Raw genomic sequence first — 72,089 nt, forward strand, 5'->3', positions numbered from 1 at the left:
ATTACCGTTTTACCATTCTAATTACCTCTTGATCTTTAAGTACCATTAGTTTACTAGCGAATAATTAATATATAATCATATTATAGATTTGAGCTCAATAATTATTCGGTTCCAGAATTAACCCTTAAGAGAACCAATATTTGATCCGTTAGGAAAGTATGAATTTCATTATTGTAAATCATGTTCCCAGCCATTCATGATATTGAATCTCCAAAACAGAATTCATTAGTCTCATTATACAAAGAAACTTTAACGAGTGAATCAAAAGATCCAATAAGCACTAACAAGAGTGAATACTCAGAATTTAGGCTGATCTACAAATGATCATCTATTATGATAAGAATTAAATATTTATGTCAAACGAAAAGTTTATAAAGATAATCAATTCTCATTTGTCCTATCATATATAATCTCTATCATATACAACACATTTACTAAGATGTCTATCTACATCATTAATCCGAATCTAGATCACTCGCATCTCGTATGCTTAGTAAGCCGCACTAGTAACCATTCATTAAAGATTTCATACTTTAATATGTTACTGACTATATTATTTATTATATATGATCTTAATTCTCTCGTACTAATACAAGATTATATTCTCATGAATGAATAAGGAATTTTCTTGATATTAGTATATAATTAATTCAAACATTAATTACAATATTCAAATATAATAAAATTGTATTTTTATTTAAATCAATAAAATGTCTTTACATGCTTTTAAGACATTAATTTTAACATTCTCTTACCTCGAGTCTTGAGCGATAAGGCGAGGCGACCCCGAGCACAATCCTTTCCTCTTGAGCCTAGTGGAAACCCCTAGTCACAACACATATATAACGTGGTTTTAGTTCATCAATAAACCACAACCTACCATACTTTTCTCAGACCTTTCTAGGCCCCAAATGTTCTTTCAACATGCCCCAATATATCTTAGGGACCTTAGGTCATGATTCCCTAGGGTTATGCATAGAAACCCACTGAAAATGAGCCTGAAACTAAGTTGTTAGCAAGTGTCAGTCGACCGTTTGGCCAAAATGGCCAGACCTAACCAACCAAGAGCTGGTCGATAGAGTGCACATGTTCGATCGACCGACGCATGTCAGAGGCCAAACCCTTGCGTTTTTCTGCGATTTTTCAACTTCAAAACTCATCACCAATCGATTCTAACTTGTTCCAGATATAAAATTAAGCCATAAAGTAGTTTAATACTTCATAAACAACCTATTAACACCAAACCCATCATCAAATTCGACCCAAGAACAAGAATCATAAACTTAGGGTTCCAAATTCCATTTTTCCCAAATCTAAGAATTTCAATCCCAATCTCTGGTTTTTAATTCAAGTTCAAGCTTAAATCCAATACAAAAACATGTTTCTAATCCTCATATATCCACACAAACTTACTAGGGCCATCAAGTTACGAAAAATAAACTAATTCCTCAAGAATAAGAAAGAACTAGCTGAAAACAACAAGAAGAATTCTCACATTCTCTCCAAATTTGAAATCCCCAAGTGTAGTGATGATCTACGCAACCTCTTGTCCCATCCTTTAATTACAAATTCCCTTATAGAATCCTCAAAAATCCTTGAGAATTGGCTTCCAATTTGCTACTTTTGAGTGTGTGCATTAGGTTTGTTCAAGAAGAAGAAGAGAATGGAATAGTTTAGAACATAAATAGTTTCCAGTCTTGGATTTACTCTAATCACTTGGTCAAATGACCGAAATACCCTTGCCTTTACTTAACATCTAGGCCAACCTCAAGGGGCAATTCAGTCATTTTGCTTAAAAACATAATTGCATCTCTAATCGCAAAATTATCAACTAATCCATCAAACACAAATATTTCATCGCCGACAAACCCCAAAATATTTAAAATCTCCAAATTACCCCTTGGCTCGACCTAAGCCGAGCATTAACTCCTGTTGTGACTTTTTCGCTAATTGCTCAAAAAGACTGACTCGTGCCAAATATCTTAAATATATCTACATAATAATGTGGTCTCAAACTTACAACACATGTAATTATAGTTATACCCTCAATGAGTCAAAATTACGAAAATACCAATTTTTAACAAAAGCGGATCTTTAAGCACATTTAATACACTTAAACATGCATACACAGTCATATCATAATATAACTTATATAATTCACATAATCACACATAAACATTCAATAAAACCACAAATAAATCCAATCAGGCCATCTCGACCCACTAATAAAGACACTAAGCCTTATTAGGAATTTTGAGACCTTACACAATGGATGAGCTAAACTAGCTAATTTTTAAAAATATAGAGAAGAATGGTAAAGATGAGCTTCCAATGAGTGAGCTAAATTTGAGTTATTTTAAACATTTTTTACCTTACTCAATAGTATTACGCCACATATAGGTACTATTTATTGAGTTAAAATTATTTTATTATTATTATTTCTTTCTTTCTCTTCCTATATTATTTTATTTTATTTTATTTATTTCTCTTTCCAATTTTAGTAATTTAATGAATAAAAAAATATTTAAATGATGTAGAGAAAATATAGAAAACTTATGTATGGTGTAATGTAAATGTTTGATGTAAAATAAAAAAAAAGGTTTTAGTGATGTATTTGAAAAAATAGAGTGGAGCACTCTACTCTATATTTTAAAATGCCTCACCAAAATGTATTTTTTAATAATTTTAAGTCAAATTTTTACATTACACCATACATCAACTTTTCTATGTTATCTCTATATCATTTAAATATTACATTTTAAAATATATTTTATTCATTAAAAAAATAAAAAAATTAAATATAATAGCATCACACATATATATACAAATTTTTTTATAAAAAGTTAATAAATATTTATAGCTTAATGAAAATGCTTCTTTGTATGTGAAGAAATACTATTGTGTACAAAAGAGTTTGTTTTGAGGAGTTGAATTGCTTTAGAAAGTGTAGAGGGACTTATGATAGATGTAATATTAAACTCTTGTGTACAAAATGATTCACTTTACTCTTAAGGGGTGTTTGGTATGAGGTTTGGATTTGGGTGAGTAGAGTTAGAAGTGGTTTAGATTAAGGGAATGTGAAACTCAAGTGTCTAAAGGGGTTAAGATAACCCTCAAATTAAGCTAAAAAATGGGACCCACTTAGAAACACAAACCCCAAACCATTAAAAATAAATTTACCAAACATGGGTTAGATTTGACATTCCGATTCCCACCAAACCAAACCCCCATACCAAACTGCCCCTTAAAATATATGTGGGACCTACACCAATTATTAATTTTACTCTCTTAAAATTTGAACCAAACATAGGAAGAGATTTATATTCCCATTCCCACCTTTACTTTACCCCATACCAAACACCCCCCTAAGGTAAAAACAATGTAAAATAGCTCAATTTTACCTCAACCATTGGAATGCTACTTTCACCGTTTTTTCTCTATATTTATAAATATGTAATTGTTTTGCAACAAAAATTGATATGGAGAGAGAACTAATTATACATTTTCTTGCAACTTTTTGAAGAATTAATAGTTTGTTAAAACTAACAGATTTTTTAAAAATATTTTGTTAAATCACAACAACAATTAGTGTTTGATAGGTGTTGACCCTGATTTTGGTCAACTGACACGGAGTAAAAAATGCTTGATGTGGACATATATGTTAGAATGAATATAATGACAAAAACAATGAAGCACACAAGAATTTATAGTGGTTCGGCCCCAGAAACTGGTAATAACCTACGCCCACTTGAGCTATTATTGATATAGAATTTTAAGAGGAGTGATCAAAGAACTAGGGTTCTATGAGTTTCACCAACCTCTGAAGAATAAACAATATATCGTAATGTATCAGCTCTAATTCTCTCGTAAATCTATACTCTCAAGTAATCAAAAAGCAAAAGTCCCCTCCCTTGAGCTACCCTTTTCTTATTTATAGGCTCAAGGAGGGTTACAGGAATCCGTTACAGATATTATTTCCTAAATAATCGGATACTCAGGAAATTATGGGAGACAATCTCGAATATGATCATAACTGCACAAGATTCTCTCCAAATATAGTGAGTATACGACCAAGCTGGTCGTGCATAACGTTTGAGCGTTGCGCCATAGAAATCTTTTTGGTCGATGGTCGAACAAGACTTCCGCCAGGTGTCAGCCACTTGTACTAAATGCTTGCCATGTCACCCATGCCTGTTTTTTTGGATAACAATAGGATTAAATTAAAACCACAAATGTATATGCTTGGTACCTAGAATAAGTGCTAAAATAATTCAACGTTTACCCTAATCTAAATCTTATTAAGAAACAAATTTAAGGATTGATATGTAATATTTTATTTATGAAAATAAACTAAAAAAAAGAAAAAAAAGTTTTCTTATGAATAAGCTAATAAATAATTTTCGTTATTATATTATTATTATTTTAAAGATATTATTATTATTATTTTTTGTACTCTAGTTAAGATGAAGTGGAATCATTTCCATTCAACGTGGAATCTTACTCTCGATCAATTCATAGTATAATTTAAAAAAAAAGAATTCTTAGTATAATTATTTTGGATTTTTCTATGCTTCTTCTTCTTCATCGTTTTGAAACCTTTCTGTCCAAGATCTTCCATTGTCCTTGTTTTTGTGTTTTGGCAAAACTCTGAAACTGAATACATACATACATGACTTCCGCAAACGCACTGGCTTACTCTTCTCCGTTTCTTAGACTCCATTGCTCCATGCCCCGCCCTCCTAAGCGTTCGCGCCGAAAACCCAGAAGAACCTCCTTCTCTAATCCCTTAAAGCACTCCCCTTCTTCCTCCTCACCCTTATCCACCTTCTCCGCTTTTTCAGATGTCTCCGACGCCAAAATCCAGACTGTCATCGACCTCGACCAACTCTACTATTCCACCAAACTTAACCGTTTTATCGCAGCCGGCAAGGACGCTTACAGTGACTTACAGACCCTAATCACCTTCGACGACGACCGAAGGCTCGTCGTTTCGTGCCGCCGGTCCACGCTGCATTTCGCGGGGAGCATGGCCGTTTTGGGGTTCGTTGTCGTTTTGGGTTTTAAGGCCTTCTTGGGATTGTTGAAGTTGGTTTCCAGGAATAGATTTGGGTCCGGAAGGTATGCTCCCGTGGTTCGGAGGGATAGGAGTCTTGGTGGGAAAGAGGTTGTGGTTGGGACTGGGACAAGAGGAGACTTTGTTTCGAGGGAAAAGGGGTTTGGGGATCTGAGTAATCCGTTAGAGTCGGCCAAGGAGGATGTCATTGGTGGTCCCCAAAGGGTTCTGAAGAACTGGGCTCGGGTCGGTAATAGGTTGCCCAAATGGTGGCCAAAGTTGGAGCAACATCAGGTTTTAATGTTGGATCAGCAAGAGTACCAGAGGGAAGCCAACAGATTGGTTCGAGGTTCGTTTCATTTGTTAAAACTTTTAGAGATATTTTGTTATGGATAAATCTCTTAAACTCTTTCATTATTATTTTCTCTTTATATGGAAGAATATGCTAATAGATGTTGTAAAAAGACAACACACCTCAAAGTTTGCAAGTTCTATAAACCGAAAACTAAACAACCAACTGAACTAATAATGGAAATGAAAACACAAGCAATCAAATGCATAAGAAGTAAAGAATACAACCAGAATTATACTGGTTCGGTCAACAATAAGTTGGCCTACTCGAGTTTCCTCCAAAAGAGGTTCCACTATGATGATAATCTCTGTTACAGCCTAATGATTCAATAAGCCAAAAGCTTGACACAACACCTCTACAAGTGAACAACTCCAAGCAAGAACCGAGACCTCTTTTACAATACTAGTTCTTGAACTTTCTCGCTCAAGACTCTCAACTCTCTCTTGCTCCCTTACAAGTTCACTTAATGTGTTTCCCAAACTCACTCAATCGCGAAAACTAACACCAAAAAAGAACTGAACCGAGGCCTTCAAATAGAAGTAGTGGCAGCTAAAACATTTGTACAGAAATAACTACTTTAATGACAGCTGGTAGTTAAGTGGCATGATTCGATTAGTAAGGATTATTATACTACAATAGATACTTTAAATGAGGAAAGCCTTTTAGCAGTGTATAAGTTATATGAATGATGAGTACTGTCACAAGATTACTGTGTGAAGTTAATTATTCTACTAAAGTTGTGAAGTAATAACATTATCTAATGGTTTTAAGCTGAATTTAGGAATAGAGAATGAATAACAAGCAGCCCTATTGGTGTTTCGCATGTTGAACTAATAGAGGCTTCGAGCTTCATATAAATTTAGAGGTTCAGTGTAAGTTTATGAAAAAAGTTTTGAGTGTAAAAAACTATCAGTTTCTGTAGAAATATCATAAAAAATAGGACTAATTATTAGGCAGAAATATTGTAATTAATTCGGTATCATCACAGCTAAAGGATCTGAATTAATATCTTTTATTTTATGTGTATATTGCTTGATTCTAGGACTAATTAGTTGACCTAGGTAGCTGGTAGATTTTTTCTGATATGTACAGCTTAAAAGTTGATTGTATCTTTCATCCTACATATAGGATATTGTTTGTAAAGGAAAATATATCAATATACTCTTTTTTTACATGGTATCATAGCATCTTTTCTGAGACCTCTCCTTCTCTCAATTGTCTTCTTCCTGATCATTGAAAACTGACCATGGCCACCTCAACTGATCCCAAGACCATTGATGACAATTCTGCTATCTCTGAAATTTCCAAAATCTCCTCTGAACCTATTTCCCATCAATATGAACAACCTAATCTTCAAATCACCATTCATAAATTGAACGGTCAAAACTTCCTCCAATGGTCCTGATCTGTGACCTTGTATCTCACTGGTCGTGGTCATTTGGGCTATCTCACATGTGATGTGTTTGCACTAGCCTCCACTGATCCCTCCACCAAATGGACCTCCGAAAATTCCCTGATCATCTTCTGGCTTGTCAACTTTGTAGAAGTTGACATAGGCCGAACCTATCTGTTTCTCTCTACTGCGAAAGAAGTGTGGGATTCTGTCAAAGAAACTTTTTCTGACCTTGAAAATTCGGCTCAAGTTTTTGAACTCAAGACCAAACTTCAGGACCAAAAACAACAGGCTCTTTCTGTAACTCAATATTATAGTATTTTGTATAATCTTTGGCAAGAAATTGACCTGTTTTATGTTCCAAAGTGGAAGTGTTCTGATGATGCATCTTCCTACAAGAAAATGCTTGATCGAGAGAGACTATTTGATTTTTTGCATGGCTTGAACCGGGACCTAGATGAAGTTCGTGGTTGTCTCCTTGGAAAGTCTCCTCTTCCCTCGGTTCGTGAAGCCTTTGCTGAGGTCCGTCGTGAGGAAAGCCGCAAAACGGTAATGATGGGACCCCTTCAAACCATTGAAACAAATCATTCCGCCCTTGCTGCCCAGCGACCCAATCTCAATACTGATTTACGTGGGCCACAACGTGACCATCCCTGGTGTGATCATTGCAGTAAGATAGGCCATACAAAGGCTACTTGCTGCAAAATCTATGGTAAACTTGCGGATTGGAAGCCCGAAACAGAAATAATGTTGTTGGAAACAATTCTGATGGGCGCGCTCTTACTGCTGCACAAGCCTCGTCATTTCCTTTCACACCTGACCAGATTGCTCAACTCCATCAGCTCCTTAACACTGCTTCCGCATCTGATCTAAAGGCTTCCTCTGCCCCAGGTACTTCCGCTACACTTACTGTTCAAACCACCCCTTGGATTATTGACTCTGGCGCATCTGATCATGACTGGGCAATCACATTAGTTTATTACTTACAATCACTTACAATCCTTGCCTAGGTAACATTTAAATAAAAACAGCAGATGGTTCTGTTTCTACTTTGGCCGGTAAAGGATTTGTTTTTCTTTCTCCTACTCTTACACTTAAAAATGTCCTCCATGTGCCAAATTTGTCTTGCAATCTCCTTCCATTAGCAAACTTACCCTTGATCATGGCTGTCTTGCTAAATTTTCACCTATGTGTTGTGATTTTCAGGAAATGTCCTCGGGGAAGACGATTGGGAGTGCGTGGGAATGTAGGGGTTGTATTACTTTGAAGTTGATCTGCCACTTGCTCAAATTAATGAAAGTTTGCATTTTGGTTGTACTGTTTCTAGTGATTTTGATATTATGAGATGGCATTATCGTCTAGGACATCTTAGTTTTCCCTATCTAAAACATTTGTTTCCAAGTATGTTTCGAAATAAAAATTTCAGCATGTTTAAATGTGAAGTATGTCAATTTGCAAAGCATACTCGTATTGTGTTTCGCTTTCGCCCTTATAAAGCATCTCAACCATTTACTCTTATTCATAGTGACATGTGGGGGCCATCCCGTGTTACCAATCTTTCAAATACTTGTTGGTTCATCTCTTTCATAGATGATCATACACGCTTAACTTGAGTATTTCTTTTAAAAGAAAAATTTGATGTTGATGCCATTTTTAAAAAATTTCACTCCATGATTAAAAACCAATTTCAAGCTAATCTTCAAGTCTTTCACACAGATAATGGCACTGAATATTTTAATTCCATCTTAAAAGATTATTTTTCTCTCTAATGGCATAATCCACAAAAGTTCATGTGTCAGCACTCCTCAACAGAATGGGATAGCTGAACGGAAAAATCGGCATTTATTAGAGGTTGTTAGGGCTTTCATGTTTACTACTTTAGTCCCTAAATATTTTTGGGGGAAGCTATTTTAACAGCGGCTTATTTAATCAATAGAATGCTATCTCGTGTCTTACAATTACAACATCAAACTCCAATCTCGTTGCTTCTCAAAGTTTATCCTCAAACTCACCTTATATCTGAAATTCCACTCAGAACGTTTGGTTGTACCTCCTATGTTCATGTAGTAGGTTCGAATCATAGCAAGCTTGATCCTTGTTCTCATAAGTGTGTTTCTTGGTTATTCCTCCACAAAAAAAGGTTACAAATGTTATAATCCTATCACCTGACACAGGCATGTCTCTTTAGATGTTATATTTCATGAAAAACAATCATTTTATTCCAATACTTCGCTTCAGGGAGAGACTGATAGGGATGCTCAATGTTGGGATACTTGTCTACTAATGATAGGACCCGAGTTTGGTCCACTTTCTGATCATTCTGATTCGATTTCTGATCCTATTTCTGCCATAAACTCTGAAACTATCAGACCTGAAATGGAAAACGAAGGCCAAAGGAATTTAGACAAAGAGTTGCTGGTTTATACTCGGCGACGGGGCAAAACTCAAGTAATACAGCCAGCTAAAGACCCTGCATCTCATGAATCTGAACCAGCGACAAATCCTACTGTAAGTAACTCTTTGAACCCCATCTCACTAGATTCTAATCCTAATCTTGAGTATCCTAGTGTGATAGAATCAGATCTGCCCAATGCAAAAAGAAAGGGAGTTAGGAGCCGTACTCTACATCCTATATCTAAATATGTGTGCTACAACAGACTCAAATCAAAGTTCAAAGCCTTTGCTGCCAAAATCGAGGAAGTAATTATTCCAAGGAATATTGAGGAAGCTCTTTCGGTTTCTGAATGGAAGAAAGCAGTTGATGAAGAAATGGGAGCACTGGAAAAAAATACAACCTGGAAAATTGTTGTCTAGTCGAAGAACCACCATGTGGTAGGATGCAAATGGGTTTTTTCGGTAAAATACAAAGCTGATGGCACTGTAGATCGATACAAGACAAGGCTGGTGGCAAAGGGGTTTACTCAAACATATGACTACACAGAAACTTTCACACCAGTAGCAAAACTGAATACAGTAAGAATCCTATTATCAGTAGCTGCCAATCTCGACTGACCATTACAACAACTTGACATAAAGAACGCCTTCTTGAATGGAAATTTGGAAGAGGAGGTGTATATGAAAATCCCGCCAGGTTTTGAAGGAAGATATGGAAAAGAAAATGTCACTTAAAGAAATCTCTCTATGGCTTGAAGCAATCACCATGTGCATGGTTTGAGCGGTTCAATCAAGTGATTAAGAAGCATGGGTGCAAACAAGGTTAATCAGATCATACATTATTTCTCAAACATTCAAAAGATGGTAAGATTGTACTTCTTATTGTCTGTGGGTGACATGATTCTATCTGGGAATGATCTGAATGAGATGGAGAACCTTAAAAAATTGCTAGCTCAAGAATTTGAAGTAAAAGATCTAGGTCAAATGAGATACTTTCTAGGTATGGAGATTGCAAGAACCAAACAAGGGATTTCAGTCTCTCAACGTAAATATGTTATTGATTTACTCAAAGAAACAGGAATGCTTGGGTGTAAACCAGTTGCAACACCAGTGGAACCCAAAGGAAAGTACAAACAGGTGATAACAGAGAAACCGGTGGACAAAGGGATGTACCAACGACTGGTGGGAAAATTGATATATTTATCCCATACAAGACCTGATATTGGCTTTGCAGTAAGCTTGGTTAGTCAGTATATGCACAGTCCTTTAGAAGAACACTTGGATGCAGTCTACAGGATATTAAGATATCTGAAATAGACACCAGGAAAGGGTCTATTGTTCAGAAAGAATGAAGAGAGGAGTGTAGAAGCCTTTATAGATGCTGGTTGGGCAGCTTCAATTGAGGACAGAAGGTCTACTTCTGGATATTGTTCTAAGGTATGGGGGAACCTGGTTACTTGGACGAGCAAAAAGCAACATGTTGTTGCAAGAAGCAGTGCGAAAGTTGAGCTTAGAGCTCTTGCTCAAGGAGTATGCGAGTTGATCTGGATTAAACGTGTTCTTGAAGAATTACAACTTCAAAGGACAAACCCTCTGAAACTATACAGTGACAACAAATCAGCAATCAATATAGAACATAATCCAGTTCACCATGATAGGACCAAGCACGTGGAGGTGAATCATCACTTCATAAAAGAAAAAATAGAAGAAAAAGAACTGTGTTATTTATGTGCCAAGCAAAAAACAAGCTGCTGATTTGCTAACTAAATATTTATCAAAGGAAAGTTTTGATGAACAAGTGTGCAAGCTGGGCATGTGGGATCTGTATGCTCCAGCTTAATGGAGGGTGTAGAAATATCATAAAAAATAGGACTAATTATTAGGTAGAAATATTGTAATTAATTTCGGTATCATCACAGCTAAAGGATCTAAATTAATATCTTTTATTTTATGTGTATATTGCTTGATTCTAGGACTAATTAGTTGACCTAGGTAGCTGTCAGATTTATTCTGATTTGTACAGCTTAAAAGCTGATTGTATCTTTCATCCTATATATAGGATATTGTTTGTAAAGGAAAATATATCAATATACTCTTTTTTCTACAGTTTCCTTGTTTAAGGTTGTCCAGAAAAGTTAGGGAAAATGCATTTAAAGTGTTTAGGGGTAAAATAAGGGGTTTAATCCCTCCTCCCTACTCTCTCTCTCTTAATTTCTCACTTTCTTTACTATCACCGGGAAGGGTTTGTTGTAACATTCCAAAAAATTAATCTTACATGAATATGTACCTTGAACATGGAAACAAACAGAATATGATCAAATCAATATAAATATGTTAACAGTCAGAAAATAATGTCAATACGTTACAAATGGATGTTTCCGTTTTCTAAAGTCTATAGGAATTCTCTTTTATTGTATTTATGTTGTATTAAAGATAGTTTAATGTGTAAATCTGTATGTAAGCCTAAGTTCTAGTTTGTAAAATACACAGAAATAAAAACATACTTTTCTCTCCCATTTTTATATGGTATCAGAGTCGTATGGTTCTTTTTTTTCTTTCTATCCTCTCTGATCGACTCCAGGAGGTTGTCGCAACTTCCGGCGTCTTCATCAGCGACATCTTCGGTGCTCCAGGTGGCTTTTGCAACTTCCGGCGTCTTCATCAGCAACATCTTCGGTGCTCCAGGCGGTTCTGCAACTTCCGGCGTCATCTTCGGCGACATCTCCGGCGCTCCAGGCGGTCTGCAACTCCAGGGGCAATCTCTGTCGAGCCCTTCTCGACAATCTCAGTCTTATATTCACTCTCACATATTCAGCCAACCTTTCCTTATTGACGCCTCTCACATCTCCTTGCCATGAAACAATTTTTTATTTGATACATCCCCACTTGTTAGCCTACCCTAGCCACGTGTCATCATGTCAAGAAGTGATGAAATTTCTTCTCAAACTAGTGGGCCTAACTCAAATCCAGCCCAAACTCAGGCCCAAAGTCAGTCCTTTGGCTCCATTTATAGTCATGATACCGGCTCTCTCCACATTACAACCCACAAACTTGATGGTAGAAACTATTTACAGTGGGCACAGTCAGTAAAGTTAGTCATTTGTGGACGTGGAAAACTCGGATATCTCACCGGTGACCTTCCTGCCCCTCCATTGACTGACTCAACCTACAAGGTATGGCAGGCTGAGAATTCTATTGTATTTGCATGGCTTATTAATTCAATGGATCCAAAGATTAGTCGCAGGTATTTATTTTTTAAAACTGTTAAGGAAGTATGGGATGCTGCAAAAAAGATGTACTCTGATCTTGGGAATGCCTCTCATATTTTTGAAATTCGTACCAAACTCAAAGAAATCAAGCAAGGTAATCACACTGTTACCCAATATTTTTCAGACTTACAAGACCTGTGGCAGGAACTCGATTTGTATCTGGATACCACTCCTTTGTGTGCTACCTGCACCACTCTTCAGCGCCAACAATTAGAAAAAGAGCGGGTCTTTGAATTTCTTACTGGGTTGAACAGTAATCTTGATGAAGTTCGGGGTCGTTTGGTGAGTCGTTCTCCATTTCCTGACAATGAAGAAGCTTTCTCTGAGGTCAGACGTGAAGAAGCACGTCGTCGCGTCATGCTCACTACTCAAGAATTATCGCCCGTAGAGAGTTCAGCTCTTGTCTCAAAATCTGGTCCACCACCGTTTGGCAGATCAAATCCTGATCCTCGACCTAATTGCAAGGGTGATCGACCTTGGTGTGATCACTGTCAACGTCATGGTCACACTCGCTCCACTTGTTGGGAAATTCATGGTAAACCACCAAATTGGACTCCCCGTCGCAAAATGACAGAAAGGCCTACCAAACCCAGTCTGAGAATAGCACTACTCAAAGCGGTACTGCTGCCCTTTCATTCAGTAAGGAACAACTTGAACATTTATACACACTCCTTGGTCAATCCTCCATAAAACCCAAATCTGGTCCCGAGTCTCATAGTGCTTCTGTTGCACACTCTGGTAATTTCTCTTCCGCTTCCCATACACCATGGATCATCGATTCAGGGGCGACTGATCACAAGACAGGTTTACTTCATTTGTTTGATTCTTATAGTCCCTGCTCTACTGCCTCTAGTGTTAAGATTGCAGATGGTACTCACTCACCTATTGCAGGCATTGGCACCATAAAATTGTCTACTGATTTATTTCTTAAATTAGTTCTCTTTGTTCCTTCCTTAAAATGCAACTTAATCTCTGTTCAAAAATTAACCTCTGATAATTACTGTCTTGCTAAATTTATGTCTGATTCTTGTCAATTTCAGGATCTATCATCGGGGAGGACGATTGGCAGTGCTAGGATTCGTGACGACCTTTATTTCTTTCAGTACCCGAACAAAGAGTTGCCTCACCTGCACTGTTTAACTTCAAGTTCTATTTCTAATTCATCTTTTGATGCAACTTCTCAAAAAATTATGTTGTGGCATTGTCGACTTGGACATCCAAGTTTTTTATATTTAAGACATTTGTTTCTTTCTTTGTTTTTAAATAAAAATGTTGTGGATTTTCAATGTGATATTTGCCAACTTGCTAAACATACTCGTGTTTCATTTCCTCACAAACTGTATACACCCTCTAGTCCTTTCTCTCTTATTCATAGTGACGTATGGGGACCATCCAAGGTCACGACTTCTTCTGGTAAACGTTGGTTTATTACATTCATTGATGACCATACACGAATTACTTGGGTGTACCTTCTTAGGCACAAATCCGAAACCTGTCAGGTATTCCAAAACTTCCACAAAATGATCCAAACACATCTATTTGGACACTTCGTACCGATAACGGTACTGAATACTTCAATACCACTCTTGGTCCCTACCTTCTACAAAATGGGATTGTTCACCAGAGCTCGTGTGTAGATACTCCGCAGCAGAATGGAGTAGCCGAAAGGAAAAATCGTCACCTCTTAGAAGTAGTCCGTGCTATCATGTTCAACATGAATGTTCCAAAATATCTTTGGGGCGATGCTGTACTCACTGCTACTTATCTAATCAATCGCCTTCCCAGTCGGCCTCTTCAATTTAAGACACCATATTCTATTCTTCAGTTTCTTTATCCTCACATTTCCACAAATACTCTGCCAGTAAAAGTCTTTGGGTGCACCACCTTTGTCCATGTGCACTCCCAACACCAGAGTAGACTTGATCCTAAAGCCATAAAAACAGTTTTCCTAGGATATTCTCCTACACAGAAAAGCTATCGCTGTTACTGCCCCCTCACCAAAAAAATCTACATCTCCCGCGATGTAACTTTTTTCGAAAATACTCCATACTTCACTCCCACTCCGCTTCAGGGGGAGCATATTCATCACAAGCAAGAAGTTCAGTGGTCGTGGGATTTAGAATTACCCCTAGACGTGTCCTTTCCTCCAGTGAATGAAATCATTCCCGAACCAGAAAATCTTCCACCTTCTCATGACTCTCAAAATCAAAACATGCAGAAAGAAATTCGGGTGTATACCAGAAGAGAAAGAAATAAACAAGTGACGAATTCTCATCACAGTCAAGAGGCCGATCCAGTGATAGAACCACCTCAGTTAAAAGATTCAGGTACTCTACCCTCAAACACTCAATCAGATCTAGATATTCCTATTGCTTTAAGAAAAGGAAGTAGATCTTGCACCCAACACCCTATTTCAAAATTCATCTCTTATGCAAAATTATCATCTCCATTTAAAGCTTTTACCACTAGTCTATCAGATGTTGTGATTCCCAGAAATATCAATGAAGCTCTTGGTACTCCTCAATGGAAGACAGCAGTTCTCGAAGAGATGAAAGCACTTGAGCAGAATGGTACTTGGCGATTAATGGAGTTACCACCAAATAAGAAAGTAATAGGGTGCAAGTGGGTGTTCACAGTCAAATATAATGCAAATGGATCTATTGAAAGGTACAAAGCTCGGTTAGTTGCCAAGGGTTTTACTCAAACCTACGGAATTGACTAAACTGAAACATTCGCTCCGGTCGCCAAACTCAATACCATCAGAGTATTGCTCTCGCTTGCAGTCAACTTAAATTGGGAATTACATCAACTTGATGTAAAAAATGCATTCTTAAATGGTGAGCTGGAAGAAGAAGTGTACATGAGTCAGCCTCCGGGTTTTGAAGAATCTCCCAATTTAACCAAAGTTTGCAAGCTAAACAAATCGCTCTACGGTCTAAAACAATCTCCTCGAGCATGGTTCAATTGGTTCTTGAAAGTTATCAAGGGACTTGGATACATACAAGGTCAGACTGACCATACTCTCTTCATCAAACATTTAGAAAGAGGGAAAATGTCAGTTCTGATTGTATATGTTGATGATATTATTGTCACTGGCAACCATACTGAAGAGGTGATTCAGATTAAAGAAATGTTGGCAAAGGAGTTCGAAGTCAAGGATCTCGGTGAACTCAGATATTTTCTGGGAATGGAATTTGCTAGAAGCAAAAAGGGAGAAAATACACTCTTGATCTCTTGAATGAGACAGGAATGCTAGGCAGTAAACCTAGCAAAACTCCAATCGAGCTCGGAGACAAGAGGAAAATGTGAAAATGTTTGAAGGAAACCCAGTTGACAAAGAAAGGTACCAGCAACTAGTAGGAAAGCTTATCTACCTCTCTCATACCAGACCAGATATTGCCTTTGCAGTAAGTCTGGTCAGTCAATACATGCATGATCCATGTCAAGGACATCTTAATGCGGTATATAGAATTCTGAGGTATTTAAAGCAAACACCAGGAAAAGGTCTTTTCTTCAAAAAGACTACTGAAAGAAAAGTTGAAGTATTCATGGATGCAGACTGGGCTGGGTCAGTTGATGATAGAAAATCTACATCTGGATATTGTACAATTGTACGGGGCAATGTGGTAACATGGCGAAGTAAAAAGCAAATAGTGGTTGCAAGAAGCAGTGCCAAAGCAGAGTATAGAGCCATGGCCCACGGAATATGTGAAGCGATATGGATTAGACGCCTGTTAAGAGAACTAAAGATTGAATATGAAGCTCCCATTCAGCTTTACTGTGATAATCAATCTACCATCAGTATTGCACGCAACCCTATACATCATGACAGAACTAAACACGTGGAAGTAGATCGTCACTTATCAAAGAGAAGATTGATGGGGGAATTGTCAACATCAAATATGTTCATACAGATCAATAGTTGGCTGATATTCTCACAAAGGGGTTATCCGAGCGAGTATTTGAGTTCCTAGTAAACAAGCTTGGACTCATCAATATCTATGGTCCAGCTTGAGGGGGAGTGTTAACAGTCAGAAAATAATGTCAATACGTTACAAATGGATGTTTCCGTTTCCTAAAGTCTATAAGAATTCTCTTTTATTGTATTTATGTTGTATTAAAGATAGTTTAATGTGTAAATCTGTATATAAGCCTAAGTTCTAGTTTGTAAAATACACAGAAATAAAAACATACTTTTCTCTCCCATTTTTATAAAATATGTTTTTTCTTTTGTATACATATGAATTAGGAGAAAATCTGAAAGTGTTTATTATTGAAAGAACCAAAATGAATATCGTTCAGTACAAACAAATAAGGGCTGAGCTTGTTATATATAAGAGCTTTGTACAAAACTCGTAACAGAATAGTGAGAAACTTACTAATTATGTAACCACCTAAACAAACTAAAATACATGACTTTAATACTCCCCTCAAGATGAATTGTATAAGTTTTGAACATTCACCTTGGATAACAGTTTGTTGAAGTGAGCTGGAAAGAGAGGTTTTGTGAGTAAGTCAGCAAGGTTGAGTTTAGAGGAAACATGGATGAGCTTTAGGAGGCCAGCTTGTATTTTTTCTCTAACAATGTGATAATTAATGTCAACATGTTTGATTCTTTCATGGAAAATTGGGTTTTCTGATATGTGGATGGCTGCATTATTATCACCATATAAGATGGTAGGGAGCTGGTGTTGAATGCCGAAGTCTTTGAGAAGGGCAGTGATCAAGTAATCTCACATGTTGCATTGGCTATTGCTCTATAGTCGGCTTCAGCAAGGATCTTGAGACAATGGATTGCTTTTTGGACTTCCATGAGATGAGAGACTGACCAAGGAAGACACAATAACCAGAGACAGATTTTCTAGTATCAATACATGTTCCCCAATCAGCGTCTGAAATTGTTTTTGAGTGGAAGACTTTCAGCAGTAAAATTGGACTCGACATATGCATTGAGATGAGGAGAAGAAGAGTCCTTGGCCTGGTGTCCCTTTAAGATATTGGAGGATGTGACGAGTAGCTTGAAGATGAGGTAGGCGAGGAGTGGCCATATATTGACTAAGTTTGTTGACAGCAAAAGATATTTCAGGTCGTGTGATAGTCAAATATATGAGCTTCCCTATGATGCTTCTGTATGTGGTAGGATCAGAAAGTATATCACCTTCATCTTTGCTAAGCTTGTTATTAGGCTCCACAGGTGGTGATGAAGTTTTAGCTCCTAAAAATCCGGTATCATTTAGAAGTTGTAAAGTGAAAGGTCGTTGGGACACAGAGATGCCCTTAGGAGACCGAGCAACCTCTAACCCAAGAAAAATTCTTAAAGGACCAAGATCCTTTAATTGAAATATAGAGTTAAGGTGCTTTGTAAATTGGGCAGCAGCTGCATCATTGTTAGTAGCTATTAAAATGTCATCAACATAGATTAAAATAGCAATAAACACATCCAAATTATTTCTAATGAATAGAGAATGATCAGATGGAGACTGTTTAAAACCATTTTGAAGTAAAGTGTTGCTAAGCTTAGCATACCATTGTCGAGAGGCTTGCTTTAAGCCATAAAGATTTTTATTAAGTTTGCAAACAACATCTTTAGGAATCTCCCCCTTAGGTTGAAAACCTTTTGGAATTTTCATATAAACATTCTCATGTATATCTAATTGATGCAATGACCATTGTATAATGGCAGTAAGAGCTAGTAATAATTTTAATGTATTGAATTTGGCCACTGGGGCAAAGGTGTCAATGTAATCAACACCTTGCTGTTGAGTGTACCCTATGGTAATTAACCTTGCTTTGTAACGTTCTATGGCACCATTAGATTTGTATTTGATTTTGTAGATCCATTTGTTGCCAATTGTGTGTTGTCCAGGAGGTAAGGAAACAATTTGCCATGTGTTATTTTGATCAAGAGCTTGGATTTCAGCTTGCATGGCTTCTTGCCATTCTTTTATTTGGCTTGCCTGCTTAAAGCTTGTTGGCTCTGAAACACTATTGGCATTAAGGACAGCAGCTGTGAAAGGCTGAGAAATCTATCATAAGAAATATAATTTGTTAAAAGGTGAGCTGTAGAAGAAGAAACAATAGATAATGAACAATGATATTCATCCAAGTGTTTTGGCCGAATTTTAGGTCTCCCAGCTTTTGAAACATTAGGAGTTTCAGAGAGTGAATGTTCATTATTATGTGATGTTGCAGCTGGGCTTCCATTATTTGGTATGACTTCATGGTCATTGGTATGTTGTACACCTGTAATGATCGGTAAAGAAGTAGAAAAAATATCATCAATAGGAAAAGAAGAGTCATTAGTTTTGAGAGGAAAAACAACTTCATAAAACATAACATCTCTTGAGTGGAAAATTTGTTGAGTTTGAATATCTAATAATGTATATACTTTCATTCCATTTGGATAACCAATAAGAACACAAGCTCTAGATCTAGGGGAAAATTTATGTCTTTTGTTATCTAAAGTAGAAGCAAAAACAAGACAACCAAAAGCTTTTAGATGCTCATAATTGGGAAGTTTGTTATTAAGTAACTCAAAAGAAGTATTGTGTTTTAATAGATGTGAGGGTGTCCTATTGATGAGATATACAGCAGTGTTAACAACATAAGACCAATAAGGAAGTGAAATATGAGATTGAAAAAGTAAAGCTCTAGCCACATTGAGAATGTGTTGATGTTTTCTTTCTACTACAACATTTTGTTGTGGCCTATCAACACAAGAATGATAATGTTGAATGCCTTTTAAAGCATAATAATTTGACAAGTTAAATTTATTTGCATTGTCGGACCGAATGCCCTTTATATTAGTACTATATTGAGTTGAAATGAATGAAAAAAATTCAGGAATGATACTTTGCACATCTGATTTAGCTTTAAGTATACACTCAAATATAACGAGTATGATCAACTACTAGTTAAAAAATATCTTAAACCTTCAATGCTCATTATATGGGAAGGGCCCCAAATATCTATATGGATTAAGTCAAAAGGAGCAGAAGTTATATGATTAAAAGATGGAAAAGACAATCTTTTCTATTTTGCATAATGACAAGTAGAGCAGAATTTATCATGAGATGTATTTGTAGAAAAATATAGACTTTTATACATTGAGTTTGAAATCAACATAGATGGGTGTCCTATGCGAATATGCCAAGGATTAGAAGCAGTACAAGTATTGAAAAAAAGAAGAAGAATGAGAAACAAACTTGTCTTGTTCTATGAAGTATAGGTTGCCTATCTTCTTAGCAATCCCAATCTTTGAAATCTGGTGTTGTCCCTAAATATAATAATCATTTTTTGTAAAGTAAATAGGGTTAGATGAATGTTTAAGAAAGGCATTTATTGAGAAAATATTAAATGTAAATTCTGGTATGTGAAGAACATCTTGTGGAGTGATAATAGCTGTCAATTGAACAGAACCGACTTCGTGAACTTTAACTAAGTTACCATTAGGTAAAATAACAATGTTTGCAATAGGTTTATCTGTAAAGGATTTAAAAAAAGAAAGATTATGAAAAACATGATGTGTTGCACCAATCTTTAATCCACAGTGGGAGAAAAGTTAAAAGTGTTACCAGAAAAATTAGAAACCAGTGGCTGGTTGGTTTCGGATGGAGAGGGATTGTGCTTTAGTTGTTGGCAGAGTAAGGAAATGAGTTCTTGAGTTTTGTTGGAGTATTGGACAGGGGCGTTGTCAATTGTTGAAGTATCTGAAGAAGCCAAGCTTTGATTAATGGAAGGTTTGGGATGTTGTTCTTGCTTTTTCCTATCACCATAACCATGTTGTTCTTGCTTGTTCCTATCACCATAACCAGGTGGAAAACCATGGAGAAAGTAGCACTTTTCAACAAGATGACCCGGTTTGAGATAGTGTGAGCAAGTGGGTCTTGGCTTTTTGCTTCTCGGTGTATAGGTCTTTCAGTTTGAGGCAGTGGCAGCAGCCATAATGGAAGTTGATGGAGAGATAGTATATCCAAGACACTGCTGTCTTTCTTCTTGAACTACCATGGAAAAGACTTTTGCGAGAGGTGGTAAAGGATCATACAAGAGGATTTGAGCCTGAATAGCATTGTAAGATTCATTTAGACCAGTTAGGAATTGAAGAACTTGGTCTCTAGTGTAGTAATTTTGAGGATTCTCCATAGCTCCACATGTGCAGTCGCAAGTACAGGGAGTGTAGGGCTGGAGTTCATTCAGTTCATCCCAATAGGCTTTGAGCTGAGTGAAGTAAGTGTTAACGTTGCGATCTCCTTGCTTAATGCTGTGCGGAGAAGTTTGGAAATGAAATATCCTAGGTCCATTACCCTGGTTGAATCTTTCATGAAGATCATTCCACATATCAACAACCTTTTCTTGATACATGATGCTTGCACCAATCTCCTTGGACACCGATTGAAGTATCCATGCCATGACCATATTGTTACAAGTAATCCAAGAACTGAAATTAGGATGATCAGGAGAGGGGCAAGGTAACGTACTGTTAATGAATCTGATTTTGTTCTTTGCTCCAATGGAGATTGTTGCAGCAAGTTTCCAAGATTGGAAGTTCTCTTGGCCAGTCAAAGGTGAAGGAACAATGAGATATCCTGGATGATCACCCGTGCTCAAATGATAGGAATTCTTGGAGTTTTCTTGAGTAGATCAATCCGTGGTTGCAGTGGGGGCAAACTGAGTGGTGGTAAATTCGGTACCGCCATTGAAGTTGAAGATAGGAGCAAGGTGGAATCGAATGGGTTTGAGATCTAGAAGTGGGATCATGAGTTTGAGAACCAGAGAGTGGAACCTGATTTTGAGATCCAGAGATTGGAATCTGCGATTGAGTTTGAGATACAGAGATTGGGACCTGATTTTGTGCTTGAGATCCAGAGGTTGGGACCTGATTTTGTTGTTGAGGTCCATAGGCTCTTGTGCGCGCCATTGATGAGGACCAAGGGTTTGTGCGGAAGCTTTAGTTTGCTTCTGAAACCATATTAGGAGGAAATCTGAAAGTGTTTATTATTGAAAGAGCCAAAATGAATATCGTTCAGTACAAACAAATAAGGGCTGAGCCTCTTATATATAAGAGCTCTGTACAAAACTCGTAACAGAATAAGAGAGAAACTAACTAATTATGTAACCACATGAACAAACTAAAATACATGACTTTAATAAGGGGTTAATTCCTCCTCCCTACTCTCTCTTAATTTCTCACTTTCTTTACTTTCACCTGGAAGGGTTTGTTGTAACATTCCAAAAAAATAATCTTACATGAATATGTACCTTGAACAGGGAAACAAATAGAATATGATCAAATCAATATAAATATGTTTTTTCTTTTGTATACATGTGAATTATCAATTTTTTTTAACGTTGTATAATGTTCAATTTGGTGAATTATTTATAAAATGGTTTCCTATAATATATTTGCTGTCATAGAAAATAGTATTATGACTATCTTGATTGACATAAAATGTTATTTGAAGCATTGAGTTTGGGGATTTATCAGGCTGGTCTCTAGTGCTTTTTCTACCCCTTTTTTTCACTAGTTCTTCGTTAACTTGGTTTTGTTGGAAGTGGATTTATATATTCTCCCTTACAGTTGCACGTTACTGCATTTTTTTTTTAATCATTGTATATTAGCGAAATTTCTCAAACTAAGTGTTCCGCAAATTTCCCTGCCGTATTGTGTTTTGTAGGTAAAGTCTGACATCCATCACTTTTTGCAAAATTTTGATTTTGATCTTTAATTGGCAACTCATCCACTTGATTTCCAGCAATGACGGACAATAGACTGAGCGGAAAGGACATTGTGGAGCATGATATCATTCAAGTCAGTAATTTTAAAGCTAAAATTGTGTTTCATATTGTTTTGAGCTGATCTATTATTTCTGACACACGAATTAAGTAGAGAAAGAGATTCATGTGCAGTTTAATGTGGAGATTGATCATTTGACGAGTGGTTGTTTACTTTGTAGCATGACAGAGAGAAAGAGAGATGCATTTGTGGTTCTATGTAGCGAGATTGATTAGTCAATGAGTTGCTGTGTAGCATGTCTATTTATTTAGTTACGTTTGAAGAGTTGGACTGCATTAAATAAGAGTGGATGATTTTTATCATGGGGTTTTATTAAGAAATTTGAGGGGATAATTAAAAAATTAGTCTAAGATCCAACATCCAAACTAATCGCCATAGTATGGAATAACTTAATCCTATTAAAAAAATGAGATAATTTTATCCTATCCAATCCTTGATCTTCATGAATTTCAATAGTAAAAAAAAATTATGACTTTGCATCTAACTTGTTTTCTTCTAATTTTGGTGATGACAAATGATCAACTTATTTTTCTTCAATGTTTTTTCTCTTATATTTTTTAATCCAATCCTATCCCAACAAATTCTACTTTTTAAACGTGATCTTTGAGTATTTGTTTGTAAGGTCTAGTTAATATTTTCTGTGTTTTTTTAATCATAGAATATGTGTGTGCATGGTTATTCCTTCAGTGCTTGATTTTTTTTTTCATTTTACTTTACGATAGGAGTTAATTAAGCATGATAATTTTTTTAAACCTTTATGTGATAAGGAGATTATTGTTAAGAGTTCTCATCGTTACCTGGTTTCGGAATATCAATTTCAGCTTGGTATTTTTGTTGCATGCATCAACTGATATCTATATGCAATGTGCTCATTCCCTGTATGTGTGAGCAGTTACGTCAAATATGCAAGACATCCGGAGTACGAGTTTCCTTTGATACATCAAATACACGGGATTCCTTCTACCGCACATCTGTTGATTATGCCTTAAATGTTTGTGGCAGGTATATATTCTGTGAAAGGTGTTTTGTTGGACATTTCTTCACATTCCAACAACCTGATACTGGTTTTTATTTGTGCCTGATAATATCTTCTGGTGCTGTAACCTGTTTAAGAATTTTGCAGGGCACCAAGTTACTCACCCTTAATTCAGATTGATGGTGAGGATGTACGTCACTTTATTGCTGGACTTGCTGAAAACATTGGACTTGAAAACACTCGTGCTGCAAGAATTGTGTCAGCGGCCGTGGCTGCACGCACACGTTCACGGTTTTTGCAGGCTTGGGTAACTTCATCACTTGCTTATATTTTACAATGCAATATGAATAAAGCACAATGTCGAAATCACAGAGTAAAAGAAAAGAGAAGAAAGTAGAAATGAATTGTATTGAACTAAATTGTCTGATTACAAAGTAGAGGGACAAGCCTTATATAGGCTGCTAATGATGAGTTACAGACAGTAACAAGCAACCAAAAAGATTAACTGCAGTAACCACTTAAAACAGACTTGGCGAACTAAGGTGTTTACACAGTGACATTTAACTAACTCTAACTAATATGTCCCCTCAAGATGGAGTGTGTAAGTTTATTACAATCATCTTGGAGACAATGTCATTAATTAAATTAGGAAACAAAGCCTTAGTGAGTATACATTTTATCTTTTTTAGTGTCTGTTTGGTGACTTTGGCACAAATAATATGTCAATCAATGTCCACATGTTTGGCATGCACATGAGAGACTGGATTCTTAGAGATATGAATAGCAGCGTTGTTGTCACAATAGAGAATAGCAGTTTGTTTGTGAGAAATTCCAAAGTCATGAAGATGAACAAGAATTCATGTGACTTCACTAGTGGCATTGACCATGGTTCGATATTCAGCTTCGGCTAAGAACCTTAAGACAGTAGATTCCACGACACTGGGGAATTTCTAAGGAACACACAATATCTAGATATAGATCTCCTAGTATCTAAGCAGCTTTCCCAATCTGCATCTGCAAAGATTTTTACTTGGAGGCCGGCTGAGTTGAGACTAGCGTCTGCATAAGCTGATATCTGAGAAGAGTTAGTAGGAAAAAATAAATCTGGTCTTGGAGTTCCTTTCAAGTATTGTAATAATCTTTGAGCTGCTTTAAGGTGAGGAGCTCTTGGTGTAGTAAGGTATGCTTAGTCTGTTTGCAGTAAAAGAAATATCAACTATAGCTAGTGAGGTAAATCAATTTGCCAATCATACTATGGTATGAAGTAAGGTTAGCTAACAGAAAAAGATGTTAGATTTAATTCTCTTGCTTTGTTAGTTCTTACAACTTAGTATTAATGAGGGAAAAAACTGATGGAGTAATGCTTTGAACATCTGATTTTGCTTTAAGCCTACAAGTCCAAGTGTATCTTGATTTGTCATATACAATTTAAAAAAAATATTTGTAGCCTTCAACACTAATTATGTCAAATTTTTTGAAATGAGGGCAATCTTTTTTTTGCCAAATGATAGATAGAATAGTGAGAGTATCGACTTTTGGAAAGAAAAATCAAGTTTTTTATTGAGCTTATTTGAGATAAGCATTGAGGGATGACCAAGGTAGATGTGCCATAGATTTACATCATAATTAAATGAACAAGTAATTGAATTGTTATTACAAGAAGCTAAACAAAAATCTTGCTGGAGAATGTAGAGATATTAAGCTTTTTAGTAATCCTAATCTTCAAATCTGAGATGGTTTCTGAATCATGCACGATGTAGAAGTGAAAACAGTGGCGTTAGTAGTGTCTTTGAGAACAACATTGACAAAAAGAAGTTAAACCTGAATTGAGGAACATAAATAACATTGGTGAGAATTATATGAGTTTATTTGGACTATATCGATGTTTTTAATGTCAATTGATGAACCGTTAGGTAATACAACATGCTTAGGAAATAAAGATTGAGTGAAAGAAGAGAAGCAATGAATATCACCACTGTCAACATTCCAAAACTTTGATGGGAAAGAAAAGTTTTTAGACCACTAAGGGTGGAGTTGGTTTAGCTCATGGAGCACCATATTGAAATTGGCTCAACAAGGAAATGAGTTGTTGACAATGGAAATTTAGATCTTGATTAGTGTTGGTTTCCAAAATTGTAGCAAAAGCTTAGCTAGTAGAGGCTTGATTCATGATTTGTCTGGACTTGTCTTGTTTCTTTTTGTCGCCATAACCAGGTGGAAAGTCATTCAAGAAGTAGCACATGTCAATCAGGTGGCTTGGTTTGTTGCAGTGTGAAGAAGCAGGTCTAGGCTTCTTGTCGGGTGAAGAAGGGTTGGATAGCCGAAACAATGGAAGTGATGGAAGTGCCTATGGTCCTTTGCCATTCTTTTTGAATAAACACAAAAAAACTATTGAAATTGAAGGTAGTGGATCTATAAGAAGAATCTAATCCCTTATTAATGTGTATGATTCATTCAAGCTTGTGAGGTATTTGAGAACTTGATCTTGGTTGTAGTAGTCTGATGGATTTGAGCTTAGTAAGGTAGGAGTTGATGGACTGATCTCCTTGTTGTAGGTTGTGAAGGTGAGTCTTCAATTAGAAAATTCTTGGACCATTGCCTTGGTTAAATGTTTCAATTAGATCATTCCACGTATTCATGGCTTGATCAAGAAACATTTTGGTTATCAATATTTGAAGAAACCGAGTGTAATAGCCATGACATGACCATGTTATTACATTTGGTACAAGAACCAAAGAGAGGATCAGTAAAAGATGGTTGAAGGAGGGAGCCATCAATGAACACGGTTTTGTTCTTAGCCGCAAGAGGCATGGAAATGGCACGTTTCCAATATTGGTAACTGGAACCCAAGAGAGGAGTTGAAACAAGATGTTATCTAAGGTGAAAAATGAATTGTATTCTCATCGTTTTCATTGGAAAGTAATACACAATTAGGAATCTATCTTAGAAAATTATATAATTAGGAACTTAGAATTAAGCTAATTAGACAACTAATATACAACTCTAATTTAGACAACTAATGTACAACTAAAACTCTCCCTCAAGTTGGAGCATAGATATTAATCATGCCCAAACTTGTTACATAGATAATCAACCTGAACCCCATTCAAAGATTTCGTGAAGATGTCTCCTAGTTGTTCTCTAGTCTTCACATATCCTGTAGAAATCAGACCTTGTTGAATTTTCTCACGAAGAAAATGACAATCAATTTCAATATGTTTAGTTCGTTCATGAAACACAAGATTAGAGGCAATATGAAGAGCAGCTTGGTTATTACACCACAATTTTGCTGGTATTGAAGTTTTAAGTCCTACTCAGTCAAGAGCTAATTTATCCATATTTTCTCACACAAACTGTGCCAAAGCCCTATGTTTTGACTCTGCACTGGATCGTGACACAACATTTTGCTTGTTACTCTTCCATGAGACCAAATTCCCTCCAACAAAGACACAATAACCCAAAGTGGATATTCTATCCATTTTGAAACTTGCCCAATCTGCATCCAAAAAACATTCAATATGAGTGTGCCCATGATTTGTATACACGATACCATGTCCAGGTGCTCCTTTCTAGTAACACAAAATTTGTTTTAACACTGCCTAATGATGAACTGTTGGAGATGACATAAATTGACTCACAACGCTGACCGAATATGCAATATCTGGACAAGTCACAGTAAGGTAATTCAACTTCCCAACCAATCTTCGATACCTCTTAGGATCTTCAAATAGTTCCCCATCTCTTGTAAGGTGAATGTTCGAAGTCATTGGGGTACTACAAGGCTTTGCTCTCAATTTTCCTGTCTGAGATAGAAAGATACCTTTTTACTTCTTGTAACTTCAACACCAAAGAAATACTTTAGCACGCCCAAATCCTTCGTGATAAACTGAGTATGAATGAAAGACTTGAGAGATGAGATTCCTGTATTATCTCTTCCAGTAATAACAATGTCATCCACATACACAACTAACAGAATAATACCAGCCTTTGATTGTTTGTAGAACACCGAATGGTCAGACTTGCTTTTCATCATACCAAACTTTTCAACAACTTGACTAAATTTTCCGAACCAAGTACGAGGACTCTGCTTCAAACCATATAAAGATTTTCAAAGATGACAAACTCGTCCATACTCTCCCTGAGCAACAAAACTAGGACATATACACCTCCTCCTGAAGATCACCATGAAGAAAAACATTCTTAATGTCAAGTTGATGCAAATCTCAGTTATGAGTAGCTGCCATTAAAATAAATGTAGAAATAATCTGAATTATTAGTTAGTGTTTTACAGCTAAGGTGTAATTAATGTAAATTAGTTTATACCTAGAATATATCTTTTGTACTCAGCCTATTTAAAGGTTATTCCTTTAAAAACGAAAATAACAATCAAGAGTATATTTTTCTACATGGTATCAGAGCTTTAGAAGCTACAAAAATTAGGATGTTTTTTCTTCTCAGCCCTTGAAAAAATAAAAAATTAGGGTTTGGTACTCTTGAGGTTCAAATCTTAGAAAACTATTTTGGAGTGGTTTTCTGTTCTCACCTTCGACCCAGGGAGTTTGCCCAGCCTTTGATCAGCGCAACCCTGAAATCCGGTGTCCAATAGAGCCGCAAGTGAGCCCACGCACCGCCTCAAGCCGCTGCCCTCACCATCACGCGCTGACGCGTGTTGGCGCGTGAGCCTCCGACGACCATTTTTTTCGGCTTCCTTCATCTGTGGTTCTCCTACTCACCTCGGCGTGTTCTTGCCCTTGCTGTCCTTTTTTGGTTTGTTCAGTTTCTTTTTATTCGGACCATTGAATGTCAACCATGGTCACTTCTCGACCCAACACCACTTGGTATGCTATGATGGGTGCTCAACGTGACACATTCTCTTTCACCACAGATCAGATTGGTCAACTCCATAGGTTACTCAAGTCGACTTCCACACTAGATCTGCACTCCGGGATTTTTCTCCACTCCAAACACTTTTGCTGCGTTTAATGCTCAAATTTCGCCATGGATCATCGACTCCGGTGCAACTGACCAACATCTTTAAGAGTAAGGAGAGGAGATAAATAAACGGAACATTTACCAGCCACAGTTGATGGAGAGCCATCAGCAATTTTTATTTTACTAGTACCTAGACAAGGACTATAAGTAATGAACTGATGAGATTGACCAGCTCTTAAAGATGTCCTCCATGTGCCAAATCTATCTTGTAATCTCCTCTCCATTGGCAAACTTACCCTTGATCAAGGTTGTATTGCAAGATTCTCACCCTTACATTGTGATTTCCAGGAATTGTCCACAGGGAAGACGATTGGAAGTGCGAGAGAATGTAGCAGGCTGTTCTACTTTGATGTTGACCCTTTATCTGCTCAAGGCAATAAAAGGTTGCATTTTGGTTGTATTACTTCTGATATTGATATTATGAGATGACATTTCCGATTAGGACATCCTAGTTTTCCCTATTTGAAACATCTGTTTCCTAGTCTATTTAAAAGCAAACACTTGAACATGTTCAAATGTGAAGTGTGTCAATTTGCAAAACATACTCGAAGTGTTTTTCGTTCTCGCCCTTATAAGGCATCTCATCCTTTCACTCTCATTCATAGTGACATGTGGGGGCCATCCCGCATTACAAATATGTCTAATACCTGTTGGTTTATATCCTTTATAGATGACCATACTCGTTGAACTTGGGTATTTCTTTTAAGACAAATCTGATGCCGCTGCCACCTTCAAAAAATTTCATTCAATGATTAAAAATCAATTTCAAGCTAATCTCCAAGTTCTGCACACTGATAATGGTACAAAATATTTTAATTCAATCTTAGGTGATTATCTTATCTCTAATGGCATTGTCCATTAGAGTTCATGTGTTCGTACTCCCCAACAAAATGAGATTGCTGAAAGAAAAAATCGACACCAGTTAGAAGTTGCTAGGGCTCCCATGTTAACTACTTTTGTTCCTAAGATTTTTTGGGGAGAAGCTGTTTTGACAGAAGCTTATTTAATCAGTAGAATGCCTTCTTGTGTCTTACAATATCAAACTCCAATTTCTTCTCTTCTTAAGATTTATCCTCCGACTGACCTACTCTCAGATATTCCACTAAAAACGTTTGGTTGTACAACCTATGTTCATGTTTTAGGACCTAATCATACCAAATTTGATCATTGTTCTCAAAAGTGTATTTTCCTTGGGTATTCTTCCACCAAAAATGGCTACAAATGTTACAACCCTCTCACTCGTCGCCTTAGTCTCATCAAATGTCACATTCAATGAAGAGCAGCCTTTTTATCCCAATACTTTGCTTTAGGGAGGGATTGTTAGGGATACATGTTTACCAGTGATGGGACCTGAATTCAGTTCACCCATTGAGTCTAATCTGCCAACTGAGTCTAACTTTGTGCTAAATTCTGAACAAAACACTTTTGAAATGGAAAAGACAGATCGAATAAATGCAGAAAAAGAGTTGGTTTATACTATGGTTTATACTAGACGACAGGACAAACATCATGTAATACCGCCAGCTACGGATCTCATCTCTCATGAGTCTGAACCAGTGACAAATCCCAATGTAAGTGATTCTTTGAGTCCAATTTCATTTGATTCTAATCCTAGTTCGAGTGTGATAGAATCAGAACTGCCCATTGCAAAAAGGAATGAAGTGAGGAATTGTACTTTACATCCTATATCTAAGTATGTGTGCTATAGTAAACTCACGCCAAAATTCAGAGCTTTTGTTGCCAAAATTGAGGAGATAATAATTCCAAAGAATATTGATGACGCCTTGTCCATTCCTTAAGTGGAAGAAAGCGGTTGAAGAGGAAATAGGGGTGTTGGAAAAAAATGCTACATGGAAAATAGTTGCTGAGCCAAAAGACGAGCATGTGGTAGGATGCAAGTGGGTCTTCACATTGAAATACAAAGCTGATGGTACTATAGAAAGATACAAGGCGAGACTGGTTGCAAAGGGGTTCACTCAAACTTATGGGGTGGACTACTGATAGGCATCCTATTACGTTTGTGTATGCTAGGAGGGATAAGGGGAAAGGAAAAGCAAAAAGGTAGTTGCTGTCCAGGGGGTATTTGTCAATTAGAAGTTAGTTATGGGAGCTGTTATTGGGTGGGAATAGGGTGCATAATAATACAGAGAGTAATGATATATATAGCTAGTAAGAGTTCAGTTGGAATTAGGTTGGAATTGAGTTGTATTTTCTGTTTGGAGAGACCAGGCTCTCGAACTACCTGGGTTTCAATACAAATCTGAGTTTTATTCATTCTGTTCTGTATTATTTCTTTGCTGTTATTGTTTGTTTGGCTGTTTGGAAAGAATCAGATAGGGAAATTCCTATCAACTACACAGAGACATTTGCACCAGTGGCAAAACTAAACACAATAAGAATTCTCCTATCAATAGCTGCTATTCTTTATTGGTCATTGCAGCAACTCGATATTAAGAACACCTTTCTAAACGGAAATTTAGAGGAAGAGCTCTATATGAAGATTCCTCCTGGCCTCCAAGGAAAATATGGAAAAGAAACAACATGTCACTTAAAGAAATCTCTCTATGGCTTGAAGCAGTCACCACGAGCATAGTTTGAGAGGTTCAATCAAGTGATCAAGAAGCATGGGTACAAACAAGGCTAGTCGGATCATTTGTAATTCTTATTATCTATGTTGATGATATGATTCTAACTAGAAATGACTTTAATGGAATGGAGAAGCTTAAAAGACTACTAGCCCAAGAATTTGAGGTAAAAGATCTTGGTCAGATGAGTTACTTTTTGGGTATGAAGTTTGCAAGAACCAAACAGGGGATTTCAGTCTCTCAACATAAGTATGTTGTTGATCTACTCAAAGAGACTGGTATGCTCGGATGTAAACCAACAGCAACACCAGTGGAACCCAAGGGAAAGTACAAGAAGAAAGAAAAGGAGAAACCTATAGACAAAGGGATGTATCAACGACTAGTGGGAAAATTGATCTATTTGTCTCACACCAAACCTGACATTGTCTTTGCAGTTAGCTTGGTCAGTCAGTATATGCACAACCCTTTAGAAGAACACTTGGAGGCAGTTTACAGGATATTATGGTATCTAAAGAAGACACCTGGAAAAGGTCTGTTGTTCAGAAAAAATGGAGAAAGAGGCATAAAAGTTTTCACTGATGCAGAATGGGCAGGTTCAATTGAGGATAGAAGATCAACATTTGGATATTATACCAATGTATGGGAAAACCTTGTTACTTGGAGAAGCTAGAAACAACCTGTTGTCGCACGAAGCAGTGCTGAAGCTGAGCTTAGAGCTCTTGCTCAAGGAGTATGTGAATTGATCTGGATCAAACGAGTTCTTGAAGAACTACAACTTCAAAGAGCGAATCCTTTGAAACTATACAATGACAATTAATCAACTATTAATATAGCACACAATTCGATTCATCATGAAAGAACCAAATGTGTGGAGGTGGACCGTCATTTCATGAAAGAAAAAATTGAAGAAAAATAATTGTGTCGTTTATGTGCCAAGCAAACAACAAGCTGCTGATTTGTTAACAAAAGTATTATTAAAAGAAAGCTTTGATGAGCAAGTGTGCAAGCTGGGCATGTGGGACTTGTATGCACCAGCTTGAGGGAGGGTATAGAAATAATCTGAATTATTAGTTAGTGTTTTACAACTAAGGTGTAATTAATGTAAATTAGTTTATACCTGGAATATACTTTATTTACTCAGCCTATTTAAAGGTTATTCTTTTAGAAATGAAAATAACAATCAAGAGTATATTTTTCTACAATAAACAACCGAACAGATGTCAATTTTGTAACGTGAGAAAAAGTATCCAAATAGTCCACACCATAGGTGTTGAAGCAACAAATTGTCTTTCTATATTTGGAGGTATGATCCAACGGTAGATGATGCTCTGACACTATTCCGGTGATGAAGATCGTCTTTAACTCGTTGGGGATACCTGCAAGAAAGACACTCCGATGCCTAAGTCAGTGAAAAGTCCCTTTGTTCGAATAAGAATCTCATATTTATAGAACAAAAATGTAAAGTGGTTAGTTGGTTCAAGCAAACCCTTGATTGGTGGAGGAAAGATAACCGAATTTCCCTCCAAGACATGCTGATTTTAAATTATGTATTGGGGGGTTAGAGGTGCAGACCGCCTCTGACTCATGGTTTCTGCCTTCGGAGTTTCTGCAGGTCAAAACGATCAGTTTTGAATGTTCGGTAAATGAGGAAAGAACTTTGGGCCGAATATTTTGGGCCCAACAGATGCCCCCTGGCCCAAGCTTCAAACGGACGAGGCATGCTAAATTACTCGAATCTTGGGCCGACTCTTCAATGCCAAAAATTTCGCCTAAAGCCGTCATTTTCCACAGATCGAGGCAGTTCGTAGGTACACGATCATTCGATCTCCTGACAAGCTACATTTAAAATTTAATGCAAACACAATTATTGAGCAAAGCACTCGATTCAGAATTTTACTTCTCATTTAACTAGTTCTAATTCAAAATTTTCAAATTTTATTCTAAACTTTCCAGAAAAGAGCTTTGAGGGAAGAAACCCTAAAGATACCCATTCTTCTAATCTTACAACGATTATCTCAACCTTCTCGATCATGTCTTCACGCTCATCTCCTGAACCTTTGGATCGTGAAGGATACAAGAATGCGTATGAACGCATACGCAAATCGTTCGATATTCCTGACAACGTCACGGTGCGGATGCTTTCGGATGCTGAACTTCGGGAATGGCGATTCAAGGATGTAGTCAAGCCCACCGAAATTGTCATGAGTCTGAGACACATCGAATGGCTTCGTTTCCCTCATCCTGCTCTGTTGGTGCAAGTAATTTCGAACTCCGGAGCTCACATTTCTCAATTTCTGCCAAATGCTATTCATTCCATAGTCAGTGCTCAGATGATAAGGAGTCTTGGGAACGTCGACATTCAGTCAGATGACATTTATGCATGTTTTACCAAGTCGATGAACAAGGCGATAGAGGGTAAACCCTGGAAAACCTTCTATCTCTCTCCTAAAAAGGATCGGACGATTTTTACTGATTTTGACAGTTCCCATCGAAATTAGGATAAATACTTTGCCGTTGGTGGAGCGTGGTATCCTGAATTTCTGCCTCACGACATTTTTCCCTTGGCCAGGGCGTTCATAAAAGGTGAGTTATGTTCTTATTTTATTCCTTATTGCTTTTAGTGTAAGTTAATCATATCTGGATGATTGCCTATTATTCTGACTTTGCTTTACTTCCTCGTATCAAATTTTTCATGGCCTCAGGTTAACATGAGTCTTGAACGACATTTTTCATGGCCTCAGGTTAACATGAGTCTTGAACGACAGAGGTTGCTGACAGAGAAGGGGCTTTTACATGAGTCCAAAGAGAACGCCATTAGTATTAGGGGCGTGATGAACCCCTACTGTATGCAAATTATGACCCGACTCTGCTTCATGGATCGAGTCGATCCTGGTGTCGTGCAGGTCAGATCACAGAAGGGTGACATCCCTAGGCAAAATTACAGCTACATGTGCAAAGCAGCTGGGAGCTTTTTTGAAGAAGTCTCCCCCTGCTTCTTCGACTCTGTCTTTATCGAAGACCGAGTGTGAAAGAGCGTGCTCTGAGGCCTTCGTCGCATGCGCCAAGCGCCAAAGGATCCCAGAAAATAAAAAGAAAGAGGGTTCTGGCTCAGCTACTGCTGCAGAGTCATCTCCTGATAAATCTGCTTTGTCACGCAGATCTTCCCGTATTCATGGGCGATCCTCCACGCCTTCTGATGCTCTCCAAATCCAGCCTCTTCAGCAGGTGCCTCAGCCTAAGGATGCCTTAGGGAAGAGAAAGACGCGTGAGGAATCCTCTGACGAAGATTCGGACGATGGGAAGTGTATTTCGTCCAAGCTTCAGATCCCAAATGGATCTGCTCCTGCTGCTAAGGGTTCTCCCCTTGCAATCCCCAAGCTTACTCCAGGGAAGTTACCAACTGGTCATTCTGAATCCACTCTGAGAAGGGAGACTTCTCAGTGGTTCTTGACACCAGATCCATATGCTCGGTTGCGTGAACGGACCTCCCGTCTGAGAACTTCTGCATCATTTCCCTCATCATCTCTTCTTTCTAACTGTCTAAGAACCGGATTGAGGGAGCACGGTCCTTAGCGGGTGAGTCATGCGCGGCTCGCTGTGCGATTTGTTGGGGCCTGACTTCGGCGGTCGGCTGAGCTGACCGGGTGGGCTCTGCTCCTGTCCGCACATGTGTGTCACAGAGCGGGGCTCGTCGTTCTTCGGCCCCAAGACGAAGATGGGTTGGGGAGGGCGGTGGGAGACCCTGGGATCCTTCGCTACCGAGGTGCGTGGTTTGTTGAGGGGAACTGATGCGGTCGATTGGAACTTCGGGTCTACCAGAGTCTAGATTGTTGTTGGCTTAGGTGCTGCGTGTGGCGTCGGCAGATTTGCGCAGCTCAGCGATCTCAGCTTCGAGCCTAGCCTGAGCTTCGGTCAACGTTTTAATTGCTTTGTCGGATCTCTGCTGGCTAGCTTCCAGCAGGCGACACATCCTGTCAATCTGGTCGCTCACGTCCGCTGGTGGGACGACCTGGGTGACTGGACCCGACACTCCATTGCCCTTTGGCGGCATGGCTCCAAGGTTTGAGAGGATCTTGGTTGCAAAAAAGAAAGTTCTTGATTTCTTGATTCGACGATGTGGCTAAGGCTAAAATGTTCGTCGATTTCCCACAGACGGCGCCAATTGTTGAAGCAACAAATTGTCTTTCTATATTTGGAGGTATGATCCAACGGTAGATGATGCTCTGACACTATTCCGGTGATGAAGATCGTCTTTAACTCGTCGGGGATACCTGCAAGAAAGACACTCCGATGCCTAAGTCATTGAAAAGTCCCTTTGTTCGAATAAGAATCTCATATTTATAGAACAAAAATGTAAAGTGGTTAGTTGGTTCAAGCAAACCCTTGATTGGTAGAGGAAAGATAACTGAATTTCCCTCCAAAACATGCTGATTTTAAATTATGTATTCGGGGGTCAGAGGCGCAGACCGCCTGTGACCCGTGGCTTCTGCCTTCGGAGTTTCTACAGGTCAAAACGATCCGTTTTGAATGTTCGGTAAATGAGGAAAGAACTTTGGGCCGAATATTTTGGGCCCAACAATAGGTTTGAGCATAGCCATTAGCGACAAAACGAGCCTTCAATCGAGTTACTGCTCTATCCGAATTGACCTTAACTGCAAACACCCATTTGCATCCTATAGCCCGTTTCCCTGAAGGAAAATCCACCAAGTCCCAAGTACCATTGTCATTTACAACATTCATCTCCTCTATCATTGCATTATGCCAACCAGGATGAGAGATGGCTTCACGAACAGTTTTAGGAATGGGTATAGAATCAAGGGAAGCAATAAAAGAACAAGAGGAAGACGACAAGCCGTTATGCGAAACAAAAGAAATAAGATAAGTACCCTGACGCTTGCCTTTGCAAAATGCTATAGGAAGATCACCGCTTAGGAATGGATCTGATGACGAAGGAGTAGGTACAGGACATGAATCAGGAGGTGGACGCCTGGAGTAGACTTGAATAATAGGAGGCTTAGCAGGAGCTGGTGCCGGGATAGGTGCCGAGGATGTGATAGAATAGACCAACAAATCATCATCCCCCTGACTAGTAAAAACAGGAGAGGACAGAAAGTATGGTGTGTCTTCAATGAAGGTTACATCAATTGAGACAAGATATTTATAAAGACTAGGACAATAACACCTATAATCTTTCTGAAGGCGAGAATAACCAAGAAAAACACACTTCAATGATTTGGGATCTAATTTAGTGATATGTGGACGAACATCTTGAATAAAACAAGTACTACCAAATATCCTTGGGTTAACCGGAATCAATGACTTGCCGGGAAAAATTGCTTTATAGGGATTCTCACCATTAAGAATAGAGGATGGCATGCGATTAATGAGAAAGCATGCTGTAGAAATTGCATCGGTCCAAAAAGGTTTTGGAATGTGCATTTGAAACAAGAGGGCTCGTGCAATTTCAAGAAGATGTCCTTTTTGACATTTTGCTTCACCATTTTGGGATGCAATATCAACACAAGAAGTTTCATGAAGTATGCCATTTTGAGCCATATATGAGTGAAATAAAGCAAATGTATATTCTTTAGCATTATCGCTTCGCAAAGTATGAATGAAAACATTTAAATTGATTTTTAATCTCAGCACAGAATGCACAAAATATAGAAATTAACTCAGAACTATTTTTCATTAAAAATAGCCAAGTTACATAAGAATAATAATCCACAAAAATAACAAAATGCCTGAATCCAGGTTTAAAAAAAATAGGTGAAGGACCCCAAACATCAGAAACAATTCAAAAGGAACACTAGCACGTTTATTGACTCTAGGACTCGAACTAAGACGATGGTGTTTGGCAAATTGACACGACTCACAATCTAATAAAGATACCTTACTATATTGAAGAGATGGGTGGCCCAACTGACAATGAGCCTCAAAAGTTGAAGTGATCCTTGAACAAGCAATAGAAGCTGGCGGTGTATCAAGAACATAGAGGCCTCCAAACTCATGTCCTTTACCAATAATCTTCTTCGTCATAAGATCTTGAAATAAACAATAGTCGGAAAAAAATAAGATGCAACAATTAAGATTACGAGTGAGTTGACTGATAGAGAGCAAAATAAATGATAAATTAGGTAAATGTAAGACAGACGACAAATGAAGCAAAATAAACAAATGAACACGAGATGCCGACCCATCAGCTAAAGTAATAGTACGAGTGGAAGTGTGTGATTGAAAAGAGATGATAATTACCTGTCTTATGATCTTTGTCTATGCTTCAGAGATAAAGGTGAACAGTCTTACTCCAATCCAAAGAGTTAGAACCATTTAGCTTATGATTCGTGACTTCAGACATCACTGGTACCACATTTGCCACAAGAGAAGACTTATTTTTAGCCATCAGACCTTTCTGAAACGTAGAAGAAAATAGCATAAGACAAAAGGGAGCAAAACACAGTAGAATAGAGAATACACAAAATCCAAACTTTTTCCCAAAAAAAGACAAATAAAGGAAAAGTCGAAGGAAGAGTCAAACAAACATGATATAGGTAACCCCACGAAGCTAGGGAAAGTACGTCGGCACGTCAGTAGAAACCAGAGAAATTTTTTGGCAGTCACGCGTTCGTATGCACCGACACATGGTGGTTGGCGTAGAGGACGTCGGTGGTGTGTGAGGCCCATGCGCGTGGATTCCGGCGACCAAATTCTGGCGGCTTGGAGATCAGTGGCTGGGTAGAAGATCTAGACAGGCAGTGAGGGCTAATTCTCTTTCCAAATTGTGGTGCCGAAAAGAACCCTAAAACACCCAAACCCTAATTTTTTTGTGTTTATGTGAAAGATCCAATGAAAACCCAATCTGAGAAAATAAAATCTAACATCGAATTTCTAATTCTCTCATACTATGTTATCTAAGGTGAAAAATGAATTGTATTCTCATAATGTAATACACATATATACACAACTAGAAATCTATCTTAGGAAACTATATAATTAGAAACCTATAATTAAGCTAATTAGACAACTAATATCCAGCTCTAATTCGGACAACTAATATATAACACAAGAATTAGATCAGGATGATCTCCTGTGTTCAGAAAATGGGGACTTGATATATCTTCATGAGTAGGTCAATCAGTTTTTTCAAGTATTGTAGACCAAGTAGCAGTGGAGTTTGTATCGCCATTGATAGAGGGATCTCGATTGCTTTGATCTTCTGTGCCATCTTGAATGGAGTTTTTTGTTTGAATTCAAGCCATTGATCAAATAATAGCTTTGAGCTGTAATCTCTGATACTATCATTTGTGAAATCACAGAGTAAAAGAGAAGAGAAGAAAGTAGAATGAATTTTTTGAACTAAATTGTCTTATTACAAAGTAGAGAGATGAGCCTTATGTAGGCTTCTAATGAGGAGTACAAACAGTAACTAGTAACCAAAAAGATTAACTGCAGTACCCACTTGAAACAGACTTAACAAAATAAGATGTATACACACAGTGACATTTAAATGACTACAACTGATTTTTTTTTTTTCAAATGGTTCTCCTGGACTTTGATATGCAGAAACAGTATCTTTGATATCGAAAATACTTGGGCCTAGAAATACCTAGGTGTCATTGCAAAATTAATGAGTTACTAAGATTTGCATGTTTACAGTGTTTAATGGCTGAACCCAGTGTGAAGATTCTCTTCTCACGAAAGTTTCTTATTTGTTGAAACCAACCTTTGGTTGATAGATTTTATTTTAATTATTCAAGTAGTATTACAAAATTATTTTCGGCAACTTTAACCAGGGATTTCGGCAACAAAAATTAAAATGAAAAAACGCAGTTCTAGGCGTATTTGGATTATTGGACTCTTATTTTATCAGTCTTATCTTTTATATATATATATATATGACACGACTACAATAGTGCACATTTTTGTGCACTACCATAGTGAATTGTACATTTTCACACGTGAGTCCCAATTTTTTTTTACATGATGTTCGTTATAGTTACAATGAACTTTTTGGCAAATCTGAATAATTTAGAGTACAAAAAATAAGGTCTAAAATAATATTTACACGTATGACGATACTAATAGTTTGAACTCTAGCTTAAATTATTCAGATTTTGAAAATGTGCAAGATTCGTTGTGGCTACAATCAACGATGTCATCTAAGAAAACTAGAATCATAACTTATATATGTGTGTAAAAATATACGATTCATCATGGTTAGTTAGTGCATAAAAAACGTACATTATTGTAGTGTGCCCTAAAAATATATATATATTTATATACATAATTCTTTTTTCTCTTCCTTCCATTCTGACACTTGTTTGATGGCAGGCCTTGGAAATGCAAGGTAAACGTGATGAAGCAATGTTTGAGCTGTCAAAGATATGCCTTCTTCTGCGAATATTTCCTCCAGATGAGTCATCAGTATGTTCTTTGATTTACATATAGTCTTGATTTTCCTTTTATATGTTGTCTGCATGTTTTGAAAACGAGTTTCATCAAAAGCAAAACGAATTTTACTTTTATTGGCTTTATTTTTTCTGGTCGTCTTTATTGTTTCTTGAAAAAGTATTTATATACTTTGCCTTGATAAACTTTAATCTTTATCTTTAGATCTGGTAGTTCTTGTCGGGAGGATATTTGATGTTTCCATTCTAGAGTTTAAGTGCACTCAACACAACTATTTCTTTGGTATCAGAGCAAGTTTTTTAATCTGTAATGAAAATGGATTTGGGAAAGAATATGAAAGCATTAAAACTGAGTTATTACTTAATGTAAATAATTATTTGAGAAATTTACCACAACTGGTGTTCTAAATTGCAATTTAATGCATGAATAAGGGCTAAGTGATTAGTTTAGACCCAATATTATTTTGAGAAATTGTAGTAAATGACCCAAAACAATGACATCAAGAAGTTAATGTCTTTCATTTTAAAATTGTAGAGAAAAAACTCTTTTACATTGTTGATTACCTAAATTGTTATTTTGTATATTTTATTTATTTATTTACGAGCGTATGACTTTAATATAATGGTATATGTATATTAGTTTTGTTTAATTAGTCTTTATTTTAAAGTTATATTGAGTTTTTAAGTTTTTTATGAGTTGTTGGTATATTTTTTTATAACTAATGTATATGTATTTTGTGGTATGATAAATCATTTTTTTTAATGATATTTAGTTTTTATTTTATTATACATAATGGTAGAATATATTTTGTATCGTGATATATATAATTTTGTTAGCATAATATATACATTTTTGAGTAATAATTTTATAAGTTTTGTTGGTATATTATTTTTCAACTCAGTGTATGTATTTTGTGGTATGGTATATCATTCAACAACGCATAAAAAACTAAAAAAATAAAGATAACTTCAAAATAAAAACTAATTAAACAAAACTAATATCTATATACCATAAAATTAAAATATTTAGAATAAAATAGTAATTTGTTAAATGGTATATTTAGTAATATATAATAATAAAAAGTTGATTAGGCTATTTTACTAAAAAAAAAATTAAAAAGATACACATTTACTTACTTTCACATACCATTAAATGTCATTTTGCACCAATCCTCTATAATTTTTTATTAAATTTGGAAATGGTCGGTCATGATTTGTTGCTTAGTTTGCTGTTTTACACGTGTAACACAAGTTTGATACAATGTACATTTTTGTTTGTCTGATGGATGCTAGCCATTTCTTTCTCCAAACCCACCTATTCATACATATATCATACTTGATGTCCATGCATCTTTTTTCATTTAACTTCATCGCATTATGCATGATTGATTTTTGTTTATATATATATATATACATATTTTTGAGATCATTGCTTCATATAATTATGTTTGTGAGATCAAGTTACTCTCCTTTTTTATAATTTGTTTTTGTCAATTCTAATTTCAATCTTGTTGGGGATCTGAATCGTCAGCCTGAAATGGAGATGGTGGCTCGAGGCCTGGAGAAGAACTTGAAACTAGAACAGAGAGAATTTTTGATGAGTATGCTGATTGGATTTTGTGATGAAGAAAGTCGGAGAAGTGCAGCAGAAGCCTTGGGTGTGGTGAGTTGTTTTTGTTTCTCAATCCAAATTTGGGTTCTTCAAATGATAAATCTCGGGGATTGTTCAAGTTTGATGTTTATATTTGAAAAGGGGTTAAGCTTTAGGATTTATATATAAATACAAGTCATAATCATTATCGAAATATCTACTTAATTTAATTATACGATATATACATAATATCACTTGAGAGTTGGGGAAGACGGAGTTTTTGGTTCTTTTAAATACTTGAATAAAATCTGGTTTTAGGTAATTATGTTTAAAGGTATGTATCGGTTAATGGTATCTGACTTTTTCTCTACGTGGTTTCGGTATTTATATGCAGATGCCATCTCCTACTAGTGGTGGTGATCTACAATAGAACAAGTACATTATGAAGGAAGCACTTTAATTCATTTCAGGAATGAAATCTTTGGCAACTGAACAGAAATAGTTCATTTATTCTAGTATTAGTTTTTAATTTTTGTTATTATTTAATTTGATTACTAGAATAGGTTATTCATCTAATTATGCCAATGAAGAGAAAATAAATGTCTGAATTTTTCTCAACTTTATATTTGTACCAATGTTTAGTGTCCAATAAAATGCAATTCTAGTTTCTCGAAGATTATCGACGATTCCCAACTTTTGAGCCTCAGTTTTCCTCCATGGGAAATCTAGCATATGCTTGAGTTTATTTGCTTTTAAATAGAGGTTTTTTTTAAAAAAAATATACTTTTTTTTTGATGTGTTTTTTTACTTTTTTTTTATGGTATGTGGTTTTTTTAAAAAAAATACTAACTTAAGTTTTCGGAAAATATTTTTTTTAAAAAATTTTATATTTACAAAAAAACGGTGTTAATGAAATAATTAAAAAACAACAATTAAACATTAACGTACTGTATGCTAACATGTTTTTTTTTTCTTTAAATCAAAATATATATGAAAATAACTAAATAACAATTAGACATTAACATAACAATTATATATAAACTTAAACAACTAAAAAACAACATCAAAACAACTATACATAAAAACTAAACAAATCAACACAAAAACAACAATCCTACTACAACACAGTGCAACCTATGGCATTTAAAAAAAAACACATTATAATACAATGTCAAAATAGCAACTTAAATGCAACAAGACAACTCCCTCGCAACAACATTGAAAAAACCCAGAACTTGCACCCAGCCTTCACTACCCAACCACCGTGAACCTAGAACCCCTAGCCTCATTGTCCCCCAAGCCCCAAAATTGAGCCCAGATGCACTGTGACCCAAGCTCTAAACACCTTGCGATTCGCGAGCCTTGTCCAAGCTTCGAGCTCCACCGCGCATAGCGTCGTCCGACCATTCACAGGTGCGATTGCACCAGCACCCTAGCTGACTCAGGCCACTGCACACCCATGACCCCTCACCTCTCCCCATCTCGACTCCATGTCGCGAGATCCCCAAGCACCCAGGCGCGAGCCCCGTCCTGAGCTCCGAGCACCCCTGCGATTCGCAAGCCCCAATCCACGCTTCTCAGACGCAATTACGTCGCCGTTCAACACAGTCGCGATTCCACCAGCACCCGAGTTGACCCAGCCCTTTGCGCAAGCCCAGGACCCCTCAACAGAGAAGATGGCAGCCAAGGAAGTTCGTAAAAATGAAAAAAAAACTTTGAACAGTACAAATGTTAAAAATGCTGTGTTAGTAAAAAAGTTAAAATTGTGTCAATTTTGTCACTTTATGTAAAATTCTCTTTTAAATATTATTAGATTTGATATTACCTGGGCATTGACATTGACTTCATAGATTGACGAATGTACCGGAGGAGAAAACTAATGGTGTTTAAAATTTTGAAGAGTAATTCCAATGTCCTAACGTGATTAAACAATCTCTTAGCATATTATAAAAAGTGTATAAATAATAAAAATGATTGATTATAACTACTTTTGTTTGTTTGTTAATTTAATGGAAAAAGTTATTAAAAAAATATATTTATTAATTATTTTAATATAAATTTATATATTATAAAATATCAATATTATAATAATATATAATACATAATCTTAAATTCTATTAAAAAATTTATAAGTTAAAGAAAACATGTTTTTTTATTACTTAATGTAACTTAACTAAATATATATATTCATATTAAATAGCAACAAACATTATAAAGTGTTGTGTGTGTATAAGACTGTGTAACAACATAAGAAATTAAAATAACATTTATCTTCTATAAAAAATAAATAAATTTATTCTTTAATCATAAAAGTGTGATTTAAATAATACCATGAATGTTTTATACATTAAATAGTGCAGTTTAATTATGATCTAAAATGTTATCATATATATATTTTTTGAAAAAACCATAAATAATTTTTAGGTTTAATTTTTCTTTTAATATATTTTTGTCATTCTTTTGTGTATATATATAATATTGTTTATTTATTTAAAATTTATATCACAATCATAAAAACTTAATAAATATATTTAATAATTTAAAAAAAAATAAAACTAAATAAATATAAATTGCACGTTAGTTTCTTCTAGTATATATATATATATATATTAGTTTAAAAGTGTAAACAAGTGGTTTTAAAATTTAAAATTTACTTTTTTATGAATGATTTAAAAATATTATATATTGTAATTGTTATCTCTTAAAAAAAAAGAATATTAATAAGGGGTCCATATGAATACATCTTTTTTGACACTTAAATTAATCATCCTTATTTTTAAAAAGTTAGTATTACCTTTTTTTTTAATTAAATAACTTAGACTAAAATGTCTCTATCAAAACAAAAACATAATATTTAAAATTATTGATTTTATTATATTAAGATTTTATATAGATGTTTATTTTAGGTTAAAAAATAATATAATATCTAAATTAATAATTTACATGAAAACAAATAGGTTATAATTATTTGTATTTGAAAGTGTAAAAAATAATTTACAATTATATTTATGTTTGAAACATTAAGCAAGTAGTTTACATTTGTTTATAAGTTACTATTGTAAATAGGTTTTTTACATTTATGTTTAAGATTTTGTTTTTCTTTAACATAGATGCTGAAATAAAAAAAAAATTTGAAACTTTAAACAAGTGTTTTACATTTCTTATTTTTCTTAACCTAATATTTGAAGTTATTAGTTGTTTGATCCAAAAAGTTACCTACATTTAGGTTAAGGGTCGCATCACTTAACATGCAATATGTCACCTACAGATAGGTGATGTGTCGCTTGTCTGGTTCATACAATGTCGTTTTGAAGCCCCTAATGATGTATTTAAAAGTTCTAATTCTATTGGTTAGACTTAATAATAGTTCATACACTATAAAATTGGTATTTTATAATTTTTTGAAGTCTTGATCACACTTCTCAACTCTCTCTATAACCTCTCTCTGGCTCTTCAAGATCATAATTTTCTCCAAGAAATTCATCAAAAAAGTGTTTGTCTTGTGAATTTCAATGGCTTGTTCAATCCCAATTTCCTTTCATCTTAAAAAAAGCCTCAAGCATCTATGTTGGAATAGGAAATAAAGAATTTGGACAGCGATACTCCTCATGTATAAGCCTTTTGGCGTTCTTCCTCAAAATTCGATGTTCCATAACATAGAGTTATTTATTTTCCGATTTGCAATTTTTACTTTGTTATTTTGATTATTTATGGATTCATGTGATTATATTTCTTATTTAGAATCCATCTAAGGTGGTGGTGTAATCTCACTCCCCCAATAATTAAATTCTCTATATCTCCTTGTTTCTTGTTTCTACATCACCATGGATGAATCTTCATCAATTTCAGCTTTGAAATTCATGACTCAAGATTTGATAGATTTAATGGAACTAATTTTGTTCATTGACTAGAAAAAATTATGTTTCTTCTTACAACTCTCAATGTGTATTACATTTTGGATAAAGATTTGAAGGCCCTAGATCCACCCAAGCAGAATGACACTCAAGAAGTCATCAAAGAAAGGAAGAAACATGAAGAAGAATGGCTCATTTGTCAAGGTCACATTCTCAATGCTCTCTTAGATTGTCTCTACAACCTCTACACCAACACCAAGTCCACCAAATAGATATGGGTGGCCTTGGAAAACAAGTATAAACTTGAGGAAGAAGGTACAAACTAACTCCTTATTACATAATATATGGAAATTAAATTTGTTAATGATAAACCCCTCCTTCCCCAAAACCATGAACTTCAAATTATTGTAAACAAGCTGTCCACCCTAAAAATTGTGTTGCCGGAGCAATTCCTAGTTGCTGCTATAATAGTCAAGTTGCCTCCATCTTGAAGGGGCTATAGGAAGAAGATTCCTCATAAAAATGAGAAAATTTCTTTGGAAAAGATTCTCAAACACCTAAGGATTAAGGAGGAGTCCCATTCTAAGGAACAATATGTGGAAGATTCCAATAGTGGGACCTCCAAAGCCAATGTAGTGGCTGTTGAGATTGATTAAATATAATGGTTAAGTTGTCTTACACAAGGTTGTGTAAAACACTTAACAAGTTCACTTAAGTTGAAGTGAAATTATGAGTTTCGTGTAGACATCTATAATTGACTTTTTTTTGGGTCTAAAGTGATACAATGAGGTGTCAAAGTATGCTAAAAAGTTTGGGAATATTTGGAGGTGTTTTAGGTCACTTTTAGAGAAGTTGACCAAGCCCAGAGGCAATGCGTCGCCTGGGAAGAGGTGACACGTCGCACTTGATTTTTCACCTGAAGGAACATAACAGGCAATGGATCGTGCTATGGGCGACACATCGCTTGCCAGGTGATGTGTCGTCACATGACAAGTGATGCATCACCTACCTATTCTGTACAACTGCGTTTTTAAGCCCAAATGATATGCTTAAAAGCTCAAATCCTCTTAGTTAAACTTAATGACAGTGCCTACACTATAGTTGTAACACCCTGCGTTTCGGGCACCTACTAGTATCTGAAAACGGGGTGGTGAGTTATGTGTGAATATTATTACGAATGGTAATATATGCTTGAGAAGCAAAATTCATGTTGCTAATGTTAGCCAAAGTGTGAAATGAGCGATTTGTGGTGACAAACCGAGCATTTCGATCCTAGATCGAAATGGAAACCCTAATCGGGTAAATTCTCGGATAAATTGTTATTTGAGAATCATAATTATGAAAAAATAATATTGGTAATTAAATTATTGGATTAATTTATATTAACCTCAAAAGTTTGATTTTTGTGTTAAAAATCTCTAAAAATGCATTTTTGTGAAAAATGCACATTTAATTAAATTACATGAGTTATAAATATAGGAGTGTGACCACTTAAATTAATTTAATTTGGGAAGACCTATTTAATTTAATTACCCTAGGTTAAGATTTTAATTTGGGGATGTAAAAAGAAAATTACTATATGGTAACTTTTTGAGAATACACACTATTAGGCTTATATTAATTAACTTGATTAAGTTAATTAGGAACTAAATCAAAGCTTAATAAAGCTTATTATATGGTGGCAGCAAGGAGGTAAAAAGGTAATTTTAGATTCTATTTTTACCACATATAAAGTAAAAAAGTCTTCATAATTTACATTTTCTAAAACTTTGGCTTCAAGTTTCTCTCTAATTCTCTCAAAGCGGTCGATTTCCCTATAAGTTTTTCTCTCTGATCTTTTTTCACAAACCCTCATCCAAACACTCAAACATCTATTCAAGCTAGTTCATCAAAAGGTAAAAAGCTAAACATTATATTGTCAAAGTTTGAGTTTGGTTAGTTTTGTGTACTTATATGAGCTTGTAAGTTTGATTAATATGATTTTTGGGCTTGTGGGGAGTATCAATATGTAGATTAAAGGATGAGAAAAGGAGTTAATGTTGGTATTAAATGATCAAATCAAAAGTACGCAGCGGAATATATAGACCCATTTTAATAAATATTAATACCAGCCATGATCATACACATATAAATATTAAATCACATACAACCAGATCAGGGATGACCTCTTGTAGCCTATCAAGTGTCCATAAGTCTTTTTGTATAAATCAACGATCTTCCTATCTTGTGTTCTGAGATCTCACATCCTAATCTTCCAGACCAATCCTCAAACATACAAGGACGTGCACACACAAGGACGTGTGTGGGCACGCAGGATTCAAAATGTTGATTTATGTGACTCCCTAGATGTACTCAACACATGAGATTTAGAGAGTTTTGACAGAGAGAAGGTTTAGAATACTTTTCAAGTTTAGAGAAAACTATTGCTTTTTAGAGAGAGAGAGAGTCTATATTTTTATTTCTCAAAATAATAACGAAACCTTATTTTGATAGTCACGTACTATCAGACTTATAAAGATATTTAATCTAATCAAATAATTTTTATTTAATTAAAATTTAAAACTAATTAGATATTTACATTTAATTATTTATTTAAATCATATTTAAAAGGAATAATTAAATAACTGATTAAACAAAAATATTTGAAATTCAAAATTAAAATCCCAGGGATTAAATCCTTGGTATAGGCGCCACACACTGTACAATATAGTGTGTGTTGCCCAAGCTGTATCAGGTTTCTCTCATTTTCTCATTTGTTTGTTTAATCAATCTTTAAGACAATATATTTATCCGAACATAAATATCAGTTAATTAAAAATTAACTATGTTAAAATATTAGTTTTCAAATAAATAAATAAATAAATAAATATCATATTATAAATACGATATTTATTATTCTCTATCTTTATATTAATAAAAACAAGATTAATATTAATTTTAACCAATAGTTTTTCAAAATAAAAACTATATAGTTAAATAATTCACAATTAATCAATTACTCATAATTATTTCCTTTCCCTAAAAAATCAATTCCTTTGAAATTTAGTCATTTCTCTTTACAAATTTTTCTTTTGACATCCTTACCCGTGATAGTGTAGGACAGAGGTGATCTGGGGACCATGGACCTATAATACGAAGCTCCAATAAACTAGATTATTAATTACACTATTTAATCTAATAATATTATTTATTAATTCCATGATTACTCCACTATATATATGGAATTGCGCTCTAAGTATTTATGGAATTATATTTACATAGTTTTCTCTAGTAGTCCATTGGTATAATCAATATATGTAGTTTTGTCATCCATTATTTGTTCATTAATTAGAGCTGGTAAAAATTACCTTTTTAACTTTCTAATTACCTCTTGATCCTAAAGTATCATTAATTCACAAGTGAATAATTAATCTATAACCTAATTATAGATTTGAGCTCAATAACTATTCAGTTCTAGAATCAACCCTTAAGGGAACCAATATTCGATCCGTTAGGAAAGTATGGATTCAATTATTGTAATTCATGTTCCCAGCCATCTATGATATTGAATCTCCAAAACAAAAGTCATTAGCCTCATTATTCTAAGAGACCTTAACGAGTGAATAAAAAGATCCAATAAACATAAAAAGGAGTTCATGAATACTCAGGATTTAGATTGATCTACAAATGATCATCTATTATGATAAGAATTAAATCTTTATGTCAAACTGCAAGTTTATAAAGATAATTAATTCTCATCGGTCCTGTCATATATAATCTCTATTATATACAACGTCTTTACTAAGATGTCTATCCACATTAGTAATTCGAATCTAGATTACTTGCATATCGTATGCTTAGTAAATCGTACTAGTAACCATTCATTAAAGATTCCTTACTTTAATATGTTACTGACTATTTTATTCATTATATATGATCTTAATTCTCCGTACTAATACAAGATCACATTCTAAATAATGAATAGGTAATCTTGATATTATTCTATAATTATTTCAAACAATAATTATAACATTCAAATATAATAAAATTCTACTTTTATTTTAAACCCATAAAATGTCTTTACGTGCTTTTAGGGCATCAATCCTAACAATCTCCCACTTTCCCTCAAATCAAGTGAGGCATCTCCCTTAATCCCATATTGTGCACGTGACCCGTGAACGACATTGCAGGAAGTGTCTTTGTAAACGAGTCAGCCAGGTTCTGTTCCGACGCTATCTTAATAATATTCACATCACCTTGGTGTACAATCTCTCTTACCAGAGGGTATTTCCTTTCTATATGCATCCTTCTCTTGCGGCTTCTCGGTTATTTGGAATTAGCTACTGCTCCACTGTTGTCACAATACAGGATTAGTGGCTTATCCATATCTGGAGAAACTTCCAGATCAGGGTAGAACTTCCTCAACCAAATCACCTCCTTAGCTGTTTCACAAGCTGCTATGTATTTGTCTTCCATGGTTGAATCAACTATGCTGGATTGTTTAATGATTCTCTAGACAACAAATCCTCCACCAAGAGTGAACACTAACTCAGATATCAATTTTTGACTATCTTTGTCTGATTGGAAATCAGAATCAGTGTATCCAGTAGGGTTTAGCTCACCCCTTGAATATACCTTAATATAGTCTCTCGTTCTCCTAAGATACTTGAGAATGTGCTTTACTGCAATCCAGTGTTCCTAACCAGGATTTGATTGATAACGACTTACAATGCCACTGCTTAACATGTGTTGGGCCTAGTACACAACATAGCATACATTAGACTCCTAACTGCTGAAGCATAAGGATACTTTTTCATATCCTCTTCCTCTTGAGGTGTCTTAGGACATTGTTCCTTGGAGAGAGCAATTCCATGCCTGGTCGGTAACTGACCTTTCTTGGAATTTTCCATAGAGAATCTTTCAAGCACCTTATCTATATAATTAGCCTAAGAAAGTGCCAAGAGCTTGTTCTTCCTATCCCTTAGGATTTGGATTCCCGTTACATAGCTCGCCTCGCCCAAATCTTTCATTTGGAACTTTTCAGCTAACCACTTCATGTCTGACAATGTCTCTACATTGTTCCTAGTGAGCGAAATGTCATCAATGTAAAGAACTAAGAAAACAACCACTTTTCCTTTGATGTATATATACACACATGCTTAGTCAACATTTTGTTCGAAGCCATATGTTTTAATTGTTTCATCAAAATTGATATTCCAAGATCTAGATGCTTGCTTTAATCCATAAATGGATTTCAACAACTTGCACACCTTTTGATCTTCCCCTTTCTTTATGAACCCTTTTGGTTGTACCATATAGATACTTTCATCAAGATAGCCATTCGGAAATGCTGTCTTGATGTCCATTTTCCATATCTCATAATCATTGGCAGCTGCTATGGATAAGAGGATACGAATGGATTTGAGCATGGCCATAGGAGAAAATGTTTCTTCATAATCAACACCTTCTCTCTGAGTGTAACCTTTGGCTACAAGCCTCGATTTGAAAGTCTCTACATTCCCATCTACACCTATTTTCTTCTTGTATATCCACTTACACCCTATGGGCGTAACATCTTCAGGTGGATCCACAAGTTAAATTTCTTGGTTCATGGCTTCTTGCCATTTATCCTTTTTAGGATCATCCATTGCCTCTTTAAAGGTTAATGGATCATCCTTGTCTGTATCAGAAACAAGGACATGTGCATCATGTTCGTAGCAAATAGGTTGTCTCACAATCCTCCCACTGCAACGTTGCACCAGGGTTTCTTTTTCAGGAATCATGGTTTCCTCTGTTTGTAATTTATCATTTAATGATGAAGATGATTGTGATGGAATATTATCAGCTGTGAGTTCCTCCAATACTACTTTGCTCCGAGGTTTATACTTATTCATATAGTCATGTTCAAGGAAGGTCGCATTTTTGGAAACAAATACCTTTGATCCTTGGGACTATAGAAATAACCACCTCTTGTTTTAGGAGCGTAGCCAACAAAAATTCACACTTCCAACCTTGATTCAAGTTTCCATGATTTAGGTCTAAGAACATGAGCAAGACAACCCCAAATGCGGAAATGATGCAAACTAGGTTTGTTTCCATTCCATAGTTCCAGTGGCATTTTGCTAATGGTCTTAGATGGGATTACATTCAAAATGCACGTCGCTGTTTGAAGTGCATATCCCCAGAATGAGAGAGGAAGTGAAGAGTAGCTTAACATAGACCTGACCATGTCCAACAAGGTCCTGTTTCTTCTTTAAAAAACACCATTTTGCTGTGGCATTCCTGGTGCTGTGAGTTGGGATAGAATACCACGCTCCAGCAAGAAATCTTTGAATTCTTAATCCAAATATTCTCCTCTTCGATCAGATTGAAGCGCCTTTAGAGTCTTACCTAACTGCTTCTCAGCCTCAGCTTTGAATTTTTGAAACTTACCAAAGGTTTCATATTTCCTAAGCATTAGGTAAGTATGACCATATCTTGAGTGATCGCCAATAAAAGTGACGAAATACTCATACCCACCTCTTGCTTGTACATTGATTGGACCACGTTCCTTTTTCCTTCTAGACAAGATTCACAAACCAGAAGAGTTCCAACTCTTAGTTCTCTCAAAGGTCTATATTTTGTTAACCAGTTTATCCTATCTAGACCTATATGACCAAGTCTAAGATGCCAAAGATATGTGTCACCCTCATTTCAAACTTTTTGTCTTTTGTTATCTTGCGGTTTTGCTACTTTTTGAATTATTGAGCACTTGTTCATTTTAATGAAAGCGATAAAGTCCAAATATTCAATTGCATGTCTAAAGAAAAAATTAAGAATAATCAAATTATAAATAAAATATTCTAAAGTCATTACATGCAATAAAATTCAAAATTAACTAAAAGAAACTAAACATTGTTCAAACAACAGTAAAATTTTCTTTTAATAAAACTGAAGAATTTTAAATAAATAGACTTTCTTCAACGCTTTCTTGAACTAGACGCTTTTTCACTTCATGATCTTCATCAACAATCTTCTAGAACGGTTAGATTCATCCATCTACACAGAAGAATAAATATCGTTAGTGGAACCTGAGTTAAGAGCTAAGAATGACAAATCTCTTTCCACTTAGTTATAAGAATAAATAAATCATATTTACCTTTCTTATTCTTCATGAATTTAGCGATTATTACACGCTTGGATGATAGGATTTCATTCTCATAAAACCATTTATCATATATGTATCCATACGTAGAATGGATGGCCTCTCATATATCATATGCAAATTTAAGGCTTTGTAGAGTATTTTTGGTCTCTATATTCACTGATTGGAGTAAATAATACCTAGCCATATGATTTATTCTTAACCACTTGGTGTACTCGAACTGATCAATCACTGAAGTATCTATTGGTGGTTCATCGATATGTGGTGTTTTAACAGCCTCCATCAATTTCTCTCTTAACAATAATATATCCATATCATGTCTCCAAAATACTATATTTTCATCATTAAGTTCAACAACTACATTGCAATTTTTTTGAGACATTTTAACTGAAATAAAATACAATAATATTATAATTTGAAAAATATCAATGTTTTGGAAAGTAAACATGATGCATGAATGCAACAATTAAAACACATAAATTAACATTACTTTTCCACGATAAAACTACCCAACAAATAAAGTGCTGCCTTAGGGTTGGTCAAGTTAAATTCATATAGTTTATAAGACAATCTTATCTTTATAATTTAAAACTTAAAACAACTCTTTATTTTCTCTTTTAAATATAAAGTACCACTAGTTTGGTCAAGATGCAATTATCCACTGCAAAAGCTTAATTACATCTTTGTAAGTGTAACCCATTATTTTGGAATTCATGACTTAACTTAGAGAGTGTCGCCTTAGGGTCGGTCAAGCCTAAAATACATCACTTCTTCCTATCTTCGTAAGAAGCCAACCTTGGTATTAATATGTCTAGAAACCTTCCTTATGGGGATGGAAACAAAGCCGCCTCGAGGCCCTATTCATATCTCACGGTGTTGTACTAATAATGGAGACCATAGGTCACATTGAGATGTTCATCTTCTCCCACTTACTATTTTAGGTTAAATGTGTTTTATTAAACTAATCAATTAATTACTAGTTTATTAATAACCCTATAAATGTAATTAATTACAAAATTCATAATTATAAAAGAGCCTATTTCTATAATTAATGTGATCTAGATAATTACCCATTACATTCATCTAACTTTACTAAAACACTTTTTTACATAAAGTTGGTTATCTTAAAGGCCTATAGAATTTATTGCCTTTATTATGGTGTGAGTTACCATGTTTTAACTAATTTAATGCTTAGTAGTTTACATGCAATTGGTTTCTCAAAAAAAAAAAAAAAATCATATAAACAAATACGACAATCCTAGATAATCATGTTTCTAAAAGATGCATGATGAATGAGAAACTGTGTGGGGTTTCATGAACGACATGTAATTGACTAATGCATGATCATGTTATCAATCAAACATCAATGAACATTTATTTAAATACATACAATAAATAAATAAACAATAAATGATGAACTGAGTACTAATTTGTATTTCTAAGACTTACAAACCTTTGAAAAATTAAAATTAAAATTGCAATCTAAGCCTATGTAGCTTTCAAGATTCTCCAAGAACGCTCCTCCTCTCCTTTAGGCTTTCTTTCTAATCTTTAGGAACTTTGTTTTGCCCAACTTATTAATTAGAAACAAATTTTCTAATTAATTTATTTAATTAAAACTAACTTTTAATTAAATAAGTATTTTGTCATCTTTTTAATTTAGTTGAATTTAAATAATTAAAGAATCAAATTCAAATAATTATTTAAACTTAAGATATTAAAATATCTTTACCAACTAAAAGATATTTTATTTTATAATAAAATAAAATAAGATAATTAAACTTTTAAATTCAAATAATTTAAAACTAATTAAATAAAAGATATCTGCAACAACTTAGGAATTAGGGTTTTGGGCACCAAGATGGTGCCCTAGGGCCGACGGCATAAGGGGAGCCAAGGGCTCAGGTGGCTGGCGGGCATGTAGGGGCTCGGCCAGGGGCCTATCGCACGGGTGCAGCAAGTGCAGAGGTAGGCGGGTGCATGGCACGTGCAGGAGCGCGGGGTGCACGCAAGGAGCCGTGGGGCGCACACAGGGTGCCACGGGGCTGCACGCAGGGAGCCGTGGGGCTGCGTGCAAGGGTGCGATGTGCACGTAGGGAGCCGCAGGGCTGCACGCAGGGAGCCGCGAGGCTGGGGGCTACGTCTGGCGCACAGCTATAGGAGGCTCGAGCTGTGTGCCTCTTGGTGCATGGCTTGGGTTCCTCATCTTTGTGTATATATTTTTAAAATACATATTTCTCAAATAAATTTACAAAAATCCTACGCCCTTTCTGGCTTACACAAGATCTAGAAAAACAATAAAATTCCTAACCCAATAGCACCATATAATTAACGATCCATTATTCAACCATACATTAAAAAAATATATATTCATCCATTTAATATACATATCAACATACATATAACAAATGCAAGAAACCCGCACAATATTAAATATATATATGTATAGACTGCTCTGGTTCTAATTGTTGGTATTAAATGATCAAATCAAAGGTACGCAATGGAATATATAGACCAATTTTAATAAATATTAATACCAGCCAGGATCATACACATATATAAATATTAAATCACATACAAACAGATCAGAGATTACCTCTTGTAGCCTATCAAGGGTCCATGAGTCTTTTTGTATAAATCAACGATCTTCCTATCCTGTGTTCTGAGATCTTACACCATGATCTTCCTGACCAATCCTCAAACACACAAGGATGTGTGTGGGCACGTAGGATTCAGAAGGATGATTTATGTGACTCCCTAGATGCACTCAACACATGAGATCTAGAGAGTTTTGACAAAGAGAATGTTTAGAATAGTTTTCAGGTTTAGAGAAAACTATCGCTTTTTAGAGAGAGAGTCTACATTTTTATTTCTCAAAATAATAATGAAGCCTTATTCTAAAAGCCATGTACTATTAGACTTATAAAGATATTTAATCTGATTAAATAAACTTTATCTAATTAAAACATAATTAAAATTTAAAACTAATGATATATTTACATTTAATTATTCATTTAAATCATATTTAAAAGGAATAATTAAATAACTGATTAAAAAAAACATTGGAAATTTAAACTTCAAATCCTAGGGATTAAATCCTTGGTATAGGGCGCCACACACTATACAAAACAGTGTGTGTTGCCCAAGCCTGTATCAGGTTTTCCCTGATTTTCTCATTTGTTTGTTTAATCAATCTTTAAGACAATATATTTATCCCAAGATAAATGTCACTTAATCCAAAATAAACTTTATCTTAAAATATCAGTTTTAAATTAAATAAATAAATATCATATTATAAATAAGATATTTATTATTCTCTCTATTTATATTAATCAAAATAAGATTAATATTAATTTTAAACTATAGTTTTTCAAAATAAAAACTATATAGTTAAATAATTAACTAATTCACAATTAATCAATTACCCATAATTATTTCCTTGCCCTGGAAAATTAATTCCTTTGCAATTTAGTCATTTATCTTTACAAATCTTTCTTTTGACATCCTTACCCTTGATAGTGCAGGACAGATGTGATTTGGGGACCATGGACCTATAATACGAAGCTCCAATAAACCAGATTATTAATTAAACTCTTTAATCAAATAATCTTATTTATTAATTGCATGATTACTCCACTATAAATATGGACTTGCACTTTAAGTATTTATAGAATTATATTTACAAAGTTTTCTCTAGTAGTCCATTGATATATTCAATATATGTAGTTCTATCCTCCAGTATTGGTTCGTTAATGAGAGCTGGTCAAAATTACTGTTTTACCCTTCTAATTACCTCTTGATCCTTAAGTACCATTAATTCACTAGCGAATAATTAATCTGCACCCAAAATATGTACCCAAATATTACACAGTAAAATGTCACTGCTTTTTAAAATAATGAGTCTCAGTTTTAATAAATGTGATTGGCTAGGCTAAACTGCCACATCACTGTGTGTAATGTTTGAGTGTATATTTTGGGTGCACATTTCATTACTCATAGTCTAATTATAGATTTGAGCTCAATAGCTATTCAGTTACAGAATCAACCATTAAGGGAACCAAAATATTCGATACGTTAGGAAAGTATGGATTCCATTATTGTAATTCATGTTCTCAGCCATCCATGATATTGAATCTCCAAAACAAAAGTCATTAGCCTCATTATTCTAAGAGACCTTAACGAGTGAAACAAAAGATCCAATAAACATAAACAAGAGTTCAAGAATACTCAAGATTTAGACTTGTAACGCCCCGCATTTAGGGCACCGGGTAAAACCCTAGTTCGGGTATTTTAATTCCCTGTATTATGTATTATGTCAGGGGAACATTTTATGTTACATGAAGTTGTGATGTTTGAATACCAGCCATGCTGTGGTAAGTACGGTTTTTTTAGAAACCGAGACCTTTGGTCATGGACTGGGTCAAAAACTCTAATCGGGTAAAAATATTGGATTAATTACTATGGCATAAAAGTATTAATTTTGTCTGGCACTGGGACTTTATAGTTGAGCGAATAAGTTTAAGAAAAAAAAATTGATTGAGGTTTGAATCTCAATCAACCGGGCTTAAGAATGAGAAATTCTTGCCCGAGCCTCCAAGTACAATTTGGTCAATTTGAGTAAATTACCAAAATTATGTGTTATGTGAAAAAATTTATTTTTGGTCATATTTATTTTATTTTAGCTTGGAGATATTTATAAACTATAGGGTAAAAATTTGGTCAAATTTGGAAAGTGAAATTACCAAAGGGCCCTTGAGTACATTAGAAGTGAGTTAAAAGGGGCAATGTCATTTTAGTCATTTTCAAAGAAGGAGAGAACGTGTGATGGGCAGCTAGGCTATGCTCTAGTGTACTCAAGTGTCTATGACACCTATCCTAGGAAGAGTAAGAGGCTACCTTACCCATTGGCTAACCCTCCAATCATTCCTCTTACACACCAATCATTATTCTTTTAATTTCTTTTTTTTTCCTCAAAAAAACAAAAAAATAGCTCTCTCCTCTTCTCCCCAAAACCGAAGCTCTCTCTCTTCCCTCTCCATTTTCTGCCATTTTTCTCTCCAAGGAGCAAGAGCTCTCAATCTCCATTGAAGGAAGGAAGAAAACTCAAGAGCACCCTAGGTAAGTGTAAGTTTCGAACATAGTACATTCTTTGTTTCTCTTTTTCTTTCAAACCTGAAATCCTAAGGGGTTTTACTATGAATGCATGTGATTTTAATTTCCATGCATGACATGGATCTTGTATTCTAGGATTCAAGAGTGGTGGTTCTAGAAGGATCTCAAAGATTTGAAGCTTGTTGATGTTTTAGTGAGAACAAAAGTAAAGATTTTGGAGTTTTGGCAATTTTCCACTTATCTCCATATTCTACCCTAATTTTTTTTAAATCTGCATGTGGAACCTTGGGGCTCGGTTTGCGTGTATAGAACACAAGGAGGAAGTTTGAAAGGATAAGGGAACCTTATCACCAAGCTAGAACCATCAAAGGAATATTTTTGGTTGGTTTTGAGTTGTTTTTGGTTATTGATGTTAAATATGGTCGTATGGGTTGTTTTGTTGGTTTTTGAAGTTTATTTTATGCTTGAAGGTTAGATTGGTTGATTTGTTTATTTGCATGCATGCATGTGGCTAGGGTTTTGCTAGTTGTGTTTAGTTTTGCTAGAATGTATATAAATGCATGCTGCCAAGTTTTCGTGGTCTGACTTCCAATGGGTCAGATTGTAACCTAATACCTCTGTTTGTAGAAATAATCTGTATGTTTGCATAGTTCTAGATGAGTACTTGAGTTTAAGTTTTTGAAAATCGAAAAAAGGTGTTTTCAAACCGAAGTTATGAACTTTTTGGCATTTTGATGCAATTTGGAAAATTTATGGGCAGCATGCACTGCCCATATTGTTTTGAATATTGAAAAAGTTTTACTGAGCCAAAAGCCATGAAATTTGGTAAAATATTAGTTTAAATATGTATAAGGATCACATAAATTTTTTAGAGGAAAATTCAAAATGGTTAAAGTGTAACTGTTTTCCAAAGTTTTCCCTAACAATATGAAAATGAAATTTCTGGGCAGCAAACACTGCCCAGATTGTCTTACATTGTTTAATGGGTTCCCCTATTCTAAAAATTATGCAATTTTGAGAGAAACTCAATTAGATATGATTAAATATCTTGGTAAAATTTTAGAAAAACAGGGCTACGATGTAAGAGAAATTATTTTTCTAAAGACCCTAAAAATCTGAGAAAAACTCCTGGGCAGCAGGCGCTGCCCAGATTTCTTTAAATGTTTTAACGAGTTTTGCCTTACCAAAAATTTTGAAACTTGGTGAGAAATTTTTTAAGATAGGTATTAAGGCGCTGGTACAATTTTAGATTAAAATATAACACGGTTTAAGAGTAGTAATTTTTCTAAGTTACCTAAAAGTGGGATTTTTATCATGTTAAAATGAATAGTGAAAAGTTAGGTTCGGAATTGGAAATGAAATTGTTTAAAAAAATAGATAGAGATTTGGATATCTAAAAAATCCCAAATTATTTTAAGGTTATTGAGAATTCTTTTTTACCATTTTCTAAACTCGGGGTCCAATTGCCCATTTTTTTTCTTCGAAAATGACGTAATAAAGATCCTAGGTTATGGATTTAAAGATGGTGAAAATGGGAGTTAGGTTTCATAAAATCGTAAATCGAAAAGTATTATTGTTAACATATAATAAATTGAAAAATGTCAAAACGTGGTATTTTTGGGTTAAGAATGGAAAACGGTAAACTCCGTACTTGAGTAGAAGTGGGTGGTTTTCTAAGAAAAAGAGTCGTTTAAAACTTCTTTTATAAGTAACAAAAATGCGCGTAATACGATTGAGAGAATCTCTTAGAGATAGAATATTAAAATGCACAGCACGGAGAGCATGTTGCGGTAAGGACAATTTTTCTCAAGAAAGCGTAATTTGATTTAAAACAGAATCTGGTCATAAACATTATAAAGTGTATAAGAGAAATGTCACTATATAGCATCTACGAGAACTTTATTGAATGTAGCAATCGTGGAATATTAACTAAAATAATATGCCAAAGTTTAATTTGAGTCACTGTGTGGTTTCACTAAAGTGTTATCTAAGCGTGAAGGCTCGCTTCGAGATAGAAGGTTTCCACAAGAAAGCGCTAAGGAATCCGGGTAAGACAACATGTGATATGTTAGAATACAACACGTTAATGACTAGTTTAGATAACTAAGTTATAAGATAATAATTTGAACTAGTCTTAGAAGGTTTACTCAAGACCGTGGTCCTAGAGGATTCACATACTCATGACTAAGGCAAGCAGTCTGGCTAGCTACTGGGACGACTATGAACTCCAGTTAGCCACCGGGGAACTGTGTGAGTTGGCATTTGGGCCATGGATTGAATTATCTCCATGGTTGATGGCGTATCTCGTGGCTGGAAGGTAGATCCTGAGGAGGATTCTGAGTAACTGAACGAGGATTCCAATATAGAGATGGATATGCTGATGGATAGGGTAGATTAGATTTTGCTGTGAAAGTCTTGTTGATACTTTTGTAAAGAGTTTGCAAACCTAGTCATTTGTAGAACTTTTGAATAGTGGTAGCAGGTGTATGTAGAAACCCCACATGTAGTTAGGGTTTTCTTTTGCATTTATCATTATGCTAACTAAAATTTTATGGCATGATTTGTCATGATCATTTTGTATTGCTAGGTTATCGCCTTGAATGTTATGACTACCTACTTTGAGTTGAATCGTTATGGTTCTTCTTTCTTGTGTATGAGCAACACTTGTATGCTCATTTAATGCTAAGTTGGTATTCTTCCCTACTATACATTGTTGTATAGAGACTCGCGATGGTGCCTAACACTTGAGCCAATGGAGGTCGAGTTGTTAATCCACCAGACCCAGCCGAGAGAGTGGCCGTTGACCAAGAGATAGGTCATGGCCAAGGCAGAGGAAGGGGTTGAGGCCGAGGGAGAGGCTGCAGACAAAGAGCACGACCAGCACCAAATCTGGAAACTTAGATAGAGGACCTGAGAAGGACTGTGCATGAGCAGAATGCGACAAATACTCAGATGTTCGAGGAATTGATGGGAAGATTTTCGAAAGTGTCACACAACCCTGCACCCCTAGCACCTCGAGAAGACATTCCCGAACAACAGGAATTCCCGGTGCAAGAAGACCCATTGGTGGAAGCAAACCCACCAGCTGATGCATCTAGAACATAACAGTCAAAACTGATCTCTGAATGGCTTGGTCACTAGAACCCACCCACCTTTGAAGGTACTGCTGATCCAGTGGTGGCAGAAGAGTTGATCAACATACTAGAAAGGATCTTCGATTTCATCGAAATTATTGAGCATGAAAAGGTGGTTTGTGCAATTTATATGTTGAGAAAAGATGCTCGCATCTGGTGGGATGCTACAAAGAAGGGTCATAATGTGGCCGAAATGGAATGGACATAATTCCTAGTCTTGTTCAACTCTAAGTATTACAACCGTACTATGATTGACCACAAGGTGATAGAGTTTACGACTCTGAAGCAAGGAAATTTGAGCATTTAGGAATATACTAGGAAGTTTGATAACTTATGCAGATTCACACTGGATCTAGTCAGTATTGAATCAACTAAAGTATGGAGATTTATGTAGAGTCCAAGAACTTTACTTAGCTGATTGTTTAGTAGTATTATAGTATGTTTAGTATTATCTTTGTTACTGTGGATTTTTGGTTCAGACCGGGAATTATTTGGACACTCATAGTAGTACTTATAGATTTTCTAAGTTTAACCTATAGTTTAAGAATATTAAGTATAACCTAAGGTTTGATTATATGACTGATAATTAAGGATTTTATTTATTATACTATAAGGTTTAGATATCAACCAATAGGATTTTAAGCACATGTTATGAATGGGTAATTAAGGATTAAGTATTTTTGAGGATTAAATTAAATAAGGGTAAAGTTTGAATGTTATAGGGTCAGTCAGCAGCTTTGAATACGTTGAAGGCTTAGTCAAGGCTGTTTACTCCATTCAAACTTAGCTAAAAATGTGTAATTTCGTGTTTAAATATTCAGCGTGTGCCGATATATCGCAACTATAGGGGGCGATATATCGCAGCACGTAGATACGGAAAACACGAGACGATGCACGGTCGCCTCGGGCATACTGGCCCAGGCAATATATCGCCTACAGGGGGCGATATATCGCCTCCTCCAGCATAAATTCAAACATTTTTGAATTCTTTTCCTTTCAGCCATTCAAACTTCTTCAAAAGTCCAACATCTTTTGAACGAGTCTTCAGCCTCTGCTGAACGATTATTCAAATGATTTTCACCTAAAAAGCCATTATTTTTATTCAAGTAAAATCAAGATACTTTCATTCCCAAACTCTATAAATAGGACCTAGTACCCAGCCATTATTCACCTTTTGCTCTAAGTTCAGAAGCTGCTAGTGTTAAGTGAGTGTGAGAGTGTAAACACCTGGTTTGGGAAATCATAAGCTTAAACATCATAAGCTTATCAAACACTTTGGGAAGTGAGGTTCTATAGTATTTCGGTTGTGGTGTAATTTGATCTTACAAGTCTTTGAGGTAACCAAAACTCTAGTTCATTTGTTTTAAGTTATTTTCCCTTCTCTTAATCTTCTACTCAGTCTCCTAACCCCATTTTATTTTGGTTAGGAAATCTAAGCTCTTGAGCACATAAGTTTTGGTAAGTGTAACTTTCAATGGTTTAGTCTTTCCATCCCTTTCATTTCATCTCTTTTCTTCTTTAGACTCACTCTTTTTAATGGTTATTAGGAGTGTTCCAAAAAGTCCCAACTCAGTCCACATATCCCGGTAACTTTGGTAAGTGTTATACCCAAAAAATGGAGAATGCATTCTAGAAGAGCTAAGGGGAGTGGTCCTAGGAGACCCCAAGGAGGATGTGGTCTTAGGAGACCCCAAGGAGGATGTGGTCCTAAGAGACCCCAAGGGTATGTAGGAGGCAAGCCTCCCAAGATTTCCTAAGTGTTGGCTCGAACGTGTCCAAGGTAAGTAGCTAAGGAGGAGGAGTCTCATGCAAGAGGAATGAGACTTAGATTTTGATAAGGAGAGCTATACAATGTTCGATCGGACATGTTTGGGGGATGCTAAAGGAAGTTGCCTCAATGTTGTCCAAGGTGAGGTTGCCTCAATGTTGTCCAAGGTGGGGTGCCAAGGAGGTTGCCTCGGACCACCTTGGTCCGAGGAGAAGCAAGGAGATTGGTTCAAGGAGGAACATGGCATGCTAGAGGAGAGTGCCATGTTAGAGGAGAGAAGTGCATGTCCTACCACCATGCACGTTCAACCCACCAAAAATATGTCCTACCACCATGCATGTTCAACCAGCACTTGCATGGGTAGTGGGTAGGAGGTGGACCAACTAGCTAGAGGAGACTAAGTCAGACACAACTCCAACAACATACGCAGGAATCTCTCATTCTTCCCACAAATGGGGGGTTTGTTACATTTCGAATTTTGAATGTTTAAATGTATTAAATGTAATAAATATAATAAAATATCCCTATCATAAGGGGATATCAGTTGAGGATCCCAGGTCTATAAATAGAGAGTTTATGGGATGAGAGAGGGGCTTCCTGCTGCTTCTTCTTTCTAGAGAGATAAAATTGGGTCTGTCTATTCTAGAGAGAGAAAGTGCTGAAATTAGAGAGAATTCTTGTATTTTCACAATTTATACTGAAGAAACTCAGTTGGCATAGTCCATCTGATCTTGAGTATAGATTTATAAATCACAACTCTAAGTGGATTAGGCTATTACCGACAATCGAGGCTGAACCACTATAAAAATCTCCTGTGTTCTTTACTTTTCTTGTTTATACCGTTTGTTGTCGTTTTGATTTCTCTTGAAGGCTTGTCGTTATTGACGTGCTCACGTCGTTGGCTAAAAACGCAGTCAACAGTAAGGAAAATAGGATAGAATCTATATGTTCATTTCTTATGTTATCTTATGTGTTATGTTATGTTATATGATATGTTATGAATATGTTATGAATGTGTATGTTTGTAGGCTTGGGCTTATGCCCTATTTGACTAACGAGACCCCAAAAAGATTATGGGCATATGCCTACTTAGCTAGTAGGACCCCACTAATCTCATGGGCATAAGCTTGTTTAGTCTATGGGACCCCAAGTAATAATGGCCATTATAATAAGTGTATGTATTAAGTGTTATCATATGTCTTTACGTTTATTATGAAATTTATGTGTATGACTATGTGTTAGATTTTCCTTGCTGGGCATTAGGCTCATTCCTTTCTGTTTTATGTGCAGGAAAATAGCTTTAGAGGCGGTAAGATTCGTGACGCTTAGAGGATGTGTATCGATGGTGAATGGAGTCAAGGGGCCGAGCGTTATTCGATTCGAGGATGAAGTCTTGTTTATGTTTTTATGGTTTTAAATGTATTTTCCGCATTTTCTATGTAACTCTTTTTACTTTAAGTTATTTTTGTTTTAAAGACAATGGGTACCCATATCCTACTTAATTTTATGAAAGTAACCTTTGTTTCTACAAGTTTATAATAAATTATGGTATTTTCGCAAATGTATGTTTTAGTAAGAATTTGTATGTATAGTTCGATAATGGTCCAGGAGTCTAGATTAGTGGAAATTATTCTGAGGACGGCGCCCATTTCGAAAGCTCCGTACCGGATGGCACCATCGGAATTGAAGAACTACTGGCTCAACTGCAGGAGCTGTTGGATAAAAAGTTCATAAGACCAATTCATTCTCCATGGGGAGCCCCAGTATTGTTTGTAAAGAAGAAATACGACTCCATGAGAATGCATATAGACTATCGGGAGCTGAACAAGGTGACGATTAAGAACTGGTACCCGCTTCCCAGGATCGATGATGTATTTGATCAATTCCAGAGAGCATCTGTATTCTCCAAGATAGATCTCCGATCAGATTACCATCAACTCAGAGTTAAGGAGTCAGACATACCTAAGACAGTGTTTCAGACGCGATATGGTCACTACAAGTTTGTAGTGATGTCCTTCAGATTCACCAATGCACCCGACGCATTCATGGACCTCATGAACCAAGTGTTTAGCGAGTTTCTAGATAAATTCGTCATCGTGTTTATTGATGATATTTTGATATACTCGAGGAACCCGAAGGAACATGTGGTGCATTTGGAGATGGTTCTTCAGCGCTTGAAGGAACAAAAACTTTATGCCAAATTCTCCAAGTGTGAATTTTGGCTTGAAAAGGTGAGTTTCTCCATGTGGTGTCAAGAGAAGGGATATTCGTGGATCCTACCACGATAGAGGTAGTAAGTCAATGGAAACCTCCGAAGAATGCTCAAAAAGTGAGAAATTTTCTCGGATTAGCAGTGTATTATAGGCGGTTCGTAGAAGGGTTCTTGAAAATAGCTATGCCAATGACCGCTCTTACCCATAAAAATGCTAAGTTTGTATTGACCAAACAGTGTGAGAGGAGTTTCCAAGAACTAAAGATGAGGTTGATCACTACCCCAGTGCTGACTATCCCCAGTGGGATAGAGGGATATGCGATCTACAACGATGCCTCAGGACAAGGACTGGGGGCGGTACTGATGCAACATGACAAGGTGATAGCTTATGCGTCCCGCCAGCTAAAGAGTTTCGAAAAGAACTACCCGACACATTACTTAGAGTTGGGTGCAGTAGTGTTCGCATTGAAAATCCTGAGGCATTATCTCTATGGGATACATTGTGACATTTACACCGACCACAAGAGCCTCAAGTATTTCTTCACCCAGAAGGAATTGAACATGAGGCAGTGTCGGTGGTTAGAATTTTTTTAACGATTATGATTGTGACATTCTATACCATCCCGGAAAGGCCAATTAGGCGGCAGATGCTCTGAGTCGGTAGCCGATGGCATACGTGATGACAGTGCAATAAGTGCCCTTGGAATTGCAAGGTGACATCTCTACATTGGATCTCGAGGTAGTTGTTGAAAAATTTGCAAATCTTTCGGTGCAACCCACCATTATGGAAGCCATAAACGGAGGACAACTTTTGGAACCTTGGTATGAGCATATCAAACACAAGGTGAGGAATGACATGCGACCGGGATTCCACATATCGGAAGATGGGGTGTTAGGGTTTAAAGGTAGAATTTGTGTTCCCGATAATGCAGAGATTAGAAAGAAAATCTTCCATGAGGCACACAATGCCCCTTATGCAATGCACCCCGTCGCCACAAAAATGTACCAGGATTTAAGGAAATATTTTTGGTGGCTGAAGATGAAAAAGGAAGTAACAGAATATGTGGCTCATTGCCTCACCTGCCAACAAACCAAGGAGGAGCACTAGTGACCAACCGAGTTGCTACAATCGCTAGAGATTCCAGAATGGAAGTGGGAGATGATCACAATGGATTTTGCCATTGGACTGCCAAATACTCCTAAGGGTCAAGATATGATATGGGTTATTGTTGATAGATTGACCAAGTTGGCACATTTCCTACCCATTAAGATAACTTATTATGCGGATAAGTTAGCAGACTTATACATAGCAGAGATTGTACGACTACATGGAGTACCTAAGTCCATTTCAGACCGAGACAGACATTTCACCTCGGCATTTTGGAAAAGGATGCAAGAAGGTTTGGGGACTCAACTTAATTTTGGCACTGCTTTCCATCCCCAAACAGATGGCCAGGGTGAGCGAACGATCCAAACCCTGGAAGACATGCTGGATCCTGTGTACTCGACTTCCAGGGGTGGTGGAGCGGAAAAACTTCCACTGATGGAATTTGCTTACAATAATAGCTACCATGTCTCTATTAAGATGGCACCGTATGAAGCACTGTATGGGCGAAAGTTTTGATCCCGATTCATTGGCACGAAGCCGGTGAAAGAAAATTCTTGGGATCATAAGATGTAGACCAAGCTACGGAAGACATTAAATCAATTCGTCAAAGGTTGCAGACCTCTATAGATCAACAACGCAAATATGCTGATCGTCGACGGAGACCATTAGAATTTAAAGTTGGGGACAAGGTACTGTCAAAGATAGCTCCACTGAGAGGAGTTATGAGGTTCGAGAAAAAGGGAAAGTTGAGCACTAGGTACATAGGACCGTTTGAGGTTCTAGAACGCATTGGAAAGACGACTTACTGACTAGCCCTTCCGCCCGCATTCTTTAGAGTTCACGATGTATTCCATGTGTCAACATTAAGGAAGTACGTGACGACCCCAATCATGTGCTAAGTTATGATGAGCTTAGCATAGATCCTCAGCTAAGCTTTGAGGAAAAATCAGTCACGACTCTGGATTGGAAAGACAAGGTTTTAAGGAAAAAAAAAACCTTTGGTAAAGGTGCAGTGGTGTAACCATGACATTGAAGAGGCAACATGGGAACCCGAAGACCGGATGAGAGAGTTATACCCACAGTTGTTCTAAGTTTCAAGGACGAAACTTGTATAAATTGTAGGTATTGTAATGCCCCGCGTTTAGGGCACCGGGTAAACCCTAGTTCAAGTAATTTAATTCCCTGTATTATGTATTATGTTAGGGGACCATTTTATGTCACAAGAAGTTGTGATGTTTGAATGCCAGCCATGCTGTGGTAGGTGTAGTTTTTTTTTTAAAAACTGAGACCTTTGGTTATAGACCGGGTCAAAAACCCTAATCGAATAAAAATCTTAGATTAATTAAATAGGAAATACTATGGCATAAAAGTATTAATTTTTCTGGCACTGGGACTTTATAGTCGAGCCAATAAGTTTAAGAAAAAAATTTGATTGAGGTTTGAATCTCAATCAACCGGGTTTAAGAATGAAAAATTATTGCCTGAGCCTCCAAGAGCATTTTGGTCAATTTGAGTAAATTACCAAAATTATGTATTATGTGACAAAATTGATTTTTGGTCAGATTTATTTTATTTTAGCCTGGAGATATTTAAAAACTATAGGGTAAAAATTTGGTTAAATTTGGAGAGTGAAATTACCAAAGGGTCCTTGAGTACATTAGAAGTGAGTTTCCAAAGGAGGAGAGAGGGTGTGATGGGCAACTAGGCTATGCCCTAGTGTACTCAAGTGTCTATGACACCTATCCTAGGAAGAGTAAAAGGCTACCTCACCCATTGGCTAACCCTCCAATCATTCCTCTTACACACCAATCATTATTCTTTTAATTTCTTTTTTTTTTTCCTAAAAAAACAAAAAAATAGCTCTCTCCTCTTCTCCCCAAAATCGAAGCTCTCTCTTTTCCTTCTCCATTTTCTGCCATTTTTCTCTCCAAGGAGCAAGAGATCTCAATCTCCATTGAAGGAAGGAAGAAAACTCAAGAGCACACTATGCAAGTGTAAGTTTCGAACCTAGTACATTCTTTCCTTCTCTTTTTCTTTCAAGCTCGAAACCCTAAGGGGTTTTACTATGCATGCATGTGCTTCAAATGGCCATGCATGGTATGGATCTTGTATTATAGGGTTCAAGAGTGGTGGTTCTAGGAGGATCTCAAAGATTTGAAGCTTGTTGATGTTTTAGTGAGAACAAAAGTGAAGATTTTGGAGTTTTGGCAATTTTCCACTTATCTCCATATTCTACCCTAATTTTTTTTTAAAATCTGCATGTGGAACCTTGGGGCTCGGTTTGCGTGTATAGAACACAAGGAGGAAGTTTGAAAGGATAAGGGAACCTTATCACCAAGCTAGAACCATCAAAGGTATATTTTTGGTTGGTTTTGAGTTGTTTTTGGTTATTGATGTTAAATATGGTCGTATGGGTTGTTTTGTTGGTTTTTGAAGTTTATTTTATGTTTGAAGGTTAGATTGGTTGATTTGTTTATTTGCATGCATGCATGCATGTGGCTAGGGTTTTGCTAGTTGTGTTTAGTTTTGCTAGAATGTGTAAAATGCATGCTGCTAAGTTTTCGTGGTTTAAATTCCAATGGGTCAGATCATACCCTGTTTACCCAAAAAACAGCTGTTGATGACGTGGCAAGGATTTTCGACACGTGGCCGACACGTGATAGAGATATTGCTCACCTATTGACCAGCATTATTTCCACATGAAAATATCAAGTTTTATATACGACTAGACTAGTCGTATACTCCATTAATTTATGTAAAGATCTGTACAATTGTGATGATATCCGAGAATATCTCTTCTTTATGACCTGCAGATCCGTTTATTAAGGATATATATTATTTTCCTAATTCATGTAACCCTTCTTGAGCCTATAAATACATAAGAAATAGCTCAAGGAAAGGGATCGATCTTTTTTTCTCTTTTTCAGAATTGTATTACTATTATCCATCGTTTGTATTGTTTTCTTCTTCTAAGGTCTGTGAAACTCAGGAACCCTAGTTCTTTGATCACACCTTTGGAGCTCAATAATAATAATAGTATCAAGTGGACATAGGTTATTACCAATCACTGGGGCCAAACCACTATAATTCTCTGTGTCCTTTATTTTCCATTAGATCATTTTCTCAAGCTTTATATTATTTTCTGTCGTTTTCTAGACTCCGTGTCGTTGACCAAAACTAGAGTCAACATTCTGGTGCTTTCATTGAGAGCGTTGAACTCAAGAAGATCTAATGGCAAAAACTATCAAGAAGACTGGATAGGCTACCGCTGCACCATCCCAGCCTCCTCCCCCAAATATGGCTGAAGATGAACCTCATTTGGAGTTTGATGAGGAAGAGGTGGACTCTGAGACCCTGAAGACAACACTAGGGGTGTTGCAGGATGAGTTGGCCACTCTGAGGGCCAATCAGGAGAGTGCCCCCGAGATAATGGCGTCACAGCAGAGGGAGATAAAGCGCCAGTGCCAAGAGCTGAGCGAGCGACAGGCAGAGATGGACCGTCGGCAGAGGGATGCCATGGCAGCCCTTGAAGCAGCCCTCTAGTTGGCTAGGAATCAGGATGCGCTGGAGTAGCCACCTATGCCTCAGGAGGATATCCCACCTAGGGATCCTGAGATGCAGCCTCCGTCTCAGGCTGGTCGAGGCAATCCCCCGCGCTCGAGGCAGAATAGGGCCGGGAAACAGCCCCACAGCCCTAGATGCCTAGGGGGTGAAGAGCCGAATCCACTGAGCAGGGGGCAACGTCCTTCTGCTAATAGAAGGAACTCAGAGACAGGCTCTGCGGTCAGGGGCCCCCCACGGCATGACAATTCATGGGGACCCACCGACCAACGCAGGCCTCCCCCTAACGCTCGGGAAATTCCAGCCCAAGGAGGCAACATAGGAAATAGTCGGTCGCATCATAGCCAGTTATGGTTCAGAGATGGCCACAGCTACAATGAGGCTGACTCAGGTAGAGGAAATGCTGGTCGGAGGAACGAAGAGAGAGGTGGAGGCAGGAGCCCCCCACCTAGAGAAGATCGACAAGCAGGACATAACGCTGGGGGGCAGCCCAGAAAAAATAACGTCTTTAGCCGGCCCGGAGCCAGCGAGCAGTGGTGAAGAGATGACGACTTGAGGGATGTACTCAACGACCGCCGAGAGAGGCACGATGAGTACATTCCCCCGGCACCATAGGCCCCAGCAATTCCGGAACCCGTTCAGGCTCAAATCGATGCCCTGAACCAGGCTGTGCAGCAGCTGGTTGGGGGGCGGACATAGCATATCGAGTACGATCGGAGGAGAGACACCCCTTTCGTACAAAGGATTGCTGTGGCAGAAACCCCCAGCAAGTTCAAGATGCTGACTCTGCCAAATTTCGATTGGTATGGAGACCCGGTATCTCACGTTAATAAGTTTGAGATACAGATAGACATTCAGAAAGTCTCTGAAGATGCTCGCTGCAGGATCTTCCAAACGACACTTTCTGATGCCACCCAGGAGTGGTTCTTTAAGTTCCCTCCTGCAAGTATAGTATCCTTGGAGATGTTCGTGAAGGAGTTTTATGGATAGTTCTACGCGGGTCGTGTGCACCCCACCGAGGCAAACCAACTGGTCGAGATACGCCAGAAAGAGGGAGAGCCTTTGAAGGATTACGTTCAGCGCTTCATGCGAGCCGCAGCAGGAGCCAAGACTGTGGGCGATGAAGGCAAGATGATGGCCCTAACCGCTGGGGTTAGGCGCCATTCTCCCCTCTGGAGTAGCCTCAGGAAGCATGGGGTTAAGAGTACCCATGAGTTTTTAGATAGAGCTGGTCGGTACATCAAGCTCGAGGACGCGATTGCCAATGAAGGGAAATCGCCAGCAAAGGACAAGGGGCCTAAAGAAGAACCCGCCAAAGCCGCCAACGAGTCTAAGCCCAATGGAAACGGCAAAGGCAATAGGAATGGCAATGGTAAGAATGGTGGAAAATGGGCGAGTGGCGAACCCTCGACCTCCGAGAGTAAACGCCCCAAAAATAATTGGTATGAACCAAAATTCACCAATTTCACCACCTTTGTTGAAAGCCGAGCCGAGGTTTACCAGGCGACCAGCTCGAGAGTGCCCTACAAGCGACCCGCACCAATAAGAAAAGATATCTTCAAGAGAGATTCAATAAAGTTCTGTCATTATCATAACGACTATGGGCACGACACCAATGAGTGTAACCAGCTGAAGGACGAAATTGAGTTCCTAATAAAACAGGGACATTTAAGAAGATATGTACGAGCCGCGAGAGGTTCTCAGCGAGAGGCTCAAGGTGGCAACGAGTCGGCACCTGCACACCAACACTCGCAACCTTTACAGCCAGCTCTCGTGGCAGGTACCCTACTCACCATCTGTGGAGGCCCACATCTTGCAGGAGATAGGGGAAAAGCGAGGGAACGATATGCTCGAACCCTACTCCACGACCAAGACATCGAGATGATGAGTGTCGAGGATCGTGCGCCAAAAAAGGCTCGAACAGAGGAGGAACTGATCACCTTCTCTGACGACGAAGCCCAACATGTGCGATTCCCACACTCCGATCCGCTAGTCGTGGATGTACAAATCACGAATATGATGGTGAAAAGGGTGTTGGTCGATACAGGAAGTTCGGTCAACATCCTATATAAGTCCTCGCTGGAAAGGATGAAATTGTCCGTAAAGGACCTAGAGCCATGCAACCAAACCATTTATGGTTTTTCCAGAGAAGGGCTCGCCCCAGTAGGGTCAATCAGACTCCCAGTCACAGCAAGCACTGCACCTGCTAACAGGACATTACTCACTACTTTTATAGTAGTTGATTGCCCTTCAGCGTACAATGCTGTGATAGGGAGACCAATTCTAGTCGACCTTCGAGTTGTCACTTCTATATGGCACCTTGCCATGAAATTCCCAACAGATGCAAGGATAGGTTGCGTGTTGGGAAACCAAAGGGAAGCGAGGGAGTGCTACAACACCTCGATCACCAAGGCAAAGAAGGGTGTATTGAGAGATGCCACCAGGAGAGAGTTGCAAATGGTAACTGATGTTCAAGCCCGCTCAGGTGATAATCTCGCCAAATAGGGCGTTGCCCAAAGTGAGGATAGAGACTTAGATCCTCGCTTTGGGGATTTTGAAGAAGAAGTGGGACCCATAGAGGACCTTGAAGAGGTCCAACTCGATGAGGAAAATCCAACCAGAGTTGTGAAAGTCGGTAAAAACTTAGAGACAACAACAAAACACGCACTGGTGGATTTCTTAAAGAGGAACCAGGATGTCTTTGCCTGGTCGCATAAAGACATGGTCGGGATAGTCCTTCAATCATCAGCATGTCCTGAACATTGACAAAAGCTTTCCACCTGTGCAACAAAAAAGAAGGCTGCTCGACAAAGACAGATCAAAGGCTTTGAAAGAGGAAGTCGAGAAGCTGAAGGAGAATGGGTTCATCAGGGTGGCGTTTTATCCATCGTGGGTCTCCAATCCTGTACTCGTGCCCAAGCCGAACGACAAGTGGCGTACGTGCGTGGATTTTACAGACCTAAATAAAGCCTGCCCCAAAGACTGTTTTCCACTCCCGAGGATCGACTAGCTGGTCGATGCCACTGCAGGACACGAGATCCTCTCATTCATGGATGCATACTCTGGGTATAATCAAATTATTATGCATTCCCCTAATGAGGATCACACTAGCTTTCGAATCGATACCGGGCTCTACTATTACAAAGTGATGCCCTTTGGTTTGAAAAACGCTGGTGTGACTTACCAGAGACTCGTCAACCACATGTTTAAGGAGCTGATCGGTGCAAACATGGAGGTTTACATCGACGACATGCTAGTTAAGTCAAAGAAAGCAGAAGGGCATGTAATGGATTTGTAGGAATGCTTCGACGCCCTGAATAAATATAGGATGAAGCTAAATCCCCTTAGATGCTCCTTCGGGGTATGATCAGGGAAGTTCTTGGGATTTATAGTTAACTCAAGAGGAATTGA

At 36.7% G+C, this 72,089-nt stretch overlaps 1 protein-coding gene and 1 long non-coding RNA gene across 2 annotated transcripts; both read left to right on the forward strand.

Annotated features, from left to right (window-relative positions):
• The first annotated feature begins 4,524 nt into the window (after nt 1-4,524).
• On the forward strand, nt 4,525-41,480 carry LOC133818721 (uncharacterized). The gene is made up of 7 exons (XM_062251753.1): nt 4,525-5,402; nt 22,214-22,269; nt 23,147-23,256; nt 23,378-23,537; nt 39,139-39,231; nt 40,747-40,878; nt 41,201-41,480. Exons 1-7 carry the CDS (start codon nt 4,670-4,672, stop codon nt 41,234-41,236), a joined length of 1,320 nt encoding a protein of 439 aa, XP_062107737.1. The 5' UTR covers nt 4,525-4,669; the 3' UTR covers nt 41,237-41,480.
• LOC133818722 (uncharacterized) lies at nt 6,617-10,713 on the forward strand. The gene is made up of 2 exons (XR_009886069.1): nt 6,617-7,689; nt 8,005-10,713. It is a non-coding gene; the product is annotated as an uncharacterized LOC133818722 (long non-coding RNA).
• Nucleotides 41,481-72,089: the final 30,609 nt, after the last annotated feature.

This window comes from Humulus lupulus, chromosome 2 (genome assembly GCF_963169125.1).
Source record: "Humulus lupulus chromosome 2, drHumLupu1.1, whole genome shotgun sequence".
In the NCBI taxonomy this organism is placed as follows: domain Eukaryota; kingdom Viridiplantae; phylum Streptophyta; class Magnoliopsida; order Rosales; family Cannabaceae; genus Humulus; species Humulus lupulus.

What these genes read in the sequence shown, in the direction of transcription:
- LOC133818721 (XM_062251753.1), top strand. Translation starts at nt 4,670, where the DNA reads ATGACTTCCGCAAACGCACTGGCTTACTCTTCTCCGTTTCTTAGACTC. An exon ending in AGCCAACAGATTGGTTCGAG is followed by an intron (nt 5,403 to 22,213) that starts GTTCGTTTCATT and finishes CTTGATTTCCAG; the next exon opens with CAATGACGGACAATAGACTG. An exon ending in TTCCTCCAGATGAGTCATCA is followed by an intron (nt 39,232 to 40,746) that starts GTATGTTCTTTG and finishes CTGAATCGTCAG; the next exon opens with CCTGAAATGGAGATGGTGGC.